Consider the following 72,089-nt stretch of genomic DNA (forward strand, 5'->3'; position numbering starts at 1 on the left):
AATCCCATCTGTTTCTTTTAATTTTTAGCTCCCTCCCCAACCAATTGTAAAGGGCTATCAGGTCTGTACTTTATACGATTTGAAGCTTTAGGTTATTTGTTGGTATAATATCCACATTAATCATTCATTTAACAAAGCAGTATTGAATGCTACTATGTGCTTAGACTCTTCCAATGTTGTGAAGAGTGAGTGGTTAAAAGTTTCTCCAAATATATTTGAAATCTAAAAGTTTTTTAATCCATGCATTTTAAACATTGGTGAAGATTGTCTCATATTCACACGTTTTTCTCAATAGTAAGAAATTGTTGGTGTTGAATAAGGTATGAATTACAGTTTAAGCCTTGTCCATATTTGCTGCCTTTGTAAGATATTTTTCTCCAGTAAGAGCTCTCTGAATAAGGGGAATGTTCTGATTAAAGACACACACACACACACACATACACACACACACACACATACACACAGACAGTTTTAATTACCTTCAAATTTAGGTAGCTTTCAGTTGTTGAGCACATGTTAACATACTGACCCAGATGGAGACTGAATTTTCCCTTAAGAGATTTGTAATGTAGTAGGGGAGAGATTTGCCTCTTTCAAAATGTGGCACTCCTTCCCTACTTGTTAGATTGTGAAAGCAGTTGTTTATGCTTTATTTGTTTCCCAAACTTCAGTTGTTGCTGTACCATCTTCATAATTTTTGCTATATTCACGTACCACCTGTACTATTGTGCTTCTGTAAATATACTATTTTTAACTTAATTACATTTATTTAATAATATTTGTTAAAACACTAGGTTAATGTGATAGCTGTAAAATTTTCAAATATACTTTAATATAAATATATGACTTCTAAATTAAATATTTTTTTGTGTGTCTGTGTGCACCCCCAAGTCTTCTCAAGTGCTCTTAGTACTACACATATCATACTTTGGGAAGCTCTATATGTAGGAGTTACCTTTGAAAGTGAGGAATGGCAGAAAAAAATAAAATGAATAAATAATGATAATAACCGTAGCAACGGTAACAAGAGCTATTATTTATTAAAGGCTTTACATGTGTCATTTAATTTTGTCTTATTTTAATCTCTGCAACTCTCACAGGCATGCCTATCACAATGTGAAGCAAAAGGGCAGGAAAGAGGGAACAGTGGAAGTGAAACTTCATTTTGCATAGAGCAGCTGTAACTAATACATGCCATAATATTTTAGTATTTATTCTTTAGTTAGCTGAGATTTCATACCTGATTATTTTACAAAAATTGGAGTGTGATGGTGGCAGATTAAAACACTTTTTATCAAATATATTTGCTGTTAGTCAAACAGAATACTAATCTCAGAAAAAGGATGTTAGTGTCAATTAAACCCATTCTAAGAATGCAGGATTAAGTGGAAGAAATCAGATTAAAATACTTTTTTTTTTTTTTTTTTTGGCTAATTGTTTTTTGTTTCTCCAGTTTCTAATCAGTGAGAATATCTTTGTCCTACTGAAACAAGGCATTTGTTCAAAAGCCTCTGCATTCTCTGGTACAAGTGCCTAATTTATTAAAGGCAAAATTCTTCTAGCTCTCTGCTAAAAAGTAGTGAAATAAATATTTTTATAACCATATTGTCACAAAATATTAAAGCTGGAAGAGCCCTGAGGAGCCTAAGACAACTCCCTCACTTTACAGAGGAAAAAAAGTCCAAACCTGGCAATAATTAGAAAATATTTCCCTGTGTTTGCATAATTGGTATTTCCATCCTAAAGTTTATGACATGCACATGTTTTTATTTGTATATCTGAATTTTGCTTCTAATATATGGTAAACTCCCAGCACAAACCATGCCTTGTTTGTTTCTCACCTGCATTTTCAGCAGAATGCCTTGTACTTAGCTGGTGCTAAATAATTGTTTTTTGACTAAATGGGATAATATACTCCATAAACCTGTCTTTTAATTCTTCTTTGACATAAACTTTCTAGATACTTAAACCTCATTCCATTATTTATCTTCCCCATAAAAGGGTTAAAGACAGTGTATTTGAGAGATACTTTGGTGTGAAATGTACTTTAAGAAGTGTTGTATTTCCAGAGCTCTGCTTTCACCTGTGAAGGTCAATGCATCTTCCTTTTTAATCCTCAAAAAAATTTTTTAATAGTTTGATGGAATATAACACGCTTCTCTGATCTCCTCCTTCTTCCCGTGCCTTTTTCCCCACGAGTTTCTGTTTTTGTTTTTGTTTTCTATTCCTGTTGGCACTTGGACATATTTTTCTGCCAAATGAGTCAGTTAGAGTGGAAGTGTTTAACTCACATTTTCCATCTTGGCTGGGAAAAGAGGTCTGAAGGCAAAGATGCCTGAGTATTCTTCATTAGGGTCCTCACACAACCCTCCTGACCCTCTCCTGAGAACACCACTTTGTATTCAAGTTAGAAAGCACCAAATGATCTGCCACTGTGCAAAAAAAATCACAAGATCTTGAAATCACAAGATCAATACTCAGTTTATAAAGTTTTTCTCTGAAGAAAGATAAAAATGTTACTGAGTTACTTGTGTGTATGCATTTTTCTTAATACCTAGTCTCCCTCCACAAAGAATTTAAGGAGGTTTTACAAACACAAATAATACTGTAGGATAAAGAGTGGAAAGGAAAAATATGTAGATTTTTCAAAAAGCGAAAAGGTAAATAGGGGTAGAATTATAATTTGAAAATGAATTGTTTGTATTCTAGCATAGAGTAGCTACTACCTGTTGAGTGTTTACTGTATATGGAACACTTAACACTATCTAATCAAAATATCTAGTCTAATCTAGTGGAATAATCACTGTTTTGAATGTCTAGATTTTGTAGATGTAGAAATTGAGGCTTGGACAGGTTAATTTATTCAACTTCACACTGTTAATTAGTGTCGGAAATGGACTTTGAACCCTCCGATCACCACCACAACGTCTATATCTTGCTTTTGGCACAGGTTTTTATGGTAATTCACAGTACTATCTCAGCAAACATACAAATAACTTAGCTTCATTAAATTAGTCAATCTTTTTCCAAACATCAATGCTTAAGAAGTAGAATAGGTTGGAGGAGCAGTCATTGTTGGGTACTGGCAGTAGTTGTGGTTTTGATGGAGGAAGTAGTAAAATACACAGGCTGTCCCTGCTCTTTCCTACAATGCAGGTCAAAAACAGATCATTTAAAGTCTAATGTTATCCTTGGAGGCTGTATTCTTCACCGAGATCTTGTTAAATAAACCATATAGACCGAGCAATATGCTGTAAAGGTGAAGATATGACACTATAAAATTCTACTATGACGTAAATTGCTCAAAATTGTGGTTAAAGCTCTTTAAAATCCTCATCAATCACCATGCACATTCATTAAACAATATTATACGTATATAATAATACAATACCATACTGCAATATCACAAACCGGACCTAAAATGAATTTATCGGCTATATTAAATACTAAATACTTAATAGGTTGCAATTTTGTTTGCACTAGACATAGAACATAAGAAAAAAATTGGGACAACCTGAATAGCTCAGGTCTCTTGAGAAAGCTTTTTGAACAGCTTCTTTTCCTCCAGATAAACTTCACTGTAGCAAATGGAAGCCATCAGAATAATTCCCTAGACCTCAAAGCTAACTCAAAGTACTGTAATTTGTCTCCTCGACAGCTTATTGAGCTAGATCAGAGCAATAATTCAAGAAAAATGTGTTGACTCTCTATGTCTTAGGCACTGTGCTAGGAACATTATGTATATCATTTAAAAAAAATTTAATAGCAACTACATGAGATGTTATTATCCCCATTTTAGAGATCGAGAAACCACAGAAAGATCAGAAAAGTAAAATAATTTGCCCCAGGGCCACATCCATGATGGAGCCTGAATTTAAACCTGGATATGATGCCAAATCCCATGGACTTAACCACTGGACTGCCTGCCTACCCTCTCAAGGAACTGCTAAGGTTGTCATAAAGACTTGACTGTATAGACAGTTGCTTCAAGAGAGGGAAAAGGCAAGAGGATTTGGAGCACAGATTTATTTGCTAAATTTGCTAAAATTGGAAGACGGAACTATTGTATTCTAGTTATTGAGTAGAGGTATACCATATTCAATATATTTCTCTACTCTACAAACTGTCCAGGTGATAAAGGGGCCTAGGAAGAGCGACCAGGAAATATCATCTGTGTTTAGGTCATAGGCAAATCACAGGATGAATATTTGCCTCCTCTTTCTCCTACATCCAGTCTCTCTTTTGATGAGAAGAAGAATAACCTCATTCTGAATCAATGAAAAGACTTCCGTCTTCTTGCCACTGGATATATGTTATCTGCACTTACAGAATTGAAAGTGTGCATCAAAGGAGCATTCTCTTGGGATGAAAGGTAATGAGATAAAATGAAAGAGAATGGGTAGTTTTAAAATCATGGAGACCTAGGATCAAATCCTGGGGTTGATGCTTTTTAGTAGCATAGCCTACTTTACTTCTTTAAGCACCGATTTCTCTTTCTGAAAAATGAGGGTGATCCAAATTACCTCCAGAGTTATAATACAGATATAATGCATGTAATACAGATAAACTCATGACACTAAGAGGCATAAAACAAATGAAGTCTTTTCACCTCTTGTATTTGCCCAAGAGCTCTTCCTTTCCCTTTCCTTCTCCTCTCCTCTCTTCTCCTCTCCCTTCCCTCTCTCCTCCCCTCCCCTTCCCTCCCTCTTTTTCTATCCCCTCTTCTCCCTTTTGTTTTCCTTATCTTATTTTTTTTCTGTACCAGCAGTTTTTCACAAGCCCTAGAGTTTTGTATATGTATATTGTTGCTGCAACTATGTATAAATGCAACTGATTCTTTGCATTCATTTATATGCTGGTATAAGTGTTTCATCCTCACAAGTTTTATAGGGGAAGTCTGGATGCTGGTGGAGCAGTGAGAAAGAAGAACTTATTTTACCTCTGACTTGAGCACTGAAAAGATACACCTTCACCACTGTTGCAACTCCATACTTCTAAGAACTGGTGAGTTGAAGAACATTGTGTCTCCATTAAAGAAGATATATTGTAAAACATAGCTAATGATGAGACAGCAACAACAACAAAAATAGAAAAAGGATCTACTATGTAACTGCTTCCTAAGTATTTTCCCTTTAAGGAGATTTTTAGATACAGCTTTTCTGTGGTTAGACACTGTGAGAAAATATTGTTGGAAACTCCAAGGGTGATGTAAGTCATTGGGTATATTTTAGAGCTGGATTTCATCATCAGCTAGCTTGTCACTGCCATCTTATAAATGTGTTTTTGTACTAACTCCGTTGCCCCAGGTAGTCACGTGCCTCTGTAAGAAATCTCTCAGCTGTGGCCTTCTCTTGGAGGGAGGGAGCTGGCCAAAGGGTGCATATCAACCAAAGCTCTTCATTATATTGGCCTAATTGATCCTACATTTCTTAGCAAATCTCTCTTTCTCCTTCTCTTTTGCATAACTCCAGTGGAATCATTTCCACTGAATTACATGGAAGAGTCTGTTCATGGGGCTAGCCTGGCAGTTAGGTTCTCTGTTGGATTTTTAGCTTTCACAATTTCGTAATTTGCATATATTCTTTTCTTGGAGGCATATTTCATTCTTGGGTCCTTTAAAGAGTTAAATGTCTTTAATTGCCTCTTTTAAGGTTTTACTGTGTTTTTTTTTTTTTTCTGGATAATTTTTGGGGATATATCTAGTAACCAATCCCTGTCAGGGAAGCAGTAGGACAAATAAATGAATTTTGAACCACCTTGGTTGATGGAATAAGATATTTGAGAGAACATTGGAGAAGTGAGGGGGTTGGAGGGGGATATATTAAAATGTTCTATTACTCTTGCCCTAACTCTACCCCTTTGTCATTTTGGTGGCCATTTTTTTTCTGGCTGCGTTGGGTCTTTGTTGCTGGGCACGGCTTTCTCTAGTTGCGGGGAGTGGGGGTTACTATTCCCCTTGCAGTTCACGGGCTTCTCATTGCGGTGGCTTCTCTTGTTGTGGAGCACGGGCTCTAGGTGTGCCAGCTTCAGTAGTTGCAGCACGTGGGCTCAGTAGTTGTGGCTCACGGGCTCTAGAGAGCAGGCTCAGTAGTTGTGGCACATGGGCTTAGTTGCTCTGTGGCATGTGGGATCTTCCCGGACCAGGGATTGAACCTGTGTCCCCTGCATTGGCAGGTGGATTCTTAACCACTGTGCCACCAGAGAAGTCCTTGGTGGCCATTTGACCTGAAGAAATATTAATTACAAATCTAGTCTTATTTGAAAATGAAAATCATAACAGTGTTTACCTCATAGGGATACTGCAAGATTCAAATGAAATAATTTGTATAAGAGGTGTGGCACTATGTTTTCCATTCTATAAGGGCTCAGTAAATATCAGCTATCCAACTATTACTACCCTCAATTCTGAATTCCTATTGTTCAAATCTTCCCCAGTTGGAGTTTTAAAATAAAATCTAATAACTAGGCTAATATGCTATGTGGTTCTTCTAGGGTTCAAGCATTACTGTGAAGGATATTAGAAACCTTTCCTGAGTCAGTACTGCTTTTGAGGATAAAATTGGGATACCTATTTGGAATGTATTTAACTCCAAAGAAATGGTCTGAGGTAACTGGTGGGAGATAGGACACAAAAACCTTTTAGACATCCTAATTGAATTAATCCTAATTGAATAAAATTCCTGAACAGCTCATTGCCACATCTGAAGAACAATTTGGGTCTAAATGAGACTGACCAGAGAATATAGGAAAAGTTCCTTCCTGCTCTTTTAAAATATATTTGTTTATATATTGAAATATAGATGATGCACAATATGTTAGTTTCAGGTGTACAACATAGTGATGTAACATTTACATACATTATGAAGTAATCAGCATAATGTCTAGTAACCAACTGTCCCCATACGAAGTTATCATAGTATTACTGACAATATTCCCTATGCTGTATATTACATCCCTGCTTATGTATGTCAAAATTTGTACCTCTTAAGCCTCTTTGCCTATGCCTATTTTGCCCAACCCCTCCCCCCTCCCTGGCAACCATCAGTTTGTTCTCTGTATCTATGAGTCTGTTTTCATTTTGCTTGTTTTATCGTTTTTGGTTCTGTTTTTGAATTTTATTTATTTTTTATACAGCACGTACTTCTTAGTTAACTATTTTATACATATTAGTGTATATATGTCAATCCCAGTCTCCCAATTCATCCTACCACTACCACCCCCCCGCCACTTTCCCCCCTTGGTGTCCATATGTTTGTTCTCTACATCTGTGTCTCTATTTCTGCCCTGCAAACTGGTCCATCTGTACCATTTTTCTAGGTTCCACATATATGCGTTAATATACGATAATTGTTTTTCTCTTTCTGACTTACTTCACTCTGTATGACAGTCTCTAGATCCCACCACATCTCTACAAATGACCCAATTTCATTCCTTTTTACGGCTGAGTAATATTCCATTGTATATATGTACAACATCTTCTTTATCCATTCGTCTGTTGATGGGCATTTAGGTTGCTTCCATGACCTGGCTATTGTAAATAGTGTTGCATTGAACATTGTGGTACATGACTCTTCTTGAATTGTGGTTTTCTCAGGGTATGTGCCCAGCAGTGGGATTTCTGAGTCATATGGTAATTTTATTTTTAGTTTTTTAAGGAACCTCCATACTGTTCTCCATAGTGGCTGTATCAATTTACATTCCCACCAACAGTGCAAGAGGGTTCCCTTTTCTCCACACCCTCTCCAGCATTTGTTGTTTGTAGATTTTCTGATGATGCCCATTCTAACTGGCGTGAGGTGATACCTCATTGTAGTTTTGATTTGCATTTCTCTAATAATTCGTGATGTTGAGCAGCTTTTCATGTGCCTCTTGGCCATCTGTAGGTCATCTTTGGAGAAATGTCTATTTAGGTCTTCTGCCCATTTTTTGATTGGGTTTGTTTTTTTAATATTGAGCTGCATGAGCTGTTTATATATTTTGGAGATTAATCCTTTGTCCGTTGATTCGTTTGCAAATATTTTCTCCCATTCTGAGGGTTGTCTTTTCATCTTGTTTGTAGTTTCCTTTGCTTTGCAAAACTTTTTAAGTTTCATTAGGTCCATTTTGTTTATTTTTGTTTTTATTTCCATTACTCTAGGAGGTGGATCAAAAAAGATCTTGCTGTGATTTATGTCAAAGAGTGTTCTTCCCATGTTTTCCTCTAAGAGTTTTATAGTGTCCGGTCTTACATTTAGGTCTCGAATCCATTTTGAGTTTATTTTTGTGTATGGTGCTAGGGAGTGTTCTAATTTCATTCTTTTACATGTAGCTGTCCAGTTTCCCCAGCACCACTTATTGAAGAGACTGTCTTTTCTCCATTGTATATCCTTGCCTCATTTGTCATAGATAAGTTGACCATAGGTGCATGGGTTTATCTTTGGGCTTTCTATTCCGTTCCATTGATCTATATTTATGTTTTTGTGCCAGTACCATATTGTCTTGATTACTGTAGCTTTGTAGTATAGTCTGAAGTCAGGGAGTCTGATTCCTCTAGCTCCCTTTTTCCCCTTCAAGAATGCTTTGGCTATTCGGAGTCTTCTGTGTCTCCATACAAATTTTAAGATTTTTTGTTCTAGTTCTGTAAAAAATGCCACTGGTAATTTGATAGGGATTGCATTGAATCTGTAGATTGCTTTGGGTAGTATAGTCATTTTCACAATACTGATTCTTCCAATCCAAGAACATGGTATATCTCTCCATCTGTTTGTGTCATCTTTAATTTCTTTCATCAGTGTCTTATAGTTTTCTGAGTACAGGTCTTTTATCTCCTTAGGTAGGTTTATTCCTAGGTATTTTATTCTCTGTTTCAATGGTAAATGGGAGTGTTTCCTTAATTTCTCTTTCAGATTTTTCAGCATTAGTGTATAGGAATGCAAGAAATTTCTGAGCATTAATTTTGTATCCTGCTACTTTACCAAATTCATTGATTAGCTGTAGTAGTTTTCTCGTGGCACCTTTAGGATTCTCTACGTATAGTATCATATCATCCGCAAACAGTGACAGTTTTACTTCTTGTTTTCCAATTTGTATTCCTTTTATTTCTTTTTCTCCTCTGAATGCCGTGGCTAGGACTTCCAAAACAATGTTGAATAATAGTGGTGAGAGTGGACATCCTTGTCTTGCTCCTGATCTTAGAGGAAATGCTTTCAGTTTTTTACCACTGAGAATGATGTTTGCTGTGGGTTTGTTGTATATGGCCTTTATTATGTTGAGGTAGGTTCCTTCTATGCCCACTTTCTGGAGAGCTTTTTTTTTAATCATAAATGGGTGTTGAATTTTGTCAAAAGCTTTTTCTGCATCTACTGAGATGATCATATGGTTTTTATTCTTCAATTTGTTAATATGGTGTATCACATTGACTGATTTGCATATATTGAAGAATCCTTGCATCCCTGGGATAAATCCCACTTGATCATGGTGTTTGATCCTTTTAATGTGTTGTTGGATTCTGTTGGCTAGTACTTTGTTGAGGATTTTTGCATCTATATTCATCAGTGATATTTGATATTGATACTACAAAAATACATTTTTTTGTAGTATCTTTGTCTAGTTTTGTTATCAGGGTGATGGTGGCCTCATAGAATGAGTTTGGGAGTGTTCCTTCCTCTGCTATTTTTTGGAAGAGTTTGAGAAGGATGGGTGTTAGCTCTTCTCTAAATGTTTTATAGAATTCACCTGTGAAGCCATCTGGTCCTGGACTTTTGTTTGCTGCAAGATTTTTTTTTTTTTTTTTTTTTTTTTTTTGTGGTACGCAGGCCTCTCACTGTTGTGGCCTCTCCCGTTGCAAAGCACAGGCTCCAGACGTGCAGGCTCAGCGGCCATGGCTCATGGGCCCAGTCGCTCCACAGCATGTGGGATCTTCCTGGACCGGGGCACAAACCTGCGACCCCTGCATCGGCAGGCGGACTCTCAACCAGTGTGCCACCAGGGAAGCCCTGCTGGAGGATTTTTAATCACAGTTTCAATATCATTACTTGTGACTGGTCTCTTCATATTTTCTATTTCTTCCTGGTTCAGTCTCGGAAGGTTGTGCTTTTCTAAGAATTTGTCCATTTCTTCCAGGTTGTCCATTTTATTGGCGTAGAGTTGCTTGTAGTAGTTTCTTACAATGCTTTGTATTTCTGCGGTGTCCATTGTTAACTTCTCCTTTTTCATTTCTAATTTTATTGATTTGAGTCCTCTCCCTCTTTTTCTTGATGAGTCTGGCTAAAGGTTCATCCATGTTGTTTATCTTCTCAAAGAATCAGCTTTTAGTTTTATTGATCTTTGCTATTGTTTTCTTTGTTTCTATTTCATTTATTTCTGCTCTTTATGGTTTCTTTCCTTCTACTAACTTTCGGTTTTTTTGTTCTTCTTTCTGTAGTTCCTTTAGGTGTAAGGTTAGATTGTTTATTTGAGATTTTTCTTGTTTCTTGAGTTAGGTTTGTATTGCTATAAACTTCCCTCTAAAGCTGCTTTTGCTGCATCCCATAGGTTTTGGATCATCATGTTTTTGTTGTAATTTGTCTCTAGGTATTTTCTGATTTCTTCTTTGATTTCTTCAGTGATCTCTTTGTTATTTAGAAACGTGTTGTTTAGCCTCCACAGGTTTGTGTTTTTTATGTTTTTATCCCTGTAATTGATTTCTAATCTCACAGCATTGTCGGAAAAGTTGCTTGATATCATTTCAATTTTCTTAAATTTACTGAGGCTTGATTTGTGACCCAAGATGCGATCTATCCTGGAGAATGTTCTGTGTGCACTTGAGAAGAAAGTGTAATCTGCTGGTTTTGGATGGAATGTCCTATAAATATCAATTAAATCTATCTGTTCTATTGTGTCATTTAAAGCTTGTGTTTCCTTATTAATTTTCTGTCTGCATGACCTGTCCATTGGTGTAAGTGAGGTGTTAAAGTCCCCCACTATTATTGTGTTACTGTCAATTGAGGTGGTCCTGTGTTGGGTGCGTATATATTTATAATTGTTGTATCTTCTCCTTGGATTGATCACTTGCTCATTATGTAGTGTCCTTCCTTGTCTCTTGTAACATTCTTTATTTTAAAGTCTATTTTATCTGATATGAGTATGGTCAGTCAAGCTTTCTTTTGATTTCCATTTGCATGGAATCTCTTTTTCCATCCCCTCACTTTCAGTCTGTATGTGTCCTTAGGTCCTAAGTGGGTCTCTTGGAGACAGCATATAGATTGGTCTGGTTTTTGTATCCATTCAGCGAGCCTGTGTCTTTTGGTTGGAGCATTTAATCCATTTATGTTTAAGGTAATTATTGATATGCCTGTTCCTATTACCATTTTCTTAATCGTTATGGGTTTGTTTTTGTAGGTCCTTTTCTTCTCTTGTGTTTCCCACTTAGAGAAGTTCCTTTAGCATTTGTTGTAGAGCTGGTTTGGTGGTGCTGAATTCTCTTAGCTTTTGCTTGTCTGTAAAGCTTTTGATTTCTCTGTCGAATCTGAATGAGATTCTTGCTGGGTAGAGTAATCTTGGTTGTAGGTTCTTCCCTTTCATTACTTTAAATATATTGTGCCACTCCCTTCTGGCTTGTAGAGTTTCTGCTGGGAAATCAGCTGTTAACCTTATGGGAGTTCCCTTGTATGTTATTTGTCATTTTTCCCTTGTTGCTTTCAATAATTTTTCTTTGTCTTTAATTTTTGTCAATTTGATTACTATGTGCCTTGGTGTGCTTCTCCTTGGGTTTATCCTGCCTGGGACTCTCTGCGCTTCCTGGACTTGGGTGGCTATTTCCTTTCCCATGTTACGGAAGTTTCCGACCATAATCTATTCAAATATTTTCTCGGGTCCTTTCTCTCTCTCTTCTCTTTCTGGGACCCCTATAATGTGAATGTTGTTGTGTTTAATATTGTCCCAGAGGTCTCTTAGGCTGTCTTCATTTCTTTTCATTCTTTTTTCTTTATTCTGTTCCACAGCAGTGAATTCCACCATTCTGTCTTCCAGGTCACTTATCCATTCTTCTGCATCAGCTATTCTGCTATTGATTCCTTCGAGTGTATTTTTCATTTCAGTTATTGTATTGTTCATCTCTGTTTGTTTGTTCTTTAATTCTTCTATGTGTTTGTTCATTAATTCTTCTAGGTCTTTGTTAAACACTTCTTGCATCTTCTCAATCTTTGCCTCCATTCTTTTTCCAAGGTCCTGGATCATCTTCACTATCATTATTCTGAATTCTTTTTCTGGAAGGTTGCCTATCTCCACTTCATTTAGTTGTTTTCCTGGGGTTTTATCTTGTCCCTTCATCTGGTACATAGTCCTCTGCCTTTTCATTTTGTCTATCTTTCTGTGAATGTAGTTTTCCTTCCATAGCCTGCAGAATTGTAGTTCTCCTTGTTTCTGCTGTCTGCCCTCTGGTGGATGAGGCTATCTAAGAAGCTTGTGCAAGCTTCCTGATGGGAGGGACTGGTGGTGGGTAGAGCTGGATGTTGCTCTGGTGGGCAGAGCTCAGTAAAACTTTAATCCGCTTGTCTGCTGATGGGTGGGGCTAGGTTCCCTCCATGTTGGTTGTTTGGCCTGAGGCGACCCAGCACTGGAGCCTACCCGGCTCTTTGGTGGGGCTAATGGTGGACTCTGGGAGGGCTCACACCAAGGGGTGCTTCCCAGAACTTCTGCTGCCAGTGTCCTTGTCCCCATGGTGACACACAGCCACCCCCTGCCTCTGCAGGAGGTCCTCCAACACTAGCAGGTAGGCCTGGTTCAGTCTCCTATGGGGTCACTGCTCCTTCCACTGGGCCCCGATGCACACACTAATTTGTGTGTGCCCTCCAAGAGTGGAGTCTCTGTTTCCCCCAGTCCTGTCAAAGTCCTGCAATCAAATCCCGTTAGCCTTCAAAGTGTGATTCTCTAGGAATTCCTCCTCCCTTTGCTGGACCCCCAGGTTGGGAAGCCTGACATGGGGCTCAGAACCTTCACTCCAGTGGGTGGACTTCTGTGGTATACGTGTTCTCCAGTTTTTGAGTCACCCACCCAGCAGTTCTGGGATTTGATTTGATTGTTATTGCACCCCTCCTACCATCTCATTGTGGCTTCTCCTTTGTCTTTGGGTGTGGGGTATCTTTTTTTGGTGTGTTCCAGTGTCTTTCTGTCAATGATTGTTCAGCAGTTAGTTGTGATTCCAGTGCTCTCGCAAGAGGGAGTGAGTGCACATCCTTCTACTCCACCATCTTCAAACAATCTCTGCCTTGTTTGTTTTTTAGATTCCACATATGACTGACATCATGGGGTATTTGTCTTTCTCTGACTTATTTCTCTTACCATAATACCTTATAGATCCATCCTTGTTGTTGCAAATAACAAGATTTCATTTTTTATGGCTGAGTAATATTTCTCTCTCTGTGTGTGTATGTATGTATGAAGGTGTATATGTGTGTGTGTGTGTGTGTGTGTGTGTGTGTATCACATCTTCTTTATCCATTCTTCTATTGGTGGACACTTATATTGCGTCCATAACTTGGCTATTGTAAATAATGCTACAATGAACATAGAGGTGCATATACCTTTTCGAATTAGTGTTTTTGTTTTCTTTAGGTAAATACCCAGAAGTGAAATTGCTGGATCATATGGTAGTTCTATTTTTAATTTTTTAAGAATCTCCATACTGTTTTCCATAGCAGTTACAACAATTAACAATCCCATCAACAGCGGTCAAGTGTTCCCTTTTCTCCACACCCTCACCAACACTTGTTATCTTTTGTCTTCTTGATAACAGCCATCCTGACAGGTGTGAGGTGATATCTCATAGTAGTTTTGATTTGCATTTCCCTGATGATTAGTGATGTTGAGCATATTTTCATGTGTCTGTTGGCCATGTGTATGTCTTTTTTGGAAAAATGTTTATTTAGATTCCCTGCCCAGTTTTTAATCGGGTTGTTTGTTTTTTTGCTATTGAGTTGTATGAGTTTAAAAATATATATATTTTGGATATTAACCCCATATTGAACATATTGTTTGCAAATATCTTCTCTTATTCAGTAGGTGGCTTTTTCATTTTATTGATGCTTTCCTTTGCTGAGCAAAAGCTTTTTAGTTTGATGTAGTACTATTTGGTTATTTTTGCTTTTGTTTCTTTTGACTGAGGAGACATATCCAAAAAAATATTGCTAAGACAAATGCCAAAGAGTGTACTGCCTATGTTTTCTCCTAGGAGTTTTATGGTTTCAGTTCTTACATTTGTCTTTAATCCATTTTGAGTTTATTTTTGTGTATGCTGTGAGAAAGTAGTCCAGTTTCATTCTTTTGCATGTAACTGTCCAGTTTTTCCAACACCGCTTATTAAAGAGGCTGTTTTTTTCCCATTGTGTAGTCTTGCCTCCTTTGTTGCAGGTTAATTGATCATGTAAGTGTGGGTGTATTTCTGGGACTCTTTCCTGTTCTGTCTAAAGACAAACCTCTGCGGCATTTACCCAAGAAATGCAGCTTTTCAGAACTGAGTGTAAGTCCCACAGGTCCTTTACCCATGAAGCTCCTTTTCCCTCTCCGTTTAGAACTCTTCCCTCATACCACTCCCTCTATGTGGGCCTCCAGTAACTGTCAGCTCTTATACAAAGGGCCACACAAGGACTGCCCCTCCAACCAGCCAGAGCACACAGGCCAACTTTTAATAGTAACTGCAAAAAGTTGGGGCAAAAGAGAAACATAATTTCCTTCACAGAGCTGTAATGGCTCTGATTAAGACCAAGGGCCTTGAAGTCAGACAGACCTGAATTTAAATATTAGTTCAAACAATAAATTTCTTTCTTTTTTTTTTTTTTTTGAGTTCAGCAAGAGAAACAGTTTTATTTCCTGATTTTTAAATCCAGGGCTATGAGTTTAAATACATTTCAATTTATAATGTGTTGGAAGGTTTTACATAATGTATTTTTTTAACATCTTTATTGGAGTATAATTCCTTTCCTAAACTTAGGCATAGTGTATCATGTTATTAAATAATACATATTTCATGGGATTGTAATGAAGAGGAAGTGAAGTAATATTTGTAAAGTGCTTCACAGATTGGCCAGCATATAGTAAACATTTAATAATCAACAGCTAGTGTTATTTTTTCCTCAAAATATTTTGTCTGCCAGCAATCATGAAATTCAGTCTTGTATAGATTCCATGACTAGGACTTGGAGAAGAAAAATGGTCTGAACAATTTAGACAATTATCTTTTCCCTGTAGAATCAAGGGAGGCATTTTTGTTCTTAAATATCCAATTGTCCATGTCACTTTTCTTATCCAGGTACTTGCCAGATCTACACCTCACTTTTATGCAACTGGAAAACATTTAAAAAGTTGTATGTACACACACATACACACACCGCTTAAGTATTATATATGAATATACCTTCTATAACATTTTGCTCATCTGTTCTCTCCTATGACTGTAACCCTCTGAGACAGGTTTTATATTATCTCATTTTATGATTAAAGGAAAAGGGAAGCAACTTGGCCAGGCTAAAGGCCTTGCAGTTGATTAGGGACAGAACTGGGGTATCCTGACCCCTTTCTAGTTTTTCTTCCTTTGTACTGCTCTGATGACCATAGAAATGAAATACACTAGAACTTGGATACCAAAGAAGTTTCGGCTGACAGGTAACCAAAGGAAACAGCATGGCTGAAATCCAGTTAAAAGTTAAAATCCTGTTGGGCAATGTCTCTTTCACTGACAACAGGAATTGCTGTCATATCCCCATCTAGCCACTTTGCAAACAGCGGGAATGTTAGCGTGAGCTCATGGTGAACAGTGAATGCTTCCTAAGGGAGCAGTGATTGCTTTGGCTGGGTTCTGCTGTAGCAGCTTCCTGGTGATGAAGAGACTGTAGTCAGACAATTGGAGGCGGGAACCATTTTCTAATAATCACCTCAGGCTTTTGGCACCTAATTCTCTGGCACTGTCTAGGGAAGCTTTTTATGTTATTTCATGCTACTTGTCAAGTCAAGCTGCTTGTCTAATTTTGCTGGGAAATGTGACACTGCCGGTCAAATCGCTCACCACAGTGAGATCCAGTGCGTGCCTTGCAAAGTGCTCAGAGGGTTCTGATCGTCTCTGACAAGCATACGGCGGAGAGAAATTGTTTTAAATGGCCCCAGTTTACACAGTTTTTCCATCAGTGGTTCCATGGTGTTTTGAAATCAGGTTGTGGTCCTGAGTTAATGACACAAGGAAACACTTTGATGCTCGTATTGCCTACTTGGTTTTTTTGAACCTCACATGGACTGGCTTCATCCTGTCCCCAAGTTCATAAGCCTCTATCTTCCTCTCCGCTTCCTGTGCAGGCTTCCTCTGGTTTGTGGGCTGTGCACTTCATCTTGTTCCTTCAAGGCAAGCACTGAGCCTCTGGTCAAACAGAGTTTCTGTGGTGGCTTCTGCTATCTGCTTATCATCCAATCCCAGGCTCAGGTTTTCCTTCCTTATTTTTTTATACCTGAAATAGCTCTTTTCCAATTTGTCTATAGCTTTCTCTTTCAACTTTCTCCCCCCTCCTCACAGTAATTAAGCAGGGGTTATGCTCCTTCTCCAGATCTTGATTTTGTAATACTTTTATTCCTAAAGAGTTATGTTGATGAGACTAATCTAAGTATGTTAAACTTGGTACTGATCAGGTGACTTCATAAACACTCCTTGACAGTTTTTTGTGAAAGAGCTTGCTTGAAATCTCTGCTAATGTAGCCAAATTTCCTTCTAAAGGCAGTTACATATAATGCCTCTTAAAGGGAATTATCTAAATTTGCAGTTTGGCAGGCTCTTCCTGGGACTCTGGAGGGTTAATAAGTCATGGAGATTACATCTTCATGTGGGAAATATGAAGGCTCCAATGTGGGTAAATACTACTTAAGAAGACCCTACATTACAAGGAAGGTTGGAGATATTCTGGAGACCCATAAAATGCTCCCTTTGTACCAATTATCACAGTGAACTTTCTCCTTCTAGTTTATGTTATATTCACATTGAATCATTCCAGGGATTTTGCTTTTAGCCTGCATATGCCATGTATGTTTCTCATCTGGGTAGATAAACCAGCCTTATAGATTTAAAGGAGATTGCATGAGCTGCTGCTGGGAAGTTTTTCTTGAGTTAGTTAAGAACCTGTGAAACTTAGTCCTTGATATTTCACTAGCTGTCATTTGTAATAAAATCTACTTTAGCCTAGGGTTAAGTGATGACTCTGGTCCTCACAGCATGGTGGGGGATCCTGGGGGTCAAATAAAGGGAAACTCTCTGACTTCCCCACAGACTTATGCTGAGACCTTAATTGAGGGGCTTACTGTTTCTCCCACTAAAAAAACTACAAATTTTAATACTTTCCTCTAACCAAAAATAAAATTATAAGATTGTAATACTCTTCCAGTGCCCTTGAAATTGTCAGAGGCTGCCCGGAGGCTTCCCAAGAGCTGGACTGGCTCTGACTCAGTCACTGTTTCATCCATAGAGCCTTACATGATGCCTGGAGCATACAGAAGGCACTCAGTGAATGAAATGAGTGAATGAAAGGAAAGATAGGACCAGAGTCACATTTTAGCAGCCTAATAATATATTTTCAGGGTAATGTATTTAAAAAGGGACAGTGATAACACATTTCTAAAAGGAGATGAATGGCATATTTAACACTTTCCAAGAAGAAGGAATTCTGCTTCTATCACTTGATCTAGGTTTTCAATTACAGAAACATTGAGAATTCCCTGGGGCTGAATCTTCAATTTTTTTTTTTTTGCGGTACACGGGCCTCTCACTGTTGTGGCCTCTCCCGTTGCGGAGCACAGGCTCCGGACGCACAGGCTCAGCGGCCATGGCTCATGGGCCCAGCCGCCCCGCGGCATGTGGGATCCTCCCGGACCGGGGCACAAACCTGTGTCCCCTGCATCGGCAGGTTGACTCTCAACCACTGTGCCACCAGGGAAGCCCTGGGTGAATCTTTAAGGCAGTTGAAGACCCAGGCTGCCCTTGTGGACATCAATACTCCCATGGAGCACTTTCCATGAAGAAAAGTGTGGGCTTGCTGTCTTTGCATCAAAACTCCTAGAATTTGGCTGAATGCCTGGTTTATCCCAGGACATTAGTCAGCCCACAAATCCCACATTTGTTTATTCAGACCAGAGCAAGTGAATACTGCCATTCTCCCATCTCCTTTGATGGCAAATGCTTTGTTAACCTGAATTGAGTTCTGCAAAACAAAACAAAGTGACTAATCTTTTGGGGGTTTCCCCCTCTCAGGTTCTTGTATGAGCAACTAAATCTATAGACCACAAAGTCCCACGCTGTCGTTTTCCCTCATGCTGCCCTTTTATTCTGATGGCTCCACGTTGTACTTAAGGGAACCAATACCTTCCAGAATGTGGTGGAACTGGCACAACCATTAAGAAAAAGAGGTTACTGGACTTTTTAGTGTAGCAGCAAAGTGGGGCTACGTTGATTATTTACACTTATGTAGTCTACCGCTGGGCATCTGCAAGAATCTTCACCTTGCACTCTCAGAAAGTTTTCTACCTCTGAATATGTGGGTCTGAAAGTGCAGGAAGTAGAAATTTTAACAAAAAGCAACCAGTTTGGATGATCACAAATATTTGGTAGATCTGGCATATGCAACTAAAAAGAATGCATACCTTAATCACTAGGCTATTTGTCTATCTACAAATACGTGTAAAGGCCTAAATTTTTTAGCAAAAGTCTGAGCGTCTAATTTGTAAATTGCTGTTGACCACAAAAGAGTGATTAGTTTCAAAAGAGAACTGTTTTGCAACATGGTGCAAAAAAGAGGAGGGGATAAACGAAATCATAAAAATTAACAGTCATGACATTAAATCCCAGTTGTTTTTATAGCATGTTGCACATGGCAGCTTGGCAAATAATTCTCCCTCATTAAGCTTGTAGAAATTCTATTTGATTTATAAAGTTTTGACTCTGACTGTATTTACCATTGATAACCTGTTTTTCTCTCTCCTCTTCCTCCAACTCTTAGCCAGAACTACTTTCCAGTGACTTCTTTCTACCACACTTCTCCTCAGTGTAAGAGGATGAAAGCACATGATGATATTTGAAGCAAGAAGATTGAAGAATTGCTGGCTGCTAACCCAAGGCTTGGATTAGTACAATCTTTTTAGCTTTTTACTGTGAAGTTCAGGGATCACAAATGTTGTTTCATCCATGGAACTTTTGCAACTTGTTATTTTCATACCTGGGATCTGGGGGAAAGTTTAGTCTAAATGGTTTCTAAAATAGCCATTAGCTCAGGAGATACGCAGCCAATGCATGTGACAGCAGCTTTGCCCACACTACCCTGTTTTTTGGTCATGTAGGTTTTTTTTTTTTTTTTTTTTTTAATGATGTCATTTAAAAACTTTGCTTTTGGGGAATGATTCCCCCCACTATTTTTCTATAGAGGGTCAGGAAAATGTATAAATAATTTCTGGGCTTGGGTGCAGAAGATATACATGCTGACAAACAGAAATCTAAAGTGTTAAAGGAGATTGTCCTTTGAAGAAACTTTTCCAGGCTTGAGTTCTATATTTTTGGATTTGACTCAGTGAAAAATCTTTACTGAGTACCTAGTATATGCCCAGCATTCTGCTGCATTATAGGGGTTGGGGGACTATAGTCCAGTTGGGATACAGGAAGGATGGAGAGAGAATATATATAGTTATAGCACAAGGCAGAATAAGTTATAGTATACAATGGGCTATGGAATATTGTGGAGGAAGAGAGCATTTTTAATTAGTGGAGTCAGGAAATGCATTACCAAGGTGATGGCATTCTTGCTGGGTCATGAAGGATAGATAGGATTTTGGGAGGTGAGGAGCCATTCTAATGCAAGAGAACAATAATAGAAAAAGCCCAGTGGTCCATTGAGGGTAGGAGCAGGGAAATAAAGGGCGGCTGGGTTTATACTGTGATTACTGAGCTGCAGGCACACAGTTGTCCACGCCCTCCTCCTTGAACCACTTTTTAAATATAAATTTATTTATTTATTTATGTTTGGCTGTGTTGGGTCTTCGTTGCTGAGTGTGGGCTTTTCTCAAGTTGCTGTGAGCGGGGGCTACTCCTTGTTGCGGTGTGCGGGCTTCTCACTGCAGTGGCTTCTCTTGTGGCACAGCACGGGCTCTAGGTGTGCGGGCTTCAGTAGTTGTGGCTTGCGGGCTCTAGAGCGCAGGCTCAGTAGTTGTGGCACATGGGCTTAGCTGCTCCGCGGCATGTGGGTTCTTCCCAGACCAGGGCTCGAACCCGTGTCCTCTGCATTGGCAGGTGGATACTTAACCACTGCGCCACCAGGGAAGCCCTGAACCACTGTTTACTCCAGAGTCACAGCATCCTCCTGACTCTGACAGTCTTAACAGCCGTTGCTTCTCAGTCACCTTTCTTGGGTGCTCTTCCTCAGCCTGAGCTCTGCATGTTGAAAGGCTTCAGCATCAGTTTTTTAGCTTTCTTCACCTGAGTTGCTATCATTTAAATATTAAATATTTAACATCTACATGCCAGTAATCTCCAAATCAGTAACTCTCCCCATGACCCATGCCCTGACCTCTAAGCTGTATATCAAATTGTCTACCCAACATCTTCACTTTTGATGGCTAAATATCAGGTTTCTTGATTCTTTGCTTCCCCTCTCTGCTGAAATCCTGCTCAACCACCAGTCTTCTCTATCTTAGTTAATGGGCCTGCCATCCACCGAGTTGCTTAGGTGTCCCCCAAACTAGATGTTATTCTAGATATAACCTTTTCTCTCACCTTCACCATATAATAATGAGTATTTTGAGTCCACCTCTACCCCACCCCAAATAAGTGACTATTGTTTTTTGTTATAAGTTTTATGGTAGTAAGATTTGCCTCTAAATCTACATGAATTATCTTGATAAAAATAAATATTAAATTAAAATATTACTTTCACAGAGATTGTCTCTTGATTCCTTTCCAGAAATTAGCTCATAAGTTATCCAGAAGAGCCATGTATTCTTAAGTTTGCATGTGTATTGGAATTTATTTTTCCCATCTTCTAAAAGAGTCTTCACATTTTCTTGTCTTTCAGACCCAGCTGCTATGGATTAGATACACAAATACATGTCCCTGGGTATGTGTTTCATAGTAAAAATAACAATAATGATGAGAACGATAGTATTACTAATACTATTAATAATTAGCACCTATTAAGACCCACAGGCACTGCAATAAGCATTGTACATTCACTGATGGTTTAAACCTCACAGTGACACTATGGGATGGATACTGTTACTGTCCTCATCTTAGACCTGCCCAAGGCCACACAGCTGGGAAGAGGCAGAGACTCAGGACATGGACCTATTTCTGCCAGACTCCAAAGCCCATGTTTTTAACCAAAAGTAATTTAAAATTCTGAACCACTGAATAGAGGTAGATGCAGCTTCTAGTGCAAAGAATATTTTGGCTGCCACACTCAGGAAGATATAAAGATATAGCTCTAGAAAGATGATACAGTATAAAAAACAGACCTCTTTACATCACCTTTCCATAGGCCTCATGGTGTATTCTTACATAATTTTCAAGGTAACTTCATCTTTGGGGAATGCTGAAAAATTGCCATTCGTTAATGTTTTTTCCTCTAACATTCATCTCTTCTCAGTCTCTCTAATGGACAACTTCACTGACATCAAAAGTGTAAAGAGAGGGGCTTCCCTGGTGGCGCAGTGGTTGAGAGTCCGCCTGCCGATGCAGGGGACACGGGTTCGTGCCCTGGTCCGGGAGGATCCCACATGCCGCGGAGCGGCTGGGCCCGTGACGGGAGAGGCCACAACAGTGAGAGGCCCGCGTACCGCAAAAAAAAAAAAAAAAAAAAAGCAAAAGGCTATTCTCATTCAAGACATATCCTCATCAATGGTCACATTCTGTGATATATTCTCCTTCTATCCAGCATCTATCTGTACCCCTATTTCTTCACTCTGGGCACAAGTGCCACTATTGTCTTTATGTAGAAACTGCCTCAGGAGAGCCTCCTGGACACAGAAGTTCTTTGATTGATTGACTGATTTTGTTTGAGGCTTTAAATTCTTCCCTGGAAGGCTGATTACCCCCTGTGCCTTCTTTCCTTGGGTTTTGGGCCATTCTGCAGTTGGAATAGTCTAATTTGTGCTTCTTGAAGATATCTTTGGCTCTGAGAGCCCCCTGTAAAAGTACTGTCGAATTTTTAGCATGGACTTTGGAAGCAGACGAGTTGGCTCTGCCACCTACTAGTTGTGTGGTATCGTGAAATGTCTTAACCTCTTTCAGCTTTAGTTTCCTTATTTGAACAGGGCTGTTATTCATTATTTGAACAGGGAAGTGATTGGATTTGAGAGAAAGCCAGGAAATAATATTAGTAGAAATTGTTGATGAATTGGGTGAGGCAGAGGGGGGAGGCAAGGATGACTACCAGTTTTCTATCTTGACTAATGGGTGGTGATGCCTTTTACTGAGGAGGAGGTAAGAGAAGCGATGTGTGTGTCTGTGTGTGTGTGAAACAGAGGAAGAGAGAGACAGAGAGAGAGAATAATTTAGGACATGAGGATTTGAGATACTTTCTAGATATATAAGTGGAAATGTTGAGTTAAAGCTTTAATGGTATATAGGCAAGTGATCTGGACTGCTAATAGAGATTTCAAAGTCCTTTGCATAAAAAGATAATTGAAGCTATAGGAGTAGATGAGATACACCTCTGAAAATGAGCAGAGAAGAGAGCTTAGTGTGAGCCTGAGAACTTCTCTATTTAATGGTCTCTAGAGAGAGTAGAGGATTCTTCCAAAAAATTAGCTTTTATGACACCACACTCCCACCTTTTCCTCTTACCTCTCTGGACATCAATTTTTTTTTTCAGTGAAGAAAAAGATTATGTTGCCTACTTAGAGTGAGGGGGCCTCAACAGAGATGTATAGGTTTAAAATAATTACTGAGGAGAGTAGGAAGGAATGTTGATTAAGTGAAAAGACTGAGATATACTGAAGTCTTAAGATTGGAGACCTTATGTTTGTTAGGACATAAATCTGAATGGTTTAACATTTTGCTTAGGAATGCTCAGCCTTTTAGGTACCAAGATGGCATTGATCCTGTGTTGGGAGTTTTCTAGGTGAGGGCAATACAGGAAGAGACATATTTGGATTTGAGGGTGCTGGTGGTGAGTAGGTCAGATAGCCAACTACTTGTAGTCTGCTTGGGGGAAGGTGGATGGACTCTGAGGAAATGAAGACCCAGGAGCTGGAGGACTAAATGAATTTGAAGAGCAGGTGTGTTCAAGCGAGCGTCCTGAGAGCACCGGAGGAAAGACAGCTGGGTCAGAGAATGCAGTGTTTGTAGTTAAAATTTTTGGTGTGGAACCATTCTGGGTGATGACAAGTTTCAGGATGTACCCTGGCAGTGTGGGGAAGTCTAAGTGGAGTGAAGGTGAGAATAGTTATTGTGTATTTGAGGTCAAGGAACAGTAGATTGAAGGTATTGGGTGGATTGCTCCCAAAGACACTGAAGTTTTCTGGAATATAATGGCAGAAGTTGAGTTTGAGGGGAGAAGAGGAGTGTTATGTCTTAAAGAATGTGACCAGGAGGTCAGTAGATGATAGAAATATAGAAGTGTACAAAGTGGTATTGTCAGATGTCAAAGGTACCAGGATGGAACTGTGGTGGTTCTAAAGTGGTATTAAGGAGTAATAAATTTTCACCCCTCTCCTTAGTTCTATGGTAGGTGAAATATAGAGCATAATGTGGGGAGATGCTGTGTTTATTGGTTCTTTCTCTTTTACATAAAGGAAGAAGATTGCAGAGGTTCTAGTGGTTTGAGGAGAGAAGCCAAAGAGAAGAAGTACAGAGCATTAAGGGGTTAAGAACAGGGGAGGTAAACTGACTTTCTTTTGGCATATGAGGATTATAAGAATGGAAGACTTAATTGGAATTAATTGACCACAGACATTCCAAAGGTGGGATTAGTCATAACAAAGATGTCTGAGTGTCTGAGGCGGGATCTGGCCCAGTCATGTGTGGGTGAGCTCACTGTGTGGGAACTGGGACCATAAAGGGTCTGAACATGGGCCCTCTCCTCTATGCAGGATGGAGGATCAGACCTCTTTTCCATGGGGTGGTCTCAAGATGTGTTGAGTGGCCACATGCAGGATAGGTGTCACTTAACATCTGATTTCTAGCCTCACGATAAACCTGGAAGGTGGGCACAGCAATAATGATAATAAAATATTTGCCTTTCTTCTATCCCTGGAGTTGTGAAGATTCAATGCAATCATTTGTGGGAAAGCACTTTAACAACTGTAATCACTATGTGTATGCTGAGTTTTATTGTTACCCACACCTTTGATGTATTTCTCTCTGTGCTTTTCCATGTATCTGTGACATATTCCCTAAGACAATAAGGGCTTCCCTCTGACAAAGCCAAGATTCTTTATTTATAGTGTTAGTTTGGCACTCGGCTGTTTCTCTTTAGTGTTTATGTAGTCTGGATGTGGACTGGCATCTTTCCCTGGACTCTGAGTATCTTCCTCTGCAGCTTCTCATGGCTAGAAGTTCTATCTGTGTCCTTCTATTACAAAGCCCAGACTCGTAGGCCACCCACCAAGTTCCTCACTCCAGTCTGAAGGATGCCTCCAGATCCTGGCTCATTTGCAGAACAGAATTGACTGACACACCCTAAGCAGGGATGTCAATCTAGTCTAGTTTTCCAGATACTTCTTGATGATTTGATAGAAAGGCATGCAACGGAAAGGGGTACTAGACTCTGAGAACTACAGCTTTACAATGTCCAAAGTCTTCTAGACTTTCTTGGAGAGAGGCAGATATGATCCTAACCAAGAAAAAGGCATTCCTTGATTAATACCCTGACTCCCTTTGAAATTTAACCAAGACTGTACTTGACATTATAGACGTCAGATTTTCTTGGAAGCAGAAAGAAGTTCCTGTGATGGAATAGACTTTATTTTTTTGTGTGTCAGGGGGTGTTAATTCCCAAGTAATTTGTTTGCTTCATTCTATCATCACTTTTCTACTGAGTTATTTTTTTCTTTTTCATTACTTGGGATACAAAGACTGCTCTGCAGATGGACTAATGAGCTGCACCTACCTTAATTGTTCAGCGCAGTATAACACACTTGGTCAACTATTAAGAGGGGCACAAATTATTTTTAGTAAAATGTGAGTCAGTCTTGGGAGAAAAAACTAAGCTATACGTTTCCTTTACTCACTTAGTTGACAACACTCCAGAGAACTGACTAGAAGGAGAAGGTATTCTTCTATTCAGTATTTGTTCGTACCCCATCTCTTCATACTGGGCAAAAGGGCCATTTTATAGACTTCATGTAGGAACTGCCTTAGGAGCACACTCTGGACACAGAAATCTCTGAACTATCACTGATTTTTTTTAAGGCTTTTTAGGCTTTCCTGGAAGGCTAATTACCCTAGTGCCTTCTTTCTTTGATAGCTCATATTGAATTCTCTCCAGCTTTCTGATTTTATCCATTTGAATCAACCGCAAGTTCTTTTTTTTTTTTTTTTGTGGTACGCGGGACTCTCACTGTTGTGGCCTCTCCCGTTGCGGAGCACAGGCTCCGGACACGCAGGCCCAGCGGCCATGGCTCACGGGCCCAGCCGCTCCGTGGCATGTGGGATCTTCCCGGACCGGGGCACGAACCCGCGTCACCTGCATCGGCAGGCGGACTCTCAACCACTGCGCCACCAGGGAAGCCCAACCCCAAGTTCTTTTACGTCTCTAGAATTTGTACCATCTGGGGGATGAAGGGTTGACATCTACCAAGTAAACATTAATTTGTTTAAATTCTTGTTCAACTTACATTTTCTGCTTTGGTACTTCTACTTTCCTGGCTTCTTGAGAATTTCCAAAAACCTACGCTTATCTTTTGTCATGTCACTTTGAGCTCCATGGGGTGTCCCCATCAAAGCATAGGGAGGAGAGGTTTTTTGTTTGTTTGTTTGTTTTTTTACAGTCCCCCTCTGCAGAGCCAGCTTCTGGAAGAAAAACTCCAATTACTAAGATAAACACATTTTTTGATCTTTCTTTCTTTCTTTTTTTTTTTTTTTGGTAGGCCAGTGGAAATTTAATACAGGAGTGTTTTTTTGGTAGAATTGTACAGTCTCTAATATTCAGATGGCGACTAGCATTATTTTTCTTACTGTAAGAAAACAGATCTGTAATGTATCTTCTATTCAGGAGACAGGACTTAATCATTGTCATCTTTGGTACTTAGTGGTGCTGCCAAGGCAGTGTGGTCAGAATGAGGATGGAATGTTAAATAAAAGAAAATTGGGAGAACATGAGCTCTGTTGAGTCATGTAAGCAACTATCTCAGCTTCCTCACCTAACACAGCACCAAAATGTGTTACTGCAATTACAGAGTGCTGATTTAAAGGGAAGATGAAAAGGTAAATACACAAACACAAGCAGCTATGCATCTAGGAAGGATGTGAAGAGCTGAGATATGAAGGCAGGATAAAGCATCTCTTTTAAACTCTACAGCCCGCAGCGGTAAGCATGGTGCTGGCCCCATAGCAGGGGTTCCATAATGTTTGTTGATTGACCTGTTTTTTGAAAGAATACTATAATGTACAAAGCAAAGAGCCTCCAAATGTCTTTATAAATCTTAAGAAACAGGCCTTTACTTTCCATATTCAGCTACAAAACACAAGTTTGAATTCAGAGTATATTTTGGGTTGCAGGTAAAGAAGGTAAAATGAATCAATGAAATCTGAAAATATTCAAAGGCTGTCTTTTCTCCCCAATTCAGGAATTCGAATTTCCTTTTGTTTCATCAACCTATTGTTTTCTGACTCGAACAAGACAACCATAATTTATTGAGCAGGAACCATGACTTGTTGGACTTTGCAGTCCCCAAGCATATCATAGTCCGGTGCCTGGTACATAACAGGGAATTACTATATATTGAAATGTTAGTTTTGGTTTCACTTTTTCTTCCTTTCCCAGATAGTCCCCCTTTTTGCTATTTGTGTAAGAGAACTTTCTCTTAATTCTCCCCAAATTTAATAAGACTACTCCATGCTCCCATTTTCTTGTTCACATCTGTGAACAAGACAGAAAGGATCCTGGCCTTCATGGACTTTACAATCAATCCAGGAAGGCAAACACTGAACAAATAACTATAGGTGTGACAAGTGTTAGGGAAGGTAAAGTTCTAGATGCGAGGAGGTATAATTGAGTCCAGGAGATCGTGGGAGGTATTCCCGGAGAACTGTGAGCTGAAGGAAAACAAGATTTGACTAGGTGAAACGGAGGGATCAGAAAGGCAGTGAGAGAAGTGCGTTCCAGGCAGATGGGACAGTATGCTCCAAGCCTGGATTTGAGCGAGAGCATGATTTGTTCAAGGAACCTGAAAGGTGGAGCCTCTAGAACAGGAGCGTGAGGGCGAACTCTTAAGAGACCTCTATTGGACTCTTTTCCAGTGGTGTAGTGGGTGGTCTCTAAGTGGATTTGTAATCACAATAGTATCAGTATTACAACACCAAATGAGCTCTTTTGGTAGATGTAGATGATTTTGGAATTTGTTTGTTTGTTTGTTTTCCCAGGTCATGGTCAGTGAGTCAAGCAAATGAAACATCATTGAGCTTAGATAGTATATCCCACTAAATTCCTTGGTTCCTTAAGTTCCAAGGCAGGCAGTAAACTGGTGGTCAATCTATTAATTGAGGTCTAAGAAGTAATAGCCACACCCAAGTCAGTACTGCAACCCATTAAGCTGAGCTTTTCCTAGGCGACAGTGAATCATGGAAATTGTTCCAGGGACCCATGCTTTGGTCTTGCTTGCTGGTAGCTATAGATGTCATCAGAAGTTAATTTCCACATTCCTATAACCAAGACAAGAGCAATGGCCTGCCTTCCTCTTTGAACATTACCTTTCTTTTCCTTTTGTAAGCTTTAATTCTCCCTGTATAAAAATAATGAGGTAGAATATAGGTGGGGCCCATAGAGTGATAACCCTACACGCAGCTTCCTGTCCTGCGGTTCCCTAATGCAAGGTTTTGCACCCCAGAGTCCTCTGGCATAATAACCTCTGGCTATGGAAGATGAGCGGGAATATTATTAGTTAACAGATTCCCAAAGCACACAGAATTTTTTTCTCAAATTAACCACCATCGCTGAGGAATATTGATAGGCAACACAAATTGAACATTCAACAAACTCTATTAAAAGTATTCTCCAGTATTCTCATCAAAGAACTCCTAGGAGGGCTTACCTGGTGGCACAGTGGTTGAGAGTCCGCCTGCCGATGCAGGGGACACGTCTTCGTGCCCCGGTCTCGGAGGATCCCACATGCCGCGGAGCGGCTGGGCCTGTGAGCCATGGCCGCTGAGCCTGCGCGTCCAGAGCCTGTGCTCTGCAATGGGAGAGGCCACAACAGTGAGAGGCCCGCGTACCACAAAAAAAAAAAAAAAAAAGAACTCCTAGGAAAATGAATGCAATACTGAGATATACCTATATAATTGTACGGGTATTGGGGAGCATAGTTTCTAATGCCCAGATGCCTCAGATTTAGTGGTGGTGGAATCCCATTCATTTTGTGAAAACCAAATAAACATTTGTCCTAAAAATGGTTAGAAAGCAGGATCAACTCTGCTTTATGAACATACAAGACTGTAAAATGATTTGCTATTGTCAGAGAGTTGGAGTGAGGTGTGGGAGGGAGATGCATTATTTTAAATTGTGTTTTAGGGTGACAGAATGGGAGTCCATAATGTTCTAGTTCAGAGGAACTAGATTTTATTGATTCATTGATTGATTCATCAAAATTTATTGAATGATTGCTATCTTTCAGGCACTGTTATTTGGCACTGGGGACATAAAGATGAATAAGGCATGGTTCCTCACCTCCAAATGTTAATACTCCTTGGAGAAGACATGTAAATAAATGAATACTATATAATATGACATATATTCCAGTCCAGGTAGGTAGGAAGGCCTAAGTACAACCGAGTGATCAATTTCACTTGAGTGGAGGGTTGTAATCAGGGAAGATTTCCCAGGGAAAGTGATGTATTGTTCAGTGAGTAAGCTTTTGTCAGACAGACAAGGAAGAATAAGGGCATCCCAGACAGAGGGAAGAGTGTATTCAAAGGCAAAATGACATTTGACAATAGAGTACATGGAGGAAACTACAACTAGGAAGTGTGAGGCACACCATGAAGTGTGTGTTACATCATGGCCATGGCAGTGGAAATGTAACAGATTTCTTCCTTTGGGGGTACAGAGAGCTACTAACATTCCTCCAAACAGTTCCTATATTCTTATAATCTGAGATAGACATTAATAGGATCTCATAGAACCAGAAATCAATGCAAATGTTAGTGATCTTAAAGGCATTTTGTCCAGTGTAGTTGTTGATTTTACCTAACTCAGAGGACTTGTAGAGGAGACAGGCCTAGAGTAGCTGGCAGCCATCTTGTGACACATGGAGCCTAAAAGCACAGCCAATATAAAGGAACATAGCAGGCAGATAGGAGAAGATTAGATCCCGGTGACATGATGCAATCCTTGGTTTAAGACCCATCTGAAGCATGTCTACTTCTGGACATAAGTCAGTTTGAATTTTCTGCTTAAGTCAGTTTGATTTTTTTTTTTTTTTTTTTGGTCAGTTGTAACCTAACAGTTACATCTGGCATCTTCATTTTACAGTTCAGGAGACCAATATCCAGCATGGCAAAGTGACTTGCTATCAAGGGGCTAGTTAAAAATTGAGACTTGGTCTTCCCTGGTGGCACAGTGGTTGAGAGTCCGCCTGCCGATGCAGGTGACGCGGGTTCGTGCCCCGGTCCAGGAAAATCCCACATGCCGCAGAGTGGCTGGGCCCGTGAGCCATGGCCGCTGAGCCTGCGCGTCCGGAGCCTGTGCTCCGCAACGGGAGAGGCCACAACAGTGAGAGGCCCACGTACCGCAAAAAAAAAAAAAAAAAAAAAAAAAAATTGAGACTTGAACCCAGGTCTCTTGACTCAGGTCAGGCTTAGGAATATCCAGCATTTAAAAATTATCTGCATGTGATAAACATACATGTACTTAGAGATCTGCTTTGCAGTAACCACATATTTGAGAGTACAATTGAGTTTATTTTAAAAATACATTTCTACATGACAATGTTTTTAGAAAGAGCATGTGACCAAGACTTGTTGGTTCATGGCCCACTTTTGCCACTAATTACCTTTGTGACCTTGGGTCTATCTCTTTGGGCCTTAGTTGTTCACGTGATATAACTGTCTCTAAATCTTCCTCCATTTCTATGGTTCTAAGCATAAGTACACCGAATTTTCAATGATCCATTGTGGATCTTACATATGGCTCTCTTCCCTGGGGTAAGCTTCCTCTTGAACTGTTTTGATATTATTGGGTTCAGCTTCACAGATACTTAACTGAACACCAATTATGGGCTAGGTGTTGCAAAAGAGAATGATTATTTCTAATCAGTATTGCTTACTTACTTTTTTATTCTCAGATGCAATTTGATATTGTTTGCTGCTCCGAAGTATTAAACAATGCTTTCTAATCCAGGGAATGTGTGATTCCAAATAGGAGTGGGATTAGACAGAGGGATGATCTGTCACTGTACATCAGTTGGAGAGGTGATGCCATAGTGTCCAACAGTCAGAGGGAGGAATAGAGCAGAGTCCCCAGAAGTAGAGCAGATTGGGAACCACATATGTATACAAAGGCACATTCCTGCCCAAATAGAATTGGATTTGGATCATTAGTCTTCAGGAGATCTGCACCACAGTGATCACTGTGGATAACTTTGGGTCTTTTCAGATTACCTCTGAGGTTAATGATAACTTGCTAATATTTTTCTTTATAAGACATTATGAGACATTAATTAATGCTTGATGTATTCTTTTGGATAATCTTTTTGTAATATAACAATTCATTTGACTCACCGAAGTAATTTTCTAGCTTGTATAAAGACCAGCTTCGGTCAGTTTCTTAGCCTGTCTATATTTGAACAATTCCATTTGCTGGAGAATGACTCTGGAGTTCCATGACCTCACTTGAGGAGTCTTGGAGAGGAACAAAGATGCTGGCTCTGCAGTTTGCTGGAGCCAGATTCCATTTCTTCTCTAACCATTCTTGCCTGTCTGACCGTGCACACGTGACTTAAGCTCTCTGAGCCTCAGCTTTGTCATCAGTCAAATGGGAATAATGATATCTCCCTCAAAGTACTGCCCAACACGGTGATCATTTACAGCATAGCTTGAATAAATGCTATTAGGTAATATAGTATTAGTGAGGTTTTCTTGGGACTGTGTTCAAGTGATACATAAGGTTCCAAAGAAGAAAAATGGCAGGAGCAGGAGACACTCTAACTTGTAAGGTTGATACACAGTATGAAGATGCACCATAGTTTGATAATTTCATTTGACCATAAGATAAAGTGGTAGAATTTGTCCTAGTTAACTACTACCTTGCTTTGTAACTTGGGGAAAAGTATTTAACTTCTCTAGACTTCCACTTATTCATAGTTAAATTCAGGGTAATATTGCTGTCTTATTTCATAGAAACTGAAAGGAGATAATGAATATGAAAGTCTCTGAGGGTAGAAAGCAAGAATGTGAAAGTTCATGTTAATATAGTACAATTAACATTAAAAGTTAATAATAGTATAGATCATTCCTTTTCTGTGCATAGTAAAAATTGTTATATTTTTGTACTGGTCCTACCATTAATTAAAATATTATTTTCTCTGCTTATTAATTTCTGGGATAGAAATTCTGGCAACTGATATTGCCTTCATACTTTATAAAGGGTCCTAGAAAAGCAATATTTGTCAGATGTTTCAGGCAAAATAGTAAAAAGGGAATAGTTATACATGTTGAAAAGAGCTATTGTCAATATATAGTTTCTTCTACCAAGAAAATAATCCTTTCCCTCCAAAGAGCTATTAATTTTTAGAGCAATATTTCCACTATTCAAAAAGATTATGTAGGTAGTCTTTGTCCGCGCCATGGAGCCTGGTCTGATCTGGCGTTTAGCCCCGCGCCTGGGCATTGCCGAGCTGGAGGTGCTGAGCTTCCTGCATGAAGTGCCCCTTGGACAGGGCTTATTTAATTAAACTTTCTGGTTTGAACAAGAAGATGTATCAGAGTTGTCTTAAATCTTTTGAGTGTTTACTGGGCCTGAACTTGAATATTGGAATAAGAGACCTAGCTGTACAGTTTAGCTGTACAAAAGCAGTGAACATGGCTTCAAAGGTACTGCAAAGCTATGAGTCCAGTCTTCCACAAACACAGCACATGGATCTTGACTTATCCAGGCCGCTTTTCACCACTGCTGCACTACTTTCAGCATGCAAGATTCTAAAGCTAAAGGTGGACAAAAATAAAATGGCAGTCACATCCGGTGTAAAAAAAGCCATGTTTGATCGACTCTGTAAACAGTTAGAGAAGATTGGGCAGCAGATCGACAGAGAGCCTGGAGATTCAGCTACTCCACCGTGGAAGAAAAAGAAGACAGTGGTTGAACCTTCAGCGACGGAAATAGAGAATGTAGTAGAGATCCCACATAAACCGCAGAAAGATGAAGATCTGACACAGGATTATGAACAGTGGAAAAGGAAAATTTTGGAAAATGCTGCCAAAGCACAAAAGGCTACAACAGAGTGATTTCAGCTCCCGGACCACCTGTACTGCAAACCAGCGGTGCATCTGCCACCTCAAGGAAGACGTGAGGGCTTTGGAAATTTGTTTGAACTTTTATAACAAGGATCCTATCCTTAATAGCAAAGAAGTCAGCATTGGGGCTGAGCAGGGTGGCTCTCACATGGGCAGCAAATTCGTTAGATTAGCCACAGTGCCTGGTTGGCTCAGCCTTGGCTCCCCACAGGTCTGCTCTCTCCTACAAAATGTCATTGAAGCTATTTTGCTTTCTTGTTTTGTTTTAAGCAAAAGACGGTCTCCTGTCCTATCCAGAATATGAAATTCAAGCTGAATGGAGTCTAAAGATTTTACTTGTTTTTGTGTTAATCTCTTGGTTTGACTAAATATATAGTACAACCTAAGTTAATAAATATTATTTTTATATGCAAAAAAAGATTATGTAGAACATGTGTTAAACCATTATTTATCTCTGCAAAATATTTCTAAGAGCATATGTGCATCTAGGCTAGGAAAGTATGCAAAAATCCCCTAGCATTTTCACATCAAGCCACATGTATTTAACAAACACCACCTCAAAGAGGAACATTACCACCAAAGCACTACACAGTAAGGAGGGAACTGAGAGATTTCTAAGAACATATGGGTGTAATTTTCTGTTAACCAAGAGTGATTGACAATTCGTGGAAATCTGCCTTTAAAATAACCTCTTTGCAGCACTCTTAGTTTTACTTGGTGTGAAGGAAACTGCTTGTTTCTTATCCATTTAGCTACCAGAAACTTTTTCTTTGCCATCCTAATTGTCTAAATCCCTATGGATATATTATGCAAAATCCATGTTTATTTAATTTAATTTTTTTTTAATACCAGTGTTTTGTTTTGTTTTTCCTATTTGAGAGTTGGTTGAAATAAGATCATGTACAGAAGACTATGGTGTAGTCTACATCTAAAGTCATTATATGCACCTGGGGGATTTTAATAAAATCTGAGGTCCTAGAATTTTAAGATCATTTTCCAAAGGGATGAGTTTTATTTCATTTCATATGCATGAATAAAGAGAAACTAAATTGTGCTGCTAAAAATAGTAATTCCCAAATAAGAAAGAGGACTTAGAAGAAAAAGTCAAGCTGAATTTATTTTATCCACAGAACCTGCTTTAAGGGGGATTATGAAACTATCACTAAATAAAGGCTTTGACGGAGGAGGTAGAGAAGCACTTGAGGGACCCATCGGCCACTTTGGGATACATAGCACATGCGAAGTAAACTTCAGACTTCAGCTATTTGCTTCCTGTTGCCTCCCTGTTAAAATCTTTGTCCATGCCAATACTCTCAGTATGCTGCTCACTGAGATGCCGCTGCTGGGAGCTAGAGGCTGGGAGTGGAATGGGTTGGAGAATGAGTTTTGCTTTTCTTAGACTTTACTGGGTTCCTGTACTTCCCTATTCCTCATCCTGTGCTTGGCTCTGAGTCCAGAGAGGGGATCTTCATATCATGGATCGTGGTTCAGAGAAAGTCTTCATTCTGAAAAACCTGGTTTGCTAAGCCAAATTAGTTTGCCATGAAATTTTCGGAAGTTCACGTCCACACTTTAGATTTCCATCTGTTCTGCCAATGATGTTCTAGACCATTATTCCTGTATGTAATGGGTATACCACTGGTGGTAGAAGAGAGGATTTTAGGTGGTAGTAGATAAATGTTTATTTTGACTGCTTGTACTTAAAAAAAATTTATTTATTTATTTATTTTGGGCTGTGTTGGGTCTTCGTTGCAGTGCACGGGCTTCTCATTGCAGTAGCTTCTCTTCTTGCAGAGCACGGGCTCTAGGTACATGGGCTTCAGTAGTCGTGGCACACGGGCTCAATATTTGTGGCTCGTGGGCTCTAGAGCACAAGCTCAGTAGTTGTGGCACATGGGCTTAGTTGCTCTGCAGCATGTGGGATCTTTGTGGACCAGGGGTCGAACCCGTGTCCCCTGCATTGGCAGGCGGATTCTTAACCACTGCGCCACCAGGGAAGCCCCTGATTGTTCTTTTAATGCATATAAAAATATTAGTTTTCCATTTAGACAGTGATGTAAAGTTTCTTCTTTAAATACATTTAAATGAAAAATATGAGCTATTGAAAGATATATTAATAAGAATTCTGGAGGAACTCAGGTATGGTAAAAAAACATGAAATTGGCATGTGAGGATTGGGAAGCACTGTTAAATACTCTAGGCCATCACCTTGCTTACCCTCAGGCCCGTAAACTAGTCAGATTCTCTCAAAAGTCAGGACGTCCTTGGCATTTTGGCCTTTACCTTAAGAATGTCAGGCAATGATGAGGAAATACACCTCAGGAGATTCTAGGAAATCTTTGACGTGGACAATGGTGATAAATATGAAAGAAGGAGTCACAGGGTATGATGGAAATAGAGGAAAGGATACTGAAATTTAGCAGTTGGGATTTGGAAATGTTTACTGAAAGAAGAAGAATTTACTGGGATGAACAGGAGATAGCCAGGTAGAGAAGAAGAGGAAAGGAATGATGTATTCCAAGCTTATTTCTCAAACCACAATTCCCAATTGTGAGCTTTTGGGCTTAGTCTGGAGAAGATGGGAAGAACCAGGCTCTCTGAAACTTCATTCCTGGCATTGAAGTGTATGTAGCTTGATTTTTACTGCTTCCCCTGCAGAGGATGGAACAGGGTAATGGTCTCCTCTATGATCGGTCACACCCAAGGGGAGACAGGGCAACAGCAAAAGAGGTGAACCACCTAAGGGATCACCACTCACCTGAAATAAAGGTGCAGGAATGAGAAGGGATTTCTCCCTGTATTTAATACCTTCCAGAAATGTCCGATTTCGCTGTCTGAGAGTGTCTTACAGCAGGGGAACTATGCATTCCTAAGGGGTCTACTAAAACCCCTGCAATACTTGGAGGGGTGATGAGGGAGCAATGCTGGAGATCTTGCTCTTCTCAGCAGAGTTTGCATCTTTCCTTCTTAAGTCAGGCATGTTTGATAGAAAAGTGAACTACTGGCAGCCTCAGCTTGGAGAAAGAGGTTTGAGTTCCTTTTCAAACTTTTTCAGAATGACATAGAACAGGGATGTCTAATAGAAATATAACATGAGCCACACAGATCATTATAAGTTTTTAATAAAGACATTATAAAAGTAAAAGGAACGGGCTTCCTTGGTGGCGCAGTGGTTGAGAGTCTGCCTGCCGATGCAGAGGACACGGGTTTGTGCCCCGGTCCGGGAAGATCCCACATGCCGCAGAGCGGCTGGGCCCGTGAGCTATGGCCACTGAGCCTGCGCATCTGGAGCCTGTGCTCTGCAATGGGAGAGGCCAGAGGCCCGCGTACCACCAAAAAAAAAAAAAAAAAAAGTAAAAGGAAAGAGGTGAAATTAATTTTAATAATATATTTTGTTTAATTCAACATATCTAAAACATTTTAACATATAATAAATATGTAAAATACTGAAATGTTTTGCATCTCCTTTCATGTACATATTTGCTCTCTGGGGCATATTTTCCACCTACATACAGAACATGTCAATTAGGATATTAAATTGTCCTTGAAAATAATATTTAGATTTCATAATATTGAAAAACTAAATTTATATATCCAAAATGCCTCAAACATGCTTAAAGTTTTCCAATAACTGAATTAAATATTAGTTTAATATAAAATAATTATACTTATTTTTTCAATTAACTTAAGTTAAACAAAAATAAAATTTCAGTTTCTCAGTTCCACTAGCCATGTGTCGGTACACTATTGCACTTGAGGCTAGTGGCAACTGTATTTGGATCATAGGGTAGAAGAAAAAATCAAAATAAATTTTTGGGGTCACTTTTACTTCCTTTACTTCTGTAATGATTACCAAGGTAGGAATTTCATAGCAGGCTGGGTAATGAAAGCACATTGGACAAAGGCTCAGAAACCCTTGTTCTAGACCAGGCTCCATCATTGATCATGCTCTCCTGTAATTTGAGGAGAATGATACCTGCTTCTCTGCATTGTTGGTTTTTCCAGAAGATGCTTTGGAGATCCAATAATGTCCTAAATGACAAATTTCCGGGGTTTGAATTGTCCTCAGGTATCTTAACCAATGGTTCTCAAATGCTTGTCCACAGACCAAGTGTTTTTTCCCCACATGATTTTCCTCCATATTTTTAAGCTTTTTATTTTCATCAAAACCTTTCTTAAATGAATTTACCAACTCCAATTCCTTCAACAATTTTTCCCCCAGGTCAGGGTTTTAATTTCACTATCATGGTTTTTCTCAAGTGAACATGTTCTTGTTTGTCTCTATTTTTCTTAACTGCAATATCTTGAACTGAATGCACTTAAGATAAGACTTGACCAGTGTAAGGTAGAGTAGGGCAGTCATCTTCCTGATCCAGATACCATGCTTCTATTAATGCAGTTTTTAGCTTTTGTATTTGCTTGCTTTTCAATTTTTTTTTCTTGTTTGGTAGCCATAGTCAATTGACTCATATCAAGCTTATCAGTAACTGAAACCCTTGTTTGCCCTCTTCCTGTACTTGTTTGATTAATTTTGTTGCACTTTCTGAAATGCCTCATTTTTTTTGGAAAAAAACAAAAACAAAAAACCCAACAGTTGATCTTGCCTCTACACCTGCCTCTATGTTTTCTTACCTATTTTAAGCCATATTGTGTTCAATTTGAACAGGGGGTGTAAAGGGGCTTGAGAAGTCTTAGGGAAGTGCCTCTCAGACTTTAACAAACACGTATCTATACTGGGGATCTTGTTAAAATGCTAATTCTGATTCAGGAGATCTGGGGCAGGGTCCAAGATTTTACATTTCTAACAAGCTCCCATAGATTACATTTTGTACCAGAAAATTTTGGAGTATCTGAAGGGTTTCCTTACAACTAACCTTCCTTCCATATTTTCTTCATTATCAGATGAATATGCATTTTCTTACTGTAAACCAGCTCTGAGATCCTTTAAAATCTTAGCTGGGGCTTATGTATGCAGAGTTTTGAGATTCTCAGTTCTTTAAGGGAAGGAGCCATGTATACTCTTCTTTTGGGCTACCTCATAGTCTGGTAAAATAAGAGTGTTAATAAATGGTGCTGATTTTTACTGAGTTTGTTTGGCTCCCTGGTGAGAGCTGGAAAAGGCCACAATCATGCAAACCTTACTGAGGAGGCAGGGGCAACTACCACCAACGTGGTTGTCAATCTCTGCAAAATACGTCTTCAATTGACCTTGTATCAGATTTCATTTTTAATTTCCTCAGTTCTAATTCATTTTGTCAAAATTAAAAAGAAGTAAATGCAAAATGTAAATATTGGAGATCATTTAATTTCATCGGTGGGTGGAAGAGAGGAAGGCTGAAAGAAGGTGTGAAGGTTCCTGCACTGGGTGAGGAAACTACTTGTGGAAAACTGAATTTAGTCCTGTTGGAAGATTCGGGGCTCCTCAATGCCGTTTATACTCTCAGATGCAGACCCAAAGTGAGGTAAAAAGTGGGTGCTTTTTCTTCTTCAGAATGGAAATTTGCCCTATTTTTTTTTTCCCACTCCTTTCTTTATCATCTCTAGATCTACGTTTTCCCTTAGATGCCCCTCTCCTTCCTCTACTGTTACAGCTTTTTTTCTTCTTAATCTTCTTGGGTTCATCTAGCCTTGTATTGCATTTATCACACTCTGAAAATCTACTGTTTGTCAAAGTGTCTTTCTAGTAATACAGATAGCCCTCACTCGATACCTTTAATGTGGTTTCTGTAGAGTCATATAGAGCAGCATTGCTTTATGGAAATGAATTTGACTGAATCTTCTTCTTCACCAAAGCAAGGCTGATAGGAGGTACAGAAAACCACGTGTACTTCACACTTCCATGTGTGAAAGGGGCCTGTTGGAGTGTTTTTTTCTCTCTACTAAATCTCAGAGGTGGTGCTGAGTAACTGTCAGAGGCATGAGCTGTTAAGAAGTCCCAATTTGGCTGGCTCTGTGCAATCAAATGCAGCCAGCCCTGTTTGTATGTGAAAGGACTGGGTTTTCCCCAAGCTGTTGGTAATGATGCAAGAACAGACTTTCCCCTCTCTGGCTCCCTGGAGTAAAATGGCTGCCAAGGTATTTGGAATAGAACTTGAAAATGTACTCATCACTGGAAGACAGTAACAAGGATCCTTTGATATTTTTGTGTTCACCATGATCACCTAGCATCCACTTCCTTCTTAGGTAAGGATTCTGAAACATCATCGGTTGATGCAAGGTTGTGACCTGGCTACCTCTGCTCAGGATACAATGTGGAGGAGGGGCGCAGGCGGCCCTATTTGGATTGGGAGTCCTTAAGGAACAGAAGTTTACAGAAGAGTTCTAGTGGAGCCCATCAGGGAGCAGAAAGAAACCAAACACAATGGGGAATGGTTAACAATTAAAACCAGCCCTTGCTTGTGTGGTCCTGTGTTTCACCACATCATTCTAATAAAATGGACTGCTGGGAGGAAGAATGGATTTCTGATAGTTTATGAAGCCAAAAACCTGTTGAAGACTCTTTATAAGGTAGTGGGGAAAATGGCAAAACCCTCAAAATTTCAGGGAAGTTACTTAACAGCTCTGATTACCACAGGCCACCAGGCTGTTGGGTCATGGGATCATGGCTGCACGATGAAGAAAATAGGAGGTGGGCTGAGCCAGACTCAGAAACAATTCCAAAATGCACTAGGACTTTCCAGGAGGCTAGTTCTTTTTATTTTAAAAAAAACAAAGCTTATTTATGTTTTTGCATTGAAAATTAACCTATGCTCATTAAAAATATCATAAAATGTCAATAAGAAGAAAAATAAACAGTATAAATTCTGCTTCCACCAACTAGAGTCAACCCCCATTCACACTGTGGTGCATTATTCTTGTTGTTGTTCTCTATGCTTTGAACAAAAACATAATTATGTCCATATGGTAGATATAATTTTGACTCCTTTTTAAATTTTAGCTTGTCAAAGTCTATTTTGTGTTGTTTCAAAGTTGTCACGCACAATTTGTCATGTACGTTTTAATGACTGCTTTTGTAAGTTTGAGCCAAAAATTACTTATTCATTCCTATGCTGTTAGGTTTTTTTTTTTTTTTATTATAACTACTGAGGCCACGTGTCTTGAACATTTTGGATTAATTCCCCAAAATTAATTCTCGGGGAGGTTATTTACTTTTCTGTGATGGGCAGAGTCTAGTGGATCTATGATTGAATTCTTATGTGATTTAAGAGAATAGTGTTGTCTAGGCCAGTATCTGCAACTGTATTGCCAACCTAGTGGCACTTGAATCACCCAAGTCCCTCTCTGCTCCAGCCTTACCTGCAACCAGCAGGCTCAGTCCTGTCCGACCAGCCCAAGGGAGAGGGATCCTGGGGATTAAAGAAACAGGAACTAACTGCTCTTCTGAGTGCAGTATGCAAATTGCTTCAAGAGAGCCCCTGGGACATGCTGTGCTCAGTGAGCTGAAATCCCCCCTTTTAGTGCTCTTATGGTTAGGCCCTGTGGGGGAATCGGGTTGAGGGGAGTGGGTTTGTTTACTAGCCCTGTAATCTTGGGCAAGTCTCTTAACCCCCCCGAGACTCAGTTTTTCCATCTGGTACTCAACCGCTTGAAGGGTTGATGTAACAATTAGAGAAAATGTTTGTAAAAGAATTAACACAGCGCCCGATCTGTGATGAATACTCAGAAAAAGTTAGCTAGCACCCTCCTCCTCGTTGTTGTTGCTGTGTCCTGCTAACCTCTTTTCCCGAGGCCTTCATTCTGCCTCCCACAGCCCTTCAAATACCCCCAGCCACAGGCTTTCTGGAATCAGGTTGTTTCACCCCCTGATAAAGAATTTTGGCACTCTAGCTGATCTGACCACCAGACTTGCCCACCTCCAGAAAATGACATCTCTTCAGACTGGTTCCCTTTACTTCTACCTGAGCTTACCTGAGCGTCTACTTTTCTTTACTTCTATCTGAGCTTAAACTTTATGTATTGGCTAAGGCAAGAACTTTATGTTTAGGGAGGAGAGTATAATTATGTACTGTATACCATATATCTGTGGTAAATTGGGCCCTATACAAAACATATAGAGAAGAACTGTGTTTATTAACTTTATTTAGAGTCAGAACACCCAACTCTGGTTAGGTGGTAGTTGGATAAGTCAGACCTGGGCAGTGGAAGAACCAAATCACACAAACTAGAAATTTCCACTTGGCTGAGCTGTATAATCTGGGCAGGCCTCAGGTGTGAGTCAGGGGAAGAAATCTGGAAGGACAAATGCCATATCAGAGGATGTTTCATGACTGGTGATTATTAGAGGTCCAGGTTGGAGAAAGGCAATTGTGATATAGAAGGCCTAACTTAGGATTTGTTCACTGAAAAGGAGGCTAGGAGCAGGAGGAGAACATGAAACAGGAATTACATAGATTTGTGTCATAATAGCAAAAACAACAACTATATTAGCTTAATAATTCTAAGAGCTTGCTATATGCCAGTCCCTGTACTTATATTAAGATATTTACATATACTATCCATCCAAATCTCATTTAATAGGTATTAATATCATCTTCATTTTCCTGATGAGAAAACTGAGTCTTAGACGAAGTAATTTGCTCAAGGTTATAGGCATGTAATTAGCAAAGCAGGGATTTGAATTTAGATGTGTTTTTCTCTAAAGCTTGGATTCAGATAAATAGATCTGGCAGCACTAGAAGATTAAATGCAGTGGGGGTTAGGGGGACTGGATGCACAGTGACCACTAATGGAGTGACTTTTAGTATTCAAGAGAGCTATGAGCATCTAAAGTAAGGGAGCTGCAGTAGGGATGGAGAGGAAGATACACACACAAGATCGGGTAGGAAGGTATACTCCAACAGCGGCTTCCAAATCTCGATGAGTATCAGATTCTTTGTGGAAGTTCTGTATATTTATTTTTGAAAGTAGATTCCCACAGCATACCTCAGGCCTTCTGAATCAGAATCTCTGGGGCAGGGCTTCGTATTTATACAAAGCACCCTAGTTCTGAAGCTCTGCCGGGTTTAAGAACCACAGATCTATTGGCCTGATTTAGATGTTTGGGGTGGAATATGAGAGATGGAAGATTCTAGGACGACATCCAAATTTCTGAATTTTGTGACTGAGTGAATTATGGGCACACTCCACTAAGCTAAGAAATAGCAATAGTTTTGAAGGATAAGATGCTGAGTTCAGTTTTGGACATGTTGAGATGGACCAGTCCTGTGGGGAGTTGGATACCAGAGTCTAAAGCTTGGAGGAGAGGCCAAGGCTGAAAATTTAGATATGGAGGTCATTGGTATTTGGAGGGTGGTTGCTGTATATTTTACATGGAATTTTCAAAATATCCAAACCTTCAATTTTTTCTCAATAATCAAATAGTCACTCTACATCTTAAGTACATTCCCTTTCTGACTCTTTTTCTGACTCTTGACCGAGTCTATTGCTTTTTAAATTTAAGTAACCACTTCTTTATAGCTCCTTCAGAGTCATGCACTGTTATAAGTACTTATTTGCATCATCTCATGGGATTCAAACCAACCACTTGTTAAAGTAAAATTTATTATCCCTATGTTTTAGATGAAGAGATTTAGGGAGGCTATGTAATTTGCCTAAAGTAATGTAGAATCAAATGGTTGAGTCAGAATTTGAACTTAAGATTCCTTCTGACTCCAGCTTCAGAGCTTTTTGGCTATTTCACAATAGAGCTGTTCCCAGGTCAGGCAGACAATACTCATATTACCTTTGCAAAAGAAGCAATGCAATCTACCATCAGTAAATTTTACAGGCTAATTCCAAAGTATGCTTAAATACAGAAAAATACATTTAGAAAAAATGAGTTCAATGTTTTTGGAGGCATGGGATGCTTAGTAAATAATACTTATTTAATAAAATGAGTTTATGTGTACTTTCCTGGGACCATTAGGATTGAACTGATCAACGTACCTTTTGAACTTTGTCTAATAGCACATGGAGTAGTTTACATTTTCTGTACTCTCAGAGAAAGGGGGTGGGGAGGGGTATAGTATTGGTTTTATGGCTCAGGAAATTCTGTTGCATGGTTTGGCCTTCCAGGATTTTCCCAACTTTGTGTTGTATATTCAGATTTGGGTTGAAATTAAAATGGGCTCTTGGTAAGCTCAAGTTGAAAATATGTCTCAGCACTAACATTGTTATTCTTTAGATTTGGATAAATACAGACAACTGCCACGTCTTCTTGGTAGCACTGGTAAGTATGAGAAGGCCTGGTTAAAAATATGCAGGCCATTATGAAGATTGGCAGGTTAGAGTTGATACACTAAAAGAAATTACATTCTTTTCCACAAGATGAGTCATACAGCTGAAACTGTGTGGTATATCATCTGGGCCAACAAACATAATAATGGTATTTAACCTTCAAGTGATAGATATCTAAGATAACACTACACCTAGATGACAACTCAGGTGACAATAGCCCAGCTTTTTTGGAATGGAAACAGAAGAAATGCTAATTGAGCAATTATTTTTTCATAGGGAACTCAAATAAGGTAACACTATTAGAGCTTTAATAATCCCCAATAAACTCTGGTTACTAAAATTCAAGATAAAAATAACTTCTACCCGTATGTAAAATATGGAACTATTTGGGCTATGATCAAGGAGAAAAGGTCTGTCAGTTAATTAAGAGTTAGGTAGCTAGAATTTGCCCCCAGATCCAGGTAAGCATAAGGTAAGGGAAAACTCACCTAGCTGTGAAAAGGCAAACTTACCGTCAAGTTTGTTTTCCCTAGCCCCACCCAGCCAATTGCATTCCTATTGCCCAGGTGTGCCTGTTTATCCCCAAGTCCCAGCCATACCTACTCCCTGTTCTAACCCCACACCAAGGAACATATAAAAAGCCCCTCCCTTTAGATCTCAGAGCACATATCTTGGAGTCACTATTGATTCTTGACCTACTTCCCCTTGTCCATCCTGTCTAGACAGGTATACCAACGTCTTTTCTATTCTACACTCGGCACATAGTAGTTGTGAAATATCTGTTTGTGCCTAGATTTGGTATTGACTCTTGTTTTTCTGTTCTTCCACATCTTAGCTTGTACCTTTGATCTCATTTCATAACCTCTTGATTTTGTCCTTCGGTATTTGGTTGTGAAGACCCTCAGGAGGCGGGAGAGTTCAACGCAAAGAACACGGGATTTGGGATCAGAAAGACCCAAGTTCAGATCTTTGTTCCGTATTTACCAGTTTTGTAAACTCTAAGAAATCACTCCCTTTATTTGGCCCTTAATTTTATATCTTGAAAATTGGAGTTAAAAATGTCTGTATTATAGAGTTATTGTTGGGATGAAAATCAAAATAAATACAAAGAACTTGGCACCCTTTTGGTGCTCAATCAATATTTCAATATTTGTTGAATGGCCATTTCCTGTCTCCTCATGTCTGCGACCAGATCCAAATTCAGTCATTTATTTGATTCCATTCATTCTGGACTGGGGAATAAAGCCAAGAATTATGCTTAGAAAGCATTTATAACACTAGTAACTCGAGAGAGGTTTATAGACCATCTCATTTACTGGAGCTAAAGCTATCTGTCAGGGCCAGATTAAAACACAGACAAGACCTATACACAGGTGAGATAAAGGTGCCCCTCCACATATTCCACATGTAAGTTAAAATCTAAAAAAATAAAAATGTCTAACGAAGCCCAATAATGTTCTCTTTTTTCTCCCCATGATGTCTACTCTGCAGCTTTTTAAAAATAACAAATTCTTAAAAACAATAACAACAACCAGTTTTAAAATTGGTCTGAGATTGCCCTTGCAGGCCTTTCCTGCTCACAGTAGCTGAGGCAGGTAGAATAGGGGAGAAGGATTATCAACCAATCAATGTTTTTTAAACCCCTGAGATAAAATTTTTTTGAGAGTTTACTCTATTTGGACCCTTAAAAAAAAACTGTTAGCTTCCATCTTCTGTGTGTATTTTGTCTATTTGGCCCAGGTTTCTATTACTTGTGACACTGAAATAAGAGTTTTCTCCAATATTAATCCTTAGACTTTCTGCGTGTCCCAACTTGTTAAAGTCTTGTGTTAATGCAAGCTCATGGCAAACAATGTGGATTGAATACCCAACAGACATTCCCCTCATAATTCCTTGCCAAGAGAACCCCAATACTGTTCAGTTATTAGGCCCATGTTCTTTATTGATACCTCCTTAGCCTCAGTGGGTGAATGAGGATTAGGTTAAGGCAATCCTGGTGTAATTCCTTTTCTTCTTGCTAATGTTTGATTTTATACAGGGGCAATCTTGCTTGAGAAATGTGAAGGCAAGTAATGGAACTTTTAGGTTTCCTTTGCTCTGCAAATGGACAAAAGGTTCATACTTTCCTGAATCTGGTCATTGTTGGACGATGACTGGTGCCATGGAAGCTCTCTTGAGATCATGAGAAAATGAATATGAGGACAAAACTGACATGCTAAGAATGGCAGAGGAAAATATGGCAAGAACCTCGATCCTTGATGTCACTGAGTCACTGACTGAATCTATGCTGGAACCATTAGAAATCAGTCCTTATTGTTGAAGATACTTTTAGTCATGTTTTCTATTACAAGCATTTAAAAGCATCCTAGGTAATTAATGTTAAAGGCATCTCTAACAATTTTTACTTATTTTTCAGAAATGCTTACTAGAAATTGCTATTGCTGGTTATAAGATTTATTCTAAATAGATTCAATTTTCTAAAAGATTGTCAATCTCTCTAAAAATAAAAGCATGACTTGATTAGCAATTGTTTAGTCTGGTATTTCTCAAATTTCTATTATTTACATCCCAGTTTTATGATTTTGTCATATCCTTGTGTCATCTATACTAATAAAAATATTTTTCTTTAAGTTGTTCCTTCTTTTTAATATTAAATACATCTATTTAAAAATAAACTTTCTTATTAACTAAAATTGAAAACCAGTATTATTTGCCTTAAATAGAAGATAATCATAAAAAGAAATACCATGAACTGAGTAATGTTATTAAATTCTTGCCAGATATAGTTTCCTGTGAAGACTGAGCTGGAGGCCTGCTATTTCTGTTGAAAGGAGACACTAGGGAGGGTTCCTGAAGTGGTAAAATAATCCCTATGCCAACTGGTACTATTTCTTTGCCATAACCGGAAGAACTAAAAAAGAATGTCAAGGGAGATATCTATTACTAGCTGAATTTATCTAAATGTCATGCCGGTGCCTTCTAAAATCGTCTGGTATGCCACCAATGCTCTGATTGCCCCTAAAACTGACTTGCCAGATAGCTTTCAAGGGCCTGGCACACTGAGCAATACCTCCTGCAGAAAGGCTCACAGTAACCTTGAGGAGAGGAAAAAAGACCTAAGAATCAGCCTTTGTTGTGATTATGAAAGGTCATAAGAAGCCAATGTTGCAATGTTTTATTATACTTGATAGTAAAGCAAAGACAAGTAGTCATTTATTATTCTCTCCATGTCAATGTTTTTTTACCTTTTGGAATCAGTTGCTGCATTGAGAATTTTTGGACAACTATGGTACTTCTACTCAGGAAAATGCACAACTGTACGCACACACACACACACACAATTTTCACAGACAATCAGAAGGTCCACAGACCTTAGACTAAGAACCAGCATTCTATATATTTTACACACGTTCTCCTGCAGCTCACCATGTGACTCAGTTCAATACAAATTGTGGCTGAGAGCAAAACATGGTTTTCTGAATATGTCTAAGAATGAGTAAGAGTAGTAGGTTAATTTAAATGCACTAAACTGGAGACTTACTCTCCCTTAAACATCTACTTTGAATAGACATAGGTTACACTGGTATTGCCTTCCAGGAGGTTTCGAGAGACGAGGCCAGGTTCTATAAAAGAGTATCAGCCAACTCTACAAAGTCATGCTTCTGAAGTTTGAAATACCACAGAATGTACCTAGTAAAATTATCCCTGGGCAAGCAGACTCCCAAGCCTGGGTGGAGTTCATAAGAGTTACTTAAGTAAAATAAACAAAAATGACAGAAACTTTGGATTGCCTTTGTCTGAACTTGAGTGTCTGGATGGATCAGCAAAAGCAGCAAACCACACACCTGCTTGTCAAAGCAAAGAGAAACCTAACAGGCACCTGTTTCTTACACTGTCAACTCAGTGTAAGATCTGCAAAGATCTCTCAGGATTCTAATTTATGATGGCCCATCAGTCCTTAAAAACACCCCCTCCTTTTTTTCCAGCCAAATAGCTCTACCTTTAAAAGGCACAGGATGAGTAGCAAGATGAAATGAACCATTTTAATCTCTAATTTCAAATGATAATATTAAAAACATTCAGTAGTAGGACTAAGACATTAACTATGTAATAAAACCTAGAATAGTTTTTGGACCAAATTTTAATGGGTTATGAAATCACAAATTAAGCTTTTTAATTTTTTTCTCTAAATTTGGTATTAGATTGAGCTAATGGTTAATTTTTTAAATTTGTAAATGATTCAATTAAAACACGTTCCTTCCAAACATTACAAAAAATGGATTTAAAGTATTTGATCTTGAAGAGAAGATCTAATTGGTGATGTTCACCTGATACAATTCTTTACATAACAGATGTTAGAAAAATACTAAAAAACCTTGTAAAAGGTGAGTTGCTCATTATCTTCAAGTTACTTGATTTATACAATATTAAGAACCACTTGCAATTTTCCTTTAGTTTTTAGTTTACTTAACACTTGGTCAGAGACATCTAAAAATATCAAATGTCTCAAAAAATTTTTTTAAGATCGGTAAAGATGAATTTATCTGCTTCACTGGGTTGCGAGCTTAATTCTGTCTCTGGAAGAATTTTAGATTTAACTTCTTAATAATACTGTGGAAGCTGTAACAAAGGCCATAAGTAAAATATTATGAAAATGTTATTTTTTTTCTTTGAAAATTCTTTTTCTCCAAAGCCAACCAAGGCTGACCAAATTAGGTGATGGCAGACATGCTCTAGTGACTTGAGCACAGAATCAGTTTGATGACAGTTAAATTATCATGTTGCCTTTCTCTGTGGTCTGTGAAAATGTAAACTCTCCCCTCTCAGTTTCTTAATCTATAAGGGGGCACTATCCATGCATAACTTTTCTTTACTAGTACTGGAAATGTTCACTGGGTGAACTTTGAGAAGTGCATCAAAACATTCTTGATGAGTGTGTGAGTAATATAGTTTGAATAAAACACGGCTAACCCTTTCAGAGTTACAGGAAACACAAATTCATTATCCTTCAAGTAACAATAGATAAATATTTGATGACACCATCTGACTAGCAGGGACTGAAATTTATGACTAGGCTGTATGAGATCGTGAAAGTAGACTGCAAGTTCCTTTAAGGGTATTTCAAACTGCTGACATCGATGCTTACATATGTATATATAGCAATCTATGTGTATATATATATGTACACATATATATTTATCAAAGGAGTGTCTTGTTATTTATTTTATTCTCAAGAATAAAACTGTGAGATATTTGAACAAATACTTTGAGTTGGCAACCAGTGATAAATATTTCCCAATAAATAATCCCCTTAAAGTAACAACCAATCTTAAATCTCATTAAAAATTTCACTTAGATTCTTAGAAATAATCTTGGTTCAAGGCAATAAATATGCTGATTTAATCCCAGGATGGTGTTTTTTTTGTTTTATTTACTTTTTTGTGGTACGCGGGCCTCTCACTGTTGTGGCCTCTCCCGTTGCGGAACACAGGCTCCGGACGCGCAGGCTCAGCGGCCATGGCTCACGGGCCCAGCCGCTCCGCGGCATGTGGGATCTTCCCGGACCAGGGCACGAACCCGTGTCCCCTGCATCGGCAGGCGGACTCTCAACCACTGCGCCACCAGGGAAGCCCCCAGGATGGTGTTTTTTAGTGTGATCCCAGGGCTACCAACTCAAAGTCACTTGAGAGCTGGTTCAAAGTGTAGGTCTCTGGGTCTTGGGACCCCATGACTTTCCTATTGACCAGAATTACTGGGTGGCTCCCTGCTATCTGAAATTTTAATAAATGTCCCAAATGATTTTAGGCACTAGAAGGTTGAGACAGTTGTGCTTGAGGATAGTCTCTGGGGACTCAATTAATTTCTCTACCTCAAGGAAGTAAAAGAGTCAAGATTTTCTATTTCTTATAGTCCTGGAGAGCAGATGGCAGGTTTGTTTTTTTGTGGTTTTTTTTTTTGTGAAGAGAGAAAATTGAGCTGGAAATATCATCACCATAATTCTTACTAATCCCCTCCTGTTGCTTATCATCACCATCATTATAGCTGCTATCATTTACTGAGCATTTACCATATGCCAGGCACTGTGTTAATTGCCTTTCGAACATGATCTCATTTAATCTTACAATGGGTTTTATGATTACCAGGTTAAAGTAAAGGAAATGGGGGCTTCAGTTCATACAGCTGGTACAGGACAGGGCTGGGAAATAAACTGTATGGTTTCTAACAGTGGCTTTCAAATGGTTGTGATAACCTAAAGACAGAACTAACCGGGTGGAGGCAAGAGAGAAATGACATTTGTTAAGCACTTTCCATCATCCAGATATTTTACATGCATGGTTATATTTATTACTCTCAACAAACCGTGAGGTATCTATTACTATCTTCACAGTACAGATGTCAAAACTGAGACTCAGCAAATTCACCCAGAGTCTCTGCTAATAGTGGACGGGTTCAGATAAAACTCTTTGTCTTTTCTCTATCCCTCCTTCTCCACCAAACACCGGCTCTACGTTAGAGTCAGATTGCATAGGTTCAAATATCTACTCTGTCATATATCAGTTTTGGAATACGTGTTATTGACAAACAACTCAATTTCCCTGTGCCTCAAGTTTCTTCATTTGTAAAACAGGGATAATATTGATATGGATGTCATAGGGATTTTGTGAGGATTAAATGAGTATATGTATATAATGAGAATCACTTAGAACAGTGCCTCATATAAATCTAGCACTCTACAAGTATAATAATAATTACTAAACCTTGACAGTGGAAATTAGATGGCAAAATGGAAAATGACTAATTTAGGGAAAACAAAAAGAGAATCAGTTGTTTCCAGTTTTTTTTTTTTTTTCTTCCAGATACACCATAACTTGTTGAACAGGACCAGGGTAACCAGGGTTGGAAGAAACCCTTGCAGAGAGTGGTAGGTGGCCATGATCACAATTAAGAAAAGAGACACTTGGCAGGGGAAACTGCACTGGGCTTTGAGCTCTTGTTTATGAAAAGGAGACTGAGTGGTCATTGTAAAGACTCTGATTTGATCTATTGCTTTTACTTCAAAAGCCAACAAAATCATGATCATCACTGGAAAAATTCTGAAAATTAGACAAAAATATATTACCCTTCATTTGTATAATGGTAGGAAGCTTATGTTTGTCCCTAGAATACTGTATGGTTTTGGCCTTTGTAAGCTTCTTACAGGATAGTTTAGATAAAGGTAAGATCTGAAGGGAAAATTTTAAAAAAAGATGATTATGAGCATGCCTCATCAGACTTAGGACTCTTCAATCTGCAGACATGACAGGTGGGACGACAGGAAGAAATCACAAATGAACTTATCTATGAAATAGAAATGGACTCACAGACATAGAGAACAGACTTGTGCTTGCCAAGGGGGAGGGGGAGGGGGGAGGGATGGAGTGGGAAGTTGGGGTTAGCCGTGCAAACTATTATATATAGAATGGATAGACAACAAGGTCCTACTGTATAGCACAGTGAACTCTATTCAATATCTCGTGACAAACCATAATGGAAAAGAATATACATAAAACAAGAATGTGTATATATAACTGAATCACTTTGCTGTACAGCAGAAATTAACACAACATTGTAAATCAACTATACTTCAATTTTTTTTAAAAAAGATGAATGAGATTAGAACCCACCATCCGTCCATCCATCCATCCATCCATCCTTCCATCCTTCCATCCATCCATCCATAGCTAACTGTGTGCTAGGCATTATGCTAGGTACTGGAGATGTAATAATGAGAAAGCAGACATGCTTTCTGCTCTTATTGAGGTTACAGACTAGTGTGGAGACAGATGAATGCCTATTACAATATAGTATAGTGGGTGCTATGGAAGCAGCACTCAAATCCATGATCTACATGCTATGACTGACTTTCCCAAAACTTAAATCTGATCTTGTTATTCCCTGTTTAAAATCCTGCAGTGGTTCACAGTCATGCCTTCAGGTTGAAATCCAAGATCTTTAGTGTGACCTCACATGATCCTTCATCATCTGCCTCTGGCCATTTCTCCAGTCTCATCTCATCTCTCACCATGATGCTGGCCCTGTCTCCCCCTTCTTCCATCCATTCACAGGGAACTATCTGGAGTTATTAAAATGCCCTGTTATTTCAAGACTTAGAGCCTTAAAGTTTTTCTGTGTTTTGTGACCTCTGCCCTTCTCCATCTGGCCATCTCTAGCTCATTCATCAGACTATTCTACTATTCTGGCTCAAGCACCAAATAGTAAATATACTGCATCAGTATCTTTATGGTTTGTTGAGAAATCGGCTGTTAATGGGCTTTACCTGATTGCTCTAATAACCCTCCCTACTTGCCCTGCCCCCTTGTTAGATTCTGTGCCTTTGCTTGCTGGCTCCCATAGCTCCCTGAATTTATTTTTCTTTGCCTGCTGGGTTGGCAGTGTTTGTGGCTGGTACAGTGTAGAGAACTGACTCAGGCTTCCACTTCTCTTGGCTTATGTGGTCAGACACAATCTTGTGCTCCCAGCCCCATCTAAGACCATCAGGAGTTTCTGTGCTCTTCCCCAGCTCATTCTTAATCTTCCTGCTAAATTTTCTGCATTGTGTATACATGACAGCTGGGGTCAGAGTGACAGTAATTTACTGGGCATGAGATGGTGAATCTGCTGTTTCTACTGACTGACTCATTGGACATCTCTGTTTTCTTGCCCATGTGGATAGCTTCAGTAATGGCAGTGGGCAGACAGGGACTTGGGAGTGGACAGCACAGTGATTAAACTGGGGCCATTCATATGAGAGTTTAAGGACTTCAGGTCACCAACTCAGGTGATGGATGCCTGAGAAAAAAATCAGAGAAAAGGAGAGAGGACGTGGGTAATCCGGGCCGCAATTAAACTTGCCAACGAAATGGTCTATTATTCTAATATCCACATTTGGCAAACTTTTAATAACCTTGTACTTATAACCTTATCATTTATGTGATGAACAAACCTCCTGAAAGAACTAGTTATAAAGCCCGAACTACCTCCTTATACTACCAGCTCTCGATTTCTAAACAGACTTAGCCTTAAAAAAATGCAGATCTTGCTCTGTATCTGAGCCACGGCCCTAAAATGGAACATTTTTGCAATTCTGAAAGTAACCTTTTCATTTAAAATGGAAGGCTCTGTAGGGAACATATCAGTCATTGATGAAAAACCAGTAGGACACAATAGTGCTGAAGACTTACTAGTCTGCTGTTTGCAGATTTCTTCTGACTTCCAGGCAAAATACTGAAACCTTTGCAGATCTTTCAGCCTGGTTGCGATTTCTTTGCCCGTGGTCGGTCCTTCACTGTTTTAGTCATGCAGTCTCTTTGTGGTTCCCTTTAGAAGGAGTTGAGGTTGTGAGTCAAAGCTTTAATCTTTTGATTATAGTTCAGAATTGTGATGTGAGGAATTAGTAAAGTCCCTTTTTCAACATACTTGTCTACTTGATTGGAATTCTTCTGGGCAAACTTAGAAGGTCAAAATGCCCCTTTAGTTATTGAGTGAAAAAAGCAACATTCAGAACAGCGTGTATGTGTGTGTGTGTGTGTGTGTGTGTGTATGTGTATATATACACATATATTAAAAACATGGTCCGTTTTGTGTCAAAAAGAAGGGCATATAATATGTAGTTATAAGTGCTTGTACTTGTGTTAAAAATAAAACATGGGAAGGATCTAAAAGAAACTATTAAAGGTAATTACCTACAGGGTTTGGAGGTAATGATAAAAGTCCATGCAGTATTACAACACGTTAGTGGTGTGTTTGCTTTCAGGTTATATATATATTTAATATTAATTAATTAATTTATTTATTTTGGCTGTGCCAGGTCTTAGTTGCGGCACATGGGACCTTCATTGCAGCATGCGGGATCTTTAGTTGCGGCATGTGGGCTTCTTAGTTGCAGCATGTGGACTCTTAGTTGCAGCATACATGCGGGATCCAGTACCCCAACCAGGGAATCGAAGCCGGGTCCCCTGCATTGGGAGTGTGGAGTCTTACCCACTGGACTACCAGGGAAGTCCCTCAGGGTATATCATATCTGTTCAATAGCATGGACTGTTCCAGTCACTCTAATGAAAGTTGCTATGTTGAGAGCACCATCTCTGTGCCAGTGCCTTCAGATGCTACCTTCATTTAATCCCTTCAGCAGTCCTTCTAGGCAGCTAATAGTGTTCATGTTTTTAGATGAGGAAACCAAGCCTTGGAAACATTAACTGACCAAGCTAAGATCAGAGAGTTAGAAGTGTCACAACCCATAACTGGCATTTTCTGACTTCAGACCCAGTGTACTTTCCCCTATATTGAGCTGACCACACCTTCATTATTGCAGATGTGATGATTATCCAGGGGCCAAAGTACACAACTATTCAATAAATATGTGTTAAATGCTTACCATGGACTAGGCACTGTGGCAATCCCTTGTGACTTGAGAAAAACAAGAATAGTGAAGACAGACAAGGAAACAATGAAGCCTAATACTGGGCAGAAAGTGCTTTTGATGGAATTAAGCACAGAGGGTGGCATCACAGAAAGAACATTTAACTGAGCTGGGGAAGTTCATGGCAGTTTTCCCAGAGATGAGTCTTGGAGGACACATGGTATTTAGCTAGGAGGAAAGAGGGTCAAGCGTAATCCAGGCGGGGCGAACAACACATACAAAAGCACAAGGTTTTGAAAGAGCACTACGTTTTTGAGGAAGAGTCAATAGTTGGGCATGTCTAGAGCATAGAATAGTGGAGAGAAATGAGGCCAGAAAACGAAAGGGTCTTGTAAGTCACACTAAGATACTTGAACTTCATCCTGTAGCCATGGAAGACCATAAAGAATTTTTGATAAAGGAGTGAAAAGATTAAACCTAGAGCTTAGAAAGATCACTCTGAAAGGAGACTATAAATTGATCATTTAAAAAAAATTGAAGTATAATTGATTTACCATATGGTGTTAGTTTCAGGTGTACAGCAAAGTGATTCAGCTATACACATATATAAGTATATATTTATATTTTTTGGGGGAAATATAAATATGGAAAATATTTATATTTTCCATTATAGTTTATTACAAGATATTGAATATAGTTCTCTGTGCCATATAATAAATCCTTGTTGTTTATCTAGAGACTATGAGTTGAAAGGGAGCCAGGTATGATGTTGGAGAACTGGTTGGGAGGATGTTATATCAAATTTTATTGTTTCTAGATGCATATATATGTACTTTAAACATATTTTCTGAAATTGGGATGCATCTTACAATCAACAGTATGTCATAATTTAATTGGCAGTATTATTTTCTCTCTTAATGGCTCCCGAATACCAATGTGTCTTATAACTGACAGAATCTCAAATTAGATGAAATACTGGGTTGGCCAAAAAGTTTGTTCAGGTGTTTCTGTAACATCTTACAGAAAACCGAAACGAACTTTTTGGCCAACCCAATATAATGGTCCAGGCAAGAGGTACTGAGGGTCCAACCCAGTTTCCTGGTAGTGGGATAGTAAAGAGGGAAAAGACTTGAGTGATACTTAGATTTTAATATGGTATTGATTATTAAGTAAAAAAAGAAATGTGCAGAATACTACAAGTTGTGGAATAAAAGGTAGGGGTATGGGCTTCCCTGATGGCGCAGTGGTTGGGAGTCTGCCTGCCGATGCAGGGGACACGGGTTCGTGCCCTGGTCCAGGAAGATCCCACATGCCGCGGAGCGGCTGGGCCCGTGAGCCATGGCCACTGGGCCTGCGCATCCGGAGCCTGTGCTCCGCAACGGGAGAGGCCACAACAGTGAGAGGCCCGCGTACCACAAAAAAAAAAAAAAAAAAAAAAGTAGGTGTGTGTGTGTGTGTGTGTGTGTGTGCGCATTGGGAGGTAGAATATACACACACATATATATATTTCTGAAGATGTATAAACTGTCTCTAGAATGATACACAAGAAACTGATAATGTTGATTGCTTCCAGGGAGAGACATTGGGTGGCTGAGGGAGAACAGAAGAAAAAATTTCCACTGTGTTGCATTTTGTACATATATTTTGAACTACATGTATTATGCCCTTAAATATTTAAAAAAAGGAGGTGTTTGGTAGGAGAAATTGATGAGTTTGTTGATAGATTGGGTAATGAGATAAAGGAGAGAAAATGTTTTATATGTCATGTTTTATTCTTTTAATGATTCTCTAGCTTTTTTTTTAATTTAAAAAAATTTTTTTATTAGAAAGCATTGGATTGTGCACTTAAAATGGCTGAATTCATGGTATATAAGTTATACTTCAATAAAGTTGTTTAAAAAAAACAACTAGTGTAACAATTTCCACAATAGTTTTAGAACATTTTCATCCTCATGTCCATTTAGTTAATCCTCATTCCCACCCCAGCCCCAGGCAACCACTAATGTCTGTTTTTAAGGCTTTACCTCTTTTGGACATTTCCTATAAGTGGAATCATATAATATGCAGTGTTCTGTGTCCCGCTTTTTTCACTTAGTATAATGTTTTTTAGCTTTATAAATGTTATCACATATTTCAGATGGACTTCATTCTTTTTTACGGCTGAATAACATGCTATTGTATGGATATACCACATTTTGTCTATCCATTCACCAGTACATGGACATTTTGGTTGTTTCTGCATTTTGGCTATTATTAACGAAGCTGTTTTGAACATTCATGTTCAAGTCTTTGTGTGAAAGTGTTTCATTTTGCTTGGGTAGACACCTAGGAGTAGAATTGTTGTGTTGAATGGAAAATCAATATTTAACTTTAAGAAACTATCAAATTGTTTTCCAAGGTGGCTGTATCATTTTACATCCTCACCAACAATATATGAGGTTTCCAGCTTCTTAGCATCCTTATCATTACTTGGCAGTGTCTGTCTTTTGAGACATGATCCTAGTGGGTGTGAAGTGATACCTCATTATGGGTTTGATTTGCATTTCCCTAACGACTAATGATATTAAGAACATTTTCACATGCTTGTAGGCCATTTATATACATCTTGTTTTGTGAAATGTCCATTTAAATCTTTTGCTCATTTTAAAATTGGGTTGTTTGTCTTCTTCTTATTGTGTTGTTAGAGTTCTTTGTATCCTTAACTTTGACTAAGGATCCTTGTCCACCGATAAGGAGACTCATTTCTCTATCCATTCCTGAAAATCTTAAATTCCTCTACCTTTTAGAGGGACCCTTCAAAAATTTCCCCTGCTTATTTTCAGAGTATTTCCATGAAAACACAGGGGTCATTTTGAAAACTGATCACAACTCTTTCCTCACTGCAGACTCAACGAGAGTTACAATATAAATTTTTGCATTACTTTCATTTTTGTAGTGCTTCCAAAGCTCATAACTATCTTCATAGTCAGACTGAAAAATTCAATCTAGTTATGTCTTACTTTGTAGTGTTCCAGAGGACACTTACTGTCTGGAATTAGGAAGTAGGTAGCTCTAAGATGTGATAAATGATCATAGAAGTAGCAACTTTTAACAAACTAAATACAGAGGCTGTGTCAATATTAAATTATATCTCAGTTTTATCTTATGTTTTATCTGACTTAAATACCAATCCTTTTAGTAAAATATATTTTAATGCTCTGTGATAAAATAACCACCAAAAATGGCTTTTGATTTTTAATTCCCTCTGATGAATAATTTTTTTCTTTTATTTTTCCTCCTAAAGTAATCATGCAGTCGTTCTCTACTGTATAGCACAGGGAACTCTACTCAATGCTTTGTGGTGAAATCCAAAAAAGACTGATATGTGTATACATATAGCTGATCCACTTTGCTGTACAGTAGAAACTAACACAACATTGTAAAGCAACTATACTCCAATAGAAAAAAAAGTAATCACACATTGTATTGCAGAGTCTCTACCCCTAATCCTCTTCAAATCTCTCTCTCTCTCTCTCTCTCACACACACACACACACACACACACACACACACACACACACACACACCCCTTCTAGATTCTAAATGATCAAGGGTCCAAAAATTTCTCTGCCTATATCAAGGGTGGGAGAGATTTCGAATGTAGGTGGCCTAGGCTGGCAGACAGGGTTAAGTAGGAGGGAAAAAAGGTCCTGTTCTTAGTTCTGTTGTGAATGGTCTGTGGCACATGCCTTAAATACTGTTAGAAGGGTCAGTGGCTCCAGAGGCTGCAACTGGCCACTTGTGGTCATAATTCAGACCTCAAGCATATTTGGTTGGGCCAACAGAGTGCAGTTAGCCTGTTTGATTTTTGAACCAACACTTAAAATGCAGGAGGTTGAAAATAAAAATGCAATAAAAATGGGAAGATCTGGCCATACTGGGCTCGTTTTCACACAGTACCAACTGGATGGGTCTGAGTGATGTGTACTTCTTTCGGCTAGGATGTTTGTTCTCACTCTTGCTATAGACTGCTTGCACTCTCTGTTGTTTCCCTGCTTTGAGATGAAAGTTCTATGGGCTGCTAAAACTAGAATTTCCCTATCTAGACTGCTTGCTCATTTCATTACTTGTATGGTTCCTATAAGGCATTTGCATTTGTAAATGTTTTCTATGGCTGCTGTAACAAATTACCACAAACTTGTCTCCTTTAAGACAACAGAAATGTATTCATAGTCCTGGAGGCAAAAATTCTGAAATCAAAGATGTCGGCAGGGGCTGTGCTGCCAGCAGAGGCTCTAGAGGAGAATCCATTCCTCGCCTCTTCCAGCTTCTTGTGGCTCCAGGAGTTTCTTGGCTTGTGGCTGCATCACTCCACCTCTGCCTCCATCTTTATAGGACCTGTCCTCATCTCCCTGTGTCTCTCCTCCATATGTTTCTTACAAGGATAGTTGTCATTGGATTAAGGACCACCTGGATCACCCAGGATGATCTCATCTCCATATCTTAACTTTTCCCAAATAAGCTCATATTCCCAGGTTCTGGGGATTAGGACATGGACATTTCTTTTTAGGGATCATGATTTAGCCCACTACAGTAACCAAACTAGAGGATCCTGGAGGACATTCAAACAGAATAGGGAGTTGAGGCTGGTGTCATCCATCAGGATAGAGAAATGGAATGAGGACAAGACCACAGAGAGCATTTCTGACTCAGGTCTTAGTGTAACAAGCGAATCAAACAGCCTCAAATCTGGGGTCCCCATATTTTAGCAAGTTGAATTAGGAGACACTAAGTTTCTGTGATTCATCAATTTCACCTTGGCTTAACTGTACTGGTTTAATTGGTTGCTTGACCTTGGCAATGATTATCTTAACTAGGTATATAAGCTACCATCTGTGTAAACTTTCAGTTGCCTAAAACTACAAGAATCATCTAAAAGGTAAAACAAATATGAACATTTTAATTAACTGACAACTAAGACTCTCTTTTCTGCTCAGTGGAAAGATGGTGGGAGAGGAGATGTGAAACTATGTAACAAATAAAAATAGGTACTCAGAGACTAGCTACTGGGGGGCAGGCAACTCTGCCTCATGAGCACCAGAAAGCCAATCCTCTCAGAAAGCTCCTAGTGGTCTATTTTCTTGGCATCATGGAAAGTTAGGATAGAAAGGGCTGCAGGGATAGTTCTAGCTCTCATCTGAGGCTTCAGCTGGAACAGTCAGAAATGTGCGGAAAATTGAGGTAGATTAAATGTGAGGAGTACAAATGGCACACAATCCATCTAGAATCTAGAAATTTTTCTAGTGCCTGTCTACAGGTTTCTTTCTGCATTTTGGTGTTTCCCTTCTAGAGAAAACTTGTGTGTTGTGTGTGTGTGTGTGTGTGTGTGTGTGTGTGTGTGTGTGTTAAAGAGGGGTGCCTGGAAAACCATACTCGGTCTCCCCAGAATCCAAACCTTAACTGGGCAATTATATTGGTATCCCCAGAGACACATAGCTGGAAGAGTTTAGCGTTCCCCTGCGGAGATCTGGTGGGGATTTTCTTTGCTGGAGCATGGTAACCAGGGCAGCGAGAAGCCCTGGAGGCTGGTCAGAGGCTAACCCAAACAGCTTTGCTTAATTCTGGGCTACTGCTGGGGGCTGCGGGGAGCGGCTGGCAGAGAGAAGTAGCTGACATTCTTGCCTGCTGACATCAAGCTGCAAAGCTGCTGCCCTCTGGTGAGTCAACGGCAAAAGGCCCACATCGTTCGAGATCTGCTGCCCAATCAGAGAAGATGGTGCCACGCCTCAAAAATCTTTCTAACCCTCAGCATTATGCAGCCTTCGAATTGCTCCTTCCAGAGAAAGAATGCAGAAATGATTAAACTCATAAGCAGCATAGAATCTACAATAATAAGATAAACTCCACATTCACTTTTAAAGCAATTTAGAACTATAGAGAGCCAGCACCCTGGATTTTACTCATTTAAAAAATTATTTAAACTTTTTCTTTTATGCTGAGGCAAGAGGGCATACTGAAGGACTCACTGGTGCTTTGCGGTTTTTGGGGTATTAAAATTGAGATGCACTGGAATGACATTGATATCCTTAGATAGCACTGAGTTCCAATGGCAGTTATTGGAACTCAGCCAGCATATCTAGATTTTTTTTAGCTGTTACAATGAGAATTTTAGGTATAAATATGTATATATATAAATTCTATGGTGAAAATGAAAATTAAGTGTAGAATATCTCATCTTATTAATCAAGTTTGTGTTGCTGTTTAGTAATTTCTCTCAACTTCTCTCTGTTGAGTAGAAATCAGTGGGGAAATATCACGCACAAGGCAAGAGGTGAATTATCTGCTTAGTGCAGCACAAACCTGCTTGTCAGGAAGAGCAGAGTCCCTTCCACAGCATTGCCACCACATGGCATTGGCATATCGTGGAGTCCATAAAAGGGACTGACATTGTAAAAGATTAACTGGTTTTACTTGGCAAGGTCAGGTATCTGGATGGCATGCTATAAAATGGTTAGAAGAGGAAAGAGAATCTGTAGTTGGAGGCCATCTGAGATTTTGGCACTGGCTTTCCTTACAGTCCTGCCACCTGGTTTGGATTTTCAGGAGTAAAAAGTTTCACTTGACCAAGTGAGCATGCTCTCTGCATGGCTGTGGTACTACAGCACCACTAGGAAAAGAGAGAAGAATTGGACCTGAAGAAAAGCATGCAGCCAGCACACTATGACTGCTTCCCATAGGACTGGAGATCTCTATCATCTTTCCTCTCCTACATGCTGGACAAAAAGAGTTGAAAGGGAGGCTAGGTTATACATACTTATTCATTCATTCATTCATTCATTCATCCATTTGTTTGTTCATTTGTTCATACATTTATTCAATTAATAAAAATAGTTTTTTTGCATATCCCAGGTGGCAAGCATGAGGATACACTGTTATTGTTCGGAAGAGGAAACAGAGAAAGAAATAGATAATTGCAATGAAATATAATTAGTGCAGTAATAACAGCAATATGTACTGAACTCTAATTAAATACCAGGAACTTTGCTCGGAGCTATAAATGAACCCCTACAATACCAAGATAGGGGTTTGGCTATTACTCCCTTTTGGAGAAACCGAGGTTGAAGAGATTAAGACCTACAACCTGGAAGCGGTAAAAAAAAAAAAAAAAAAAAAAAAAAAAAAATTAAGCCGAGACACTTTGACTTGAAGTTTGGGTCCTTAACCACACGCTCCCAGATTTGGGGAAAGATGACTAAAACTACAACAATGATTAAAGATGACTAAAACTACAACAAAAATTACCTACAGTGACCCTTGAAAGCAAAATAACTCTCTAAGTGAGGGTATTGGTGCTGGCTGGGGCATTAGGGGCTGGTGGTGATTTGTAGGCAGAGGTAGCTGCATATTTGAAGGCCATGGGAGGTGTGTTGTCAGGGGAAATGAAAGTGATTAAACAGTGCTGGAGGTTTCTGTGGGTGATCTGGTTTTTTATTGGTGCATAACAAAACATTCCCAAACTTAGTGGCTTAAATAATCATGATCATTTATTTAGTTCACAGATCTGTAATTTGGTCAGGGCTTGGTGGGGACAGCCCCTTTATATTCTATGCAGTGACTGCTGGGCCTGCTTCAAGTATGACTGAACAACTGGGGCTTTTCAAGCATTTCTGTCTTTACGTGATCTCTTCACGTGGTGTCTCAGGCATGGCAGCTTCAGGGAGCTGAACTTACATGGAAGCTTAGGCCTCTAATAGTGCATACTCCAAAAGAGACTGCCAGATAGAAGGCAGTCTATGACCTAGCCTCAGAAATTACATAGCCTGACTTATGTCAGACTCAATTAGTTGAGGCAGTCAAAATGTCCTGCCCAGGTTCAAGTGGAGGGGACACAGATTCTACCTCTTAATGGAGAAGTAGCAAGGTTCTGGAAAAGCATATAGGGACCAGAAATACTGTTGCATAATTTTTTGGGAAATAAAGTACGGTAAAGGCAACATAGTTAGTCATGAAAAAACAGAGTTGGAGTATGATGGGCTTTGATTTCAACTATGGGCTTCACCACTTATTAGCTGGATTACTTTGGCCAAGTTGCTTAACTATTTTTTGTGTCTCAGTTTTCTTATCTGTAAAATGAGGAAGCTAGTACTGATCTTATAGAATTGCTAATGGTTAAAGAATATATGTAAATTCTTTGGCATTGAGGACTGGCACACAGTAGGTACTTCATAAGACCTGTGATTATTGATGGGCTAGTAGCAAGACAGATAACTGCAGAGGGAGAGTGGGCCAAGTTGTGGAAGGGCTTTCATAGCTAACAGTAAGTTGGCGAAACCATAATAGCGCTAATAGTCAAAAGTTACTGAAAACTAGGCACAGTGCTAAGCTCTTTCAAAGAAGTATCTCATTGAAACTTCACAGCAAACCTATGGAGAAGGACTATTGTTATACCGTTTTATAGATGAAGATATTCAGGATCAAAGAGGTTAAGAAACTTTCCTAAGTTGGTAAGTAGCAAAGACAGGATATGAGTCAAGGTGATTGCCTTATCAAAGCCTGTTCTAGGATAGCTTGGATTTTAACCTGAAGGCTATTGGAAGGTACTAAAAAATTTTAAACTGGTCAGTCCTATGGTCAAACTTGTTCTGTAGAAATCAGTGTGGAAAACAGATCAGGGGCTGGCAGCGGGGAGAGTAGTTAGGAGATGATTGCTCTAGTCCAGGTGAGAAATTTTGAGACATCTGAAATAATGAAGATATAAGTAGTGTGGGAGACATAAGAAGTGGAGGAGGTCCTAAGAAGGTAGTGGCAGTCATCCTTGATTTTTGATTGGACGTGGAAAGAAAGAGGGAATTTCTGTCATCATTTGTCAGCTCTGAGTGCAGGCACTGGCATGTGCATTATTACTCAGGGCTCTAAGTAGAGAAAGAAAACAACCCCCCAGGTGCCTTCTAACCTAAAGCATATTTCCTAAGTCCTTCTACTCTCAGTCTAGACTGAAAACAAACAAAACAGACTCCTCTTGAAGCTCTCAGATCTCTCACCTTGCAATTCTAGCTTTCAAATTCCATGCCGAGTTTCCTTTCCCACACCCTAAACCCTTGTACTAGGGATTACAATGATCGTTTGTGTGTACGAGGTAATTGTTCCTTCCACATCAGGGGCCTTGGGAGGATGGCCTAAGGCTGCTTTCTCCTGTCCTTACTTCCTCTACCCAGCACTGTAACTACACATGCAATCTGCTGGTTCTTATAAAGGATGCTGACTGGTGCTGTGATGTGGTCTTCAGGAAGCCAGGGGGATCTCCAAACGAGGTACCTATTGGCTGTGTCATTTAGTTTCATGTGAATTTCCTTTGGAGGGACAATATGTGCTTTGAAGGACAGAGAAAGAATATGTGTCATTAGATAAGGCATTCCACTTTTCTGATTATGGACTTTAATCTATTGCTGGGTCAAGGTCTGAGAAATAAACTGGCCCTCGATGAAAAAGTTAACTAAAATAAGCGAAGAAACCAACAGACAACCCCTTAAACCTAGTTTTTCTGCATGAAAATATCTGTCTTTTCAAATTATTTTCTTTAAATTAGAATAATTTCTGAGATGAAAAAACATTGTTGTGATCTTTTGTGATAGATATATTTACTGTTATTTACTTGTTTAGACCTTCTATGTTTGTCCTTCTCTGTTTCCTGTATAATAGGATTAATTTCTGAAAAGTAACTTTATTCTGATGCTACGTTTTGAATAAATTACTGCCTCTCTCAATGGATAATGGAGGTTGAAATTTTGAACAGTTTTTGTCCACTGACTGGTGCATTTAGATATAGTGGACGCTCCATTTAACTCAGTGTTTCAGACAATAAATCACCTGAGGAGAGACGATTATTCTCATTGTTTGAACACATGTCTATGCACATTGCTTGGTCATTTAATAGATAGTTATTAACTCTGCCATTCACTGTCAGTCTCTGAAGGTGTAAGCTAGTTCAGCTGTACCAGTGCATGAGGTCACTGGATGCTCACACAGTTTGGTCACACTCCTGCTTTGCAATCTCAAATCTAGCTTCCCTTAATAATCAGGGAGGCTTAAACTTGGCTTTGCCCACTGAATTATTCCTTTCGAGAAATCATCCACTGCAGTTCGATTACATGTCAATGATTTTTACTTACAAAGAACAACAACAAAAAAAGAACTATTTTATGATTCAGAAACTTCCCCTAAACGGGAATTTCCAATGAAACATTAAATTGGTGAATGGTAATGAGCAAACTGATGAGGTCAGACTTTCTTGTTATGAAAGTATGTTATGTATGCTACTACGAGCCCTGTAAAGTGGCAAGAGATTAGAATATAAAAGTTAGAGAAGGGTCTGGTTTCTGCTTTGAGGTCTTTTTGCTTGTTTCAAAAAAAGTTCCCAAACCATCAAACATCAGACAAAAGCTACTTTTCCATTAATTAAACCTTGTATTTAGGGGATTATTTTTCTTTTGTCCCAGAAGAAAACCTCTTGCTTGGGACAGCTTCAGCAATTTAACCACATTTTCCAAACATATAGAGCAAATAAGAGGCAATCATTCATCAGTCATAAAGATAAGGCAAGGAATGGGAATACTGCGGTAGGTCACGTCACCTGACAGAAACTTTGGACTGATCCTTTCCTGGTTCAAGAGTTCAACCATAAGACCTACTTTCCCTATCAGCTGGCTCAAGCTGATAAGGTCCTGAAGCAAGCAAGATTCTTTATGAGCTTTTATTTAATTGTCCTTACGATATAAAGATTGGGGGTTAGTCTGCACAGAGTTACTTCTGGTTGGTCTATTTTTCTTTTGAATAAATCACTGTCTCCCTGATTGGACAAGGTAAATGGAGTTTGAGTAAATACTTTTTTTTTTTAACATCTTTATTGGTCTATAATTGCTTTACAATGTTGTGTTTGTTTCTGCTGTATAACAAAGTGAATCAGCTGTATGTATACACATATCCCCATATCCCCTTCCTCTTGAGCCTCCTTCCCACCCTCCCCATCCCACCCCTCTAGGTGGTCACAAAGCACTGAGCTGATCTCCCTGTGCTATGCAGCTGCTTCCCACTAGCTATCTATTTTACATTTGGTAGTGTATATATGTCCATGCCACTCTCTCACTTTGTCCCAGCTTACCCTTCCCCCTCCCCGTGTCCTCAAATCCATCCTCTACTTCTGTGTCTTTATTCCTGTCCTGCCCTTAGGTTCTTCAGTAGCATTTTTTTTTTTTAGATTCGACAATGTTCATTGCAGCACAATGAGTAAATACTTTTCATCAAATTTCTGGTGCCCAGTACAGAGCCTTTATCTCTAATAGGTTTCCTGTGAGTACTTACTGAAGAAAATAATTATAAAGCTAGCTTTAGATTGTTGATTGGTTAGGGATAAACATGATTCAAGAGCAGAATAATCAAGTAAGAGCAAGTATTGTACTGTATGCCCATCAAATGGATTTGTTGCAGGTGATGGAGACAAGGGTAGGTTTGAAGGTGCCAGACTTCTCTGAAATTGCATATGTTATCTGCTATTAGAATGGGCTGAGTCTGCCTTCTTTCCAGGAATTTGGCTCAAAAGGAGTTCATTCAGGGGTGTTACCTCAAAAGTGGTGTGAAGGCCTGTATCCTAGAGAAGCTTCAATAGATTTTAGTTCCTATGCTCCTTTGAAAGGAACTGGCTGTTTCTGATCTCACTTACTTTCCCTTCTATTCCCATCCTCCTCCCATCTTTCCTTCTATTTAGTCTGGTGAACACCAATGGTAGAACATTTTCTGCAGCTTCCATCCTAACTTGTGTTCTAGTTCTGACTGTGTCACAAACTCATTGTTGACCTTGAAGAAGTTAACTAACCTCCCTGAGCTTCAGCTTCTTCAGCTGTACAATAAATAATTGAATGAGATGATGGTCAGGGTGCTTTTACTAATTCTATGATTCTATTATTCCGTGACTAGACCCTAGTTAGAATAGCTTAAGTTCAAGACTTGATCCTAAACTAAGATGCAGGTATTAATCTATCATTTTTTTCTTTAAAGGTTGGGATTAATTCTCTGATATCAGGTAACTAAACACTTCACATTCATCAGTATAGATATCCACTGGGTGCCGGATACTTAACCAAGTAGAATGCTTATCTGTGGCTGAGAATCTAAGAATCTCTCTGGTACAATCCCTTGGGTTAATGAAGGTTGAAAGCTATCAGGTTTCATTGTCTAAGAGGACTGTGGTTCTAACATAGATTTTCAGGCATTTTGGAATACAACAGTGTAAACAGATGAAGACATAGTTTTTGGTATTTTCTTCTTCTAAGTGGTACAAACATCTCCATGTCATAACATCATCATTATGGCTTGTATCACTTATTGAGAGCTTACTATATGCTAGACACTGTTGCTAAATGTCTATAATCTTATTTAGTTCTCTCAAAAATGTGGTAGTTTTTATAATCATTATTTTTGTTTTGAAATTATCATATATATGCGCATAAAATATATATGATGTACAGTTTGTAGAAGAATTAGAAAGCTAATACCCAATACACATTTCTCAGTTTAAGAAATATAACTTTAACAGTCCTTAGATGTCCCTGTGTGCCCTCTCCAATCACATTCCCCTCTTACCTCTAAAAGTAACCACTATCCTAAATTTTGTGTAAACCATTACCTTGTTTTCTTTAGTTTTCCATCCTTGTATGTATCCATAGATAATACATGGTTTAGTTGTTCTTGTTTTAGAACTTAATGGAAATGGACTCCTATAGAATGGATTCTTCTAGAATTTACTGGTTTTTCAATATATTATTTTGAGACTCATCATTATTGATGTGTGTAGATATATTCACTGTTACTGTTGAATAATATTCCACTGGATGATTGCTACAATAATTTATTCTACTCTTGGTGGATATTTGAGTTGTTTACATTTTATTTTTTTTTGGCATTACAAACAATGTGGCCTTGAATATTCTTATACATGCCTGGTGTATGTAAGTACATATATACATACATATGTATGTATGTGTGTATATGTGCATGTGTCTGTCTATCTTAGGATACACTAGAAAACCAAGGCCCAGAACAACTCATTTAAGGTCAGAGTGGTGAGGACAAAGTCTGAACCAGAAATCTGTTGTTAGAGTTTGCATCCTTAACCACAACACTCTATGGATCCCCATTTCAGAAAAGAGGCCTTCGAGAATTTAAAATCACTTGCACAAAAAGCAGGGACTCAACAAAGTTCAATCTAACTAATGCCTCTCATTATTTCCATGTTTTCTAAAGCACCTATTATGATTCTATTTGTGAAACCAACCAATCACAAATGAATGAGATTATACTTGGCACCCTTATCTCTTCTTTACAAGTGGTCAGTTGTCAAAATGTAAAAATATAATTTCATATTATCCATATATATTTGACATAAAATTATTATAGTATCTTTCCCTTAAGAATATGAATAAAAATGAAAAGAAAAGCAGGTTTTTACTGTGGAATAATGCTCTCTCTCTCTTTGTGGGCTTGCCAAATTTCTTTAGCAATATGTTAACACCTGTAAACATTTAAGTTCAGTGTCAGCTAAAGATATTCAAAAGTAGATGTACTAGATAAGGGAGACACGTGTCTAATGAATGTTTATGATGTGACACTGACAGAATACAGGCTGCTATAATCAAGACAGCAATAATAACTTAAAAGTTTTTTTATATGTGCAAAGCATTTGGGAAGGAGTATTTGGTGTGGTAAGCAAAAACAACCAAGTGAGTGTGGCAGTTGGTGACATGAAAGGAATCAAAATGTAAGCCCTGCTGAATCATCAGCATCCTGGAGACACTTGAATGAGTTTCTTTGCTAGAAGTTTTTCCCACTACACGATGATAAATGTTTTCAAGGAAAAATGGAATGAAATTTCTCCATTGGGTGAGTCACATCTCTCTTAGTTGCAGATGACTGAACTCATCTTGAACTCATTTAGGTAAAATGAGAAATGCTGATTCAAGGAATGCCATGAAGAACTAAACAATCAAACCATGGGAACTTCAGGGATGCAGATGGATTTCCAGAAAAACTGAAAGAACTGGTCAAACACTACTGGGGACTCTCTCTCCAGCTCTTGCTTCTGCTTCTCTCTCTGGGATGTCTCCCTTCTCTTTCACTGGAGATCAGCTTCTTCTACATGGCAAGAAACACTGCTGTCAACACTGCTGAAACACTTCCTGAGTTCTATATCCTGAAACTTCTACTATGGGTGATGGATTAAATTACACTTTCTCTGGTGAAAAGGGAGATTTTGTTACCTCAACTGGGAGATTTTGTCCCTTCCTAGACCAATTTACTGTTCTCTGGGGCAGGGGGGATGGAGTTATATACGAACATGGACATTTTCTCAGAACCACTTGGTTTGACTGGGGGAAGAGTATTTCCAAAAGGATGGGAGTGAAGTTTACAGAAAGAGGTACATTGGACAGATAAAATAATAGTTCTTCACTAGTTCAAACAATCCCCATGATATTTTCAGTATTTTATAAAGAGAGTTTAAATATGTTCCCAAACTATGACAGCAAATTTGATCTTACAATATTTTCTTTTGGGATTGTTTTATTTATAATCTACATGAAATATTTTCAAGTAAACAATCAACATGAGGAAATGGATGTTCTGTCTTCTTGAAAATGAGTTCAAGCCCATAGACTCAGAACCAAAGGACCTGAGGTCAGGTTTAAAATAAATCTAAAAAAGCTAAATTTCTAATCAAAATTAAATTTGCAGAACTAGAAGGTTGGTACTGTACTTTTCCAGTTTACTATTATTTATTTCTATTAGGATTGATTAACAGTAAGGGTGGTATAAAATATGGAATCAGAAAACTCATGTATTAGTTTTCTGTTGTATAAAAAATCACTATGAACTTAGTGGTTTAAAATAATGCCCATTTATTATTTCACAGTTCTTGTGGGTCATAAGTCTGGGCACAGTGTGGCTCAGCTGAGTTCTCTGCTTACAGTCTCACAGGTCAAAATCAAGGTTTCAGCTCAGGTTGCTGGATCCCCTTCTAATCTCACTTGTTGTAGGCAGAATTCATTTCCTCCTCATGCCTTCCACATGGCCCCTGCCATCTTCAAGCAAGCAAGAGCACACTGAATGCTTCTCACATTTTGAATCTCTTTGACTTCCACATTCTGCCATCTCTCTGATTTCTCTTTTATCATCAGCAGGAGAGGTTTGTAAGGGTGCATGTGACTAGATTAGGTCCACCTGGATAATCTTTTTTTAAGGTCAACCATGCCATATAACACAGCACAATCATGGGAATGAGTAATGTCTCATCACATCCACACATTGTAAGAATTAGGGTGTGGAATCTTAGCAGTCATTCCCAGAAATTCTGTCTACTAATACCTGGTTTCTGGGTTGGACTTTACCATGTAGTAGCTATTTAACTCCCCTGAGCCTCAGTTTCATCTTTGATAAAAGTGAGTTTTAATATTATCTGCCCTCCTTATCTCATAGGATATATGTTAGGTTTAAATGTAAGAGAGTATGCCAAACAATTTTCAATTCAGTTAAACAAGCATTACTGTATCTCATTGGGGATACAAAATTCCATACACTTGTAGACTTCGAAGGAATATGAATATGTAAGATATTGCTTTTTATAATAAATACATTCCTATGAGCTGAAAAATTTAATATCTGACACAAAGAATTAACTTTCTGATTTATGTTTTCTAATTATGCAAACCTTATAATCACAAACATAACAAGCAAGACATTCCAAAGTCAAAAAAAAAAAAGTGGTTATTTTAAAAGGGCTCCAGCCCAAATATATCAACTAAACTATCCATGTTGCTGAAAAGCAATGAAATCTCTTCAAATTCTCAAATTGGCTTTTAGCTTTAATGTAGCATCAGATATGCAAATGAATAACTTCAGACCCTGATTATTCTTATCTCCACCCCCACCATCCAGTCCTCTGAGAAGCAGGTGCTAAGATGAGATTAGATTTGCAAGAGATTTGCTGAAGGAGACCTTGTGGGAGAAAATGGAGTGGGAGCTGGAAGAGACTGGGAGGGCTGACTGACCACAATGCAGGACTGATCTCTGTGAAGGAGAGAGGGAGGGAAGTCAAGGAAGAAAGGCCTTAAGATTTCAATTCAGAGAAAGTTTTGGCAAGGCTAATTGGGAGTCCTTAAGCTAAAGCTGCCCGTCAGAGGAATCCTGCATCTTCCAGGAGTGGGCCTGCCTTAGCAGCCCTGCTATGCTTAGTCACGGCTGGGAGCAGCCACAGAAAGCATGGCCTCAGCACAAATGGGTGATGAATTTCAGAGGGCAGCATCTGGGACCATCAGTCTACTCTGCTTCCCGCAGTGGCCACCATAACTACTATCCTAGCAATCTGTTTTCTGGTACATTCATGGGATAAGGTTCTCCTCTTTCATCCCTTCAAATGCTAGGTCATTGAAAGGCTGATTTTTTCAAATTCATGCAGCATCTCTGACTGAATACTTTCCATTCATCACATTTTACTTTATTTAAAAATACTTTTACTAACTAACCCAATTCACCCTTATCATCCTGTTTGCTTCTTCTGTCTTCTCCTTATAAATATTATTGTTGTAAGGCATGCACGATGGCCTGGATCCTGAACTTCCAATCCTTGATGAGCAACCAGTAGTGATTATAGATTCCTAACTGCACAAATACATCAGAGAAAAAAATTTCATTACTATGAACCTGGGTTTGGACCCCAAATGCTTTCAGGATTTCCTTAATGGATAAAAGGGACAATTGATCTGAGTCACAAGGACTCCTTTTCCTTGGTGGCCTGACATTGGCCTGGAAAAAGATTTACATCATGTTGTCTATGACTGCTTTAGTTTGGTTCCTTCCTGTCCTTTTTAGTGGAAGGAAGAGCAGGGAAGGTGTCCCTTAGAGTGACCGTATACTGTACAAATGAAAGGGAGCACTACTAACATTGCCAGGACAACCATCATAACCAGGATGGTCCTGAGAAAACTGGGTTAAATGGTCACTCTAGGGTCTCTCCTCTCAAGAGTGAGGGGGACTTGAACCTCTTATCTCACCAAGGACATGGTAAGAAAGAGAGCAGTGCAATGATTTAAGAGAAATGTCTGAAAAGAGAGTGATGCAGAAAGATAGAACTTTTATCCCTTCCTCCTTCTCAAAACATATCTCCTAGAACTCCCAGTTCACTTAGGTGTCTTTGTTCCAGAGCTTTTGCCTTCTGGAACAAAGGTGGGGACAGGTGGGCGGGCCAGCGAGGGGTGGGTGTGGACTATGCTCCCTTCAGGGCTTCTCCAGAATCATTTCTATAGATGATTATCAGCTTGGACCATTTGTATTTGGGGATTCTTGATTGTTTTCCAGCGTAAGCAGGACGCATCTTCTTGAAGGGTACTTTTTTTTTTTCAGTAATTTGATGGGAAATTTCTTTTATATTAAATCAAACCCAGATATATACTAATGGATTAGAATGTGAAATTCATCTAGATTTTAAAAATAAATTGTGAGACTTCAAAGATATATTGTCCTTAGGAGCCACTTTATACTCCTGTTTAGATCTTCCTCTACATATTATTATTCACTATTCTAAGCTATTAGTTATATCTTATTGGAAAAGTTTGAAAAGACCTACCCAAGAAATTAGAGTGTGTCCTCAACATTCTCTTAGCTCTCTTGTCTCTTTCCAAAATTGGATCAAATGACATTGGACAATAATAGTTTCCTACTGTTTGGACAGCCATCTGAGGATATCACTGTAATTGATAATTCAGTTCAGATTACCCAATGTGCAACAAGACTCAAGGCAGCCAGAACACCCATGATAGATGGAAATGAGCTATAAGTAGGTGTGGAGATGAGCCAGAATTTATTCCTTCAATAGTATTTATTGAGTGCCTCCTATGTGCTGGCAGCTGTTCTGGAAACTGTGATATAGCAGTGAACAAGGCAGATAAAGGGCTTCTTCTCACGGAACATAACAAACCTGACAGAGAACAAATATTGATAAAAACTAATAAATAAGAAAATAAGTTAAAGCATTCCAATATCTTTAACTGATGGGATGAAAATAAAGCAGGAAAGGGTTCCAGCCTCCTTGGTGTGGGACACAGTGATGGCTTCTCTGAGAAAGTGACATTTGACCTTAGACAAAACTAAGCAAGAGGAGGCAGTCAGATGAAGATGAGGGAAGAATCTTTCAGGAAGTAGCAATGGCAAGGGCAGAGAACTGGAGCCAACTTGGCCCTGTGGAGGAACAGAGAGGAAGGGTGTGTGTGGATCACGGTGGATGAAGGGGAGATTGATTGTAGAGACAGGCAGGGGCTTGGCCACACAGAGCTCTGTAGGTCATGCAAAGGAGTTTGGCTAATACTCTAACTACAGTGAGAATTTACTGGAAGCTCTTAGCTGGGGAATGTTATCACTGTCCAGATTACCCAAATAGTAAAACCATCTCTTCCTGAATTACTTGGCTAAAAAGGATATTATGGCTGTGGCTATGCATGAAGATTAAGCAGAACATGGAAGAAGGGTCTCAACTAAAATTGACCTCACTTCAATGTGCGAGGAGGATGAAATGGTAGCTAGCAATGTTTAAAGGATGTAAAGATGACTTTTAATAATGAATAAAAAGTTAAATTTTATTATGGAGAAAAATGCTATACATTTCAAAAGGAATTCACGTTCAAAAGAATTGAAAAAAGTCTAGGATGTTTACAACAGTAAGCCTTTTAAGATACATGGAAAATTCACATATCTAGAGCTTGATTTCTAAGGAGCTCAGACTTCATTGTATATAATATGCTAGGAAATTTTGTTTATTTATAAT

At 39.0% G+C, this 72,089-nt stretch overlaps 1 long non-coding RNA gene and 1 pseudogene across 1 annotated transcript; both read left to right on the top strand.

Annotated features, from left to right (window-relative positions):
- Positions 1-4,239: 4,239 nt before the first annotated feature.
- LOC115839012 (uncharacterized) lies at positions 4,240-20,905 on the top strand. Its single transcript, XR_004033867.3, has 3 exons — positions 4,240-4,372; positions 4,883-5,004; positions 18,984-20,905. It is a non-coding gene; the product is annotated as an uncharacterized lncRNA (long non-coding RNA).
- Positions 20,906-30,087: 9,182 nt separating this feature from the next.
- LOC115839013 (origin recognition complex subunit 6 pseudogene) lies at positions 30,088-32,953 on the top strand (annotated as a pseudogene).
- Positions 32,954-72,089: the final 39,136 nt, after the last annotated feature.

The sequence above is a fragment of the Globicephala melas genome, chromosome 6 (assembly GCF_963455315.2).
Source record: "Globicephala melas chromosome 6, mGloMel1.2, whole genome shotgun sequence".
NCBI classification, from domain to species: Eukaryota; Metazoa; Chordata; class Mammalia; order Artiodactyla; family Delphinidae; genus Globicephala; species Globicephala melas.